At 49.2% G+C, this 71,928-nt stretch overlaps 1 protein-coding gene across 1 annotated transcript; it reads left to right on the top strand.

The window, feature by feature from the left end:
• The first annotated feature begins 29,225 nt into the window (after positions 1-29,225).
• On the top strand, positions 29,226-66,584 carry unc93b1 (unc-93 homolog B1, TLR signaling regulator). Its single transcript, XM_087984342.1, has 7 exons — positions 29,226-29,914; positions 51,712-51,813; positions 53,732-53,873; positions 56,189-56,342; positions 56,581-56,742; positions 61,762-61,891; positions 66,429-66,584. Exons 2-7 carry the CDS (start codon positions 51,730-51,732, stop codon positions 66,582-66,584), a joined length of 828 nt encoding a protein of 275 aa, XP_087840468.1. The 5' UTR covers positions 29,226-29,914; positions 51,712-51,729.
• The last annotated feature ends 5,344 nt before the right edge of the window (positions 66,585-71,928 follow it).

The following is a 71,928-nucleotide window of genomic DNA, read 5'->3' as shown; positions in this document are numbered from 1 at the left end:
GTCATTAGGAATTAGAGAAAAAATATGCAGGGAGATTTGCTCCACAAGACTCCCCAATCAGGTCATCAGAGTTGGGATTTTAATTTTCCTAACATAGCCTGAGACTGTCAAATGGAGTGGAATTTGTTAAGTGCATTCAGGAAAGTTTCCTCAAGCAGTATATCAAGGGTCCAACTCGGGAAGGGCAAAATTCAACACACCATTAGAAAATAGGGTGGGACCAGCAATCATAGTTCTATTGATTTTAAAATAGTTATGGAGAGGGACAAAACTGGTCCACAGTTTTAAGCCCTAAACTGGGACAAGGCGAATTCTGATAGAATTAGAACAGGAGATTGTAAGGGTCGACTGGAGAATATTGTTTGCAGGCAAAGGGATCTCTAGCAAGTGAGAGGTCTTTAGAAGTGAGATCGCTAGAGTTAGAGATCTATGTTCCGGAGAGGCTAAGGGGTAAGGTTGGCAGGAATAGGAAACCTGGATGACAAGAGATATTGAAGCTTTGACCAGTCAAAAAAAAAGGAGTTATGGCTCAGGTATCGGCAACTGGGATGAAGGGAATCCCCAGAGGTCTCCGGGGAATACATGCGTTTATGGAAGAAGGAAACAGGAGGGCAAAAAGGAGGCACGAGACGTTCTGGGCTGAGAAGATTAGGGTGAATCCGAAAAGGTACTTTAAAGTCTATTAAAAGGAAAAAGAAGAACTAGCTAAAGAATAGCACCTCTCCAGCAGCAAAATAGACATGTAGGTCTGGAACCACAGGACAAGGCTCTGAATTAATATTTCTCCTCTGTGTTTACCATGGAAAAAGACAGGAAGACTTGGGATGTTCACTGTGATATTTTGGAGGACAGTATTAAATGTATTAGAATGTATTAAAATGTGGATAAATCTCCTGGTCCTGACCAGATATATCCAAGAACACTGCAAGAGGCTAGAGAAGAAATTGCAGGGGCTCTGGCGGATAAGTTGAATCGTTGGCCATGGATGAGGTCCCAGAAGACTGTAGGGTAGTGAATGTTGTTCCGTCATTAAAGAAGGGCTGCAAATAAAAAGCCTGGGAATTATAGCCTAACATCTGTGGTGGGTAGGTTACTTGAGAAGATTCTGAGGAATTAGGTATACACACATTTGGAATGACAGGGCTTGATTAGGAATAGTCAGGAAGGTTGACGAAGGTAGGGCAGTAGATGTAGTCTATATGGATTTCATTAAGGCCTTTGATATGGTAGGCTGCTCTGGAAGGTAGATCGCATTGATTAGATTATATTAGATTACTTACAGTGTGGAAACAGGCCTTTCCGCCCAACAAGCCCACACCAACCATCCAAAGCGCAACCCACCCAGACCCACTCCCCTACATTTACCCCTACACCTAACACTACGGCCAATTAGCACAGCCAATCCACCCTAACCTGCACATTTTTGGACTGTGGGAGGAAACCCACGCAGACACGGGGAGAATGTGCAAACTCCACATAGCCAGTTGCCTAAGGCAGGAATTGAATCAGGGTCTCTAGCGCTGAGAGGCAGCAGTGCTAATCACTGGGCCACCGTGTCACCCAGGATGACCTGGCAAATTGGATACAACATTGGCTTGATGGTCGGAAGCAGAGGGCAATAGTGGAAGAATGCATTTCAAATTGGAAGCCTTTGACTAGTGCCGTGCCCCAGAGGTCGGTGCTGGGTCTGTTACCGTTTGGTATCTATATCAATGATTTGGCTGACAATGTACAAGGCATGTTTGCTGATGACACAAATAGGCAGCATTGTGGACAGCGAGGAAGGTTATCAGAAGTTGCAGCAGGGAAATTATTAGATTAGATTACTTACAGAATGGAAACAGGCCCTTCGGCCCAACATGTCCACATTGACCCTCCGAAGAGCAACCCAACCAGACCCATTCCCCGAAATTTACCCCTTCACCCAACACTACAGGCAATTTAGCATGGCCAATTCACCTAACCTGCACATCTTTGGACTTTGGGAGGAAACTGGTGCACCCGGAGGAAACCCACGCAGATACGGGGAGAATGTGCAAACTCCACACAGACAGTTGCCTCAGGCGGGAATTGAACCTGGGTCCCTGGCGCTGTGAGGCAGCAGTGCTAACCACTGTGCCGCCCATAAATAGACTGTGAAATGGTAAGTGGAATTTTACAGGGATAAGTGACAGTTCAGGGATAGAGTATTATCACAGAGTGGAGTCACGGGTAGTCTTTTGGCCCTCTGGCCTTCATCAGTCAGGGCAGTGAGTTATGTTGTGGTTATGCAGGATATTGGCGAGGCCTCACTTGGAGCAGTGTGTTCAGTTTTGGTCACCTTGTTATAGGACGGATGTTATTAAAGTGGAAAGAGCGGAGAGGAAATGTACAAGGATGTTGCCTGGACTCAATTGCCTGATTTATACAGAGAGATTAGAAAAGCTAGGACCGTTTTCTTTAGAATGAAGGAGATTGAGGGCCCTGATATAGGTTTATAAGATCACAAGAGGTATGGATAGGGTCAATGCACTTAGTCTTTTTTCCAATTTGGGAAATCGAAGACTAGAGGGTATCAGTTTAAGGTTAGAGGGGAAAGAATATTTGGTACCCTGAGGGGCAACTTTTTTTTTATGCACAGGAAGGTGAATGTATGGAATGAGCTGCTAGCGGATATTGTTGAGGCAGGTACATTAACATTTAAAAGGTATTTGGACAAATACATGGACAGAAAAGAAATAGAAGGATATGGGTCAAGTGTAGCTAAAAGGGGTTAGTGTGGACAGACATTTTGGTCTGCATGGACCAGTTTGGACCAACGATCCTGTCTCTGTGCTGTCGGACTTAGGTTAGGCCACATTCGGAATACTGCGTGTAACTCTGGTCTCCATCCTATCGGAAGCATGTTGTGAAATTTGAAATGTTTCAGAAAATACTAACAAGGATGTTGCCAGGGTAGGAGGATTTGTGCTGTAGGGAGAGGCTGGACAGCCTGGGGCTATTTTCCCTGGAGCTTCGGAGGCTGAGAGGTGACCTTATAGAGGTTATAAAATCAAGAGGGGCATCGATAGGGTCAATAGACAAGGTCTTTTACCTGGTGTGGGAAGTCCAAAACTAGAGGATATCAGTTTTTGGTGATTTAAGATTCAAAAGGGATCTACGAGGCAACTTTTTCATGCAGAGCATGGTACATGTAGGGATTGAGCTGTCAGAGGAAGTGGTGGAGGCCGGTATGATTACAACATTTAAAAGGCAAGTGGGTGGGTATTTGAATAGGAAGGGTGGAGAGGGATATGTGCCAAATACTGGAAAATGGGACTGGATTTATTTAGGATATTTAGTCAGCATGGGAGAGTTGCACTGAGCGGTCTGTTTCCGTGTTGTATATCTCTATGACTACGATGTGGCAAAGCAGCAAATATTAGATGCCTTTTTTTCAGCCAACTCCCCAGAAATAGTCTGAGGACAATGAATCCACTTCTGGACTAAATATTTTCTTGCCATAACTCTGCACCTGAAAGTAGTGGTGATGCTGACAATGACCCTCAGGCCCTGTGTTAATAAAGTACTGTAACTCAGCAAACTTCAGAAAGTGTTCAAAGTTTTGTATTATATCATAAAAATATATGATTTTAACATTTACTTAGACCGTGCTATGGTTTGTGTTGGGCTAAATCATTCGATTTTTACCGATGGTTTTGTTTTCTCCCTCCTCGTAGGCTCCATTATTTCTAATTCGTGAATTTGTATAACACAAGAACATGACAGCACAGTACAAGCCCTTCGGCCCTCTATGGTTTCACAGGTTGGTGCAATAATCTGAAGCCTACATTTTCATCCATATGTGTATCCAATGACCCATTTAAATGCCCTTAAAGTTGGTGAGCCTATGACTGTTGCTGGCAGGGAATTCCACACCCTTAGTACTGTCCAAGTAAATAAACTACCTCTGACATCTGTCCTATATCTGTTACCCCTCAATTTAAAGCTATGCCCTCATTACTACCAGAAGAGGAAAAAAAGCTCTCACCGTTCACTCTACCTAATCCTCTGATCATCTTGTATGTCTCATTTAAGTCACCTCACAACCTTCTACTCTCCAATGAAAGCAGCCTCAGGTCCCTCAACCTTTTCCCAAAGGACCTTCCCTCCATACCAGGCAATATCCTAGTAAATCGCCTCTAAACCTTTTCCAAAGCTTCCACATCCTTCCTATAATGCAGTGACCAGAATTGTGTGGCCACACCAGTGTTTTGTACAACTGCAACATGACCTCATGGCTCCGAACTCGATCCCTCTACCAATAAAAGCTAACACAGTGTGCCTTCTTAACAACATTATCAACCTGGGGGGTAACTTTCAGGGACCTGCGTACGTAGATACCGAGATCTTTCCGCTCGCCCACACTACAACTAGCCTTGATTTGGAGATGCCGGTATTGGACTGGGGTGTACAAAGTTAAAAATCACACAACACCAGGTTATAGTCCAACAGGTTTAATTGGAAGCATACTAGCTTTCGGAGCGACACTCCTTCACAATCACCTGATGAAGGAGCGTCGCTCCGAAAGCTAGTGTGCTTCCAATTAAACCTGTTGGACTATAACCTGGTGTTGTGCGACTTTTTACCATTAGCCTAGTACTCTTGGCTCCTGTTACTCCTTCCAAAGTGAATTATCACATACTTTTCCACATTAAATTCCATGTGCCACCTCTGAGACCTGCTTTGCAACTTATCTATGCCCTTTTGTAACCTGCAACATCCTTCGGCACTGTCCACAACTCCACCGACCTTAGTGTCACCTGTAAAATTTACTAACCCATCCGTCAACACCCTCATCCAGACTGACGAGGGAAGTTAAGAAACATAAAGTTAAAAGAGAAAATGTATAACATAGCAAAGATAAGTGGGAAAACGGAGGACTGGGAAGCTTTTAAAGAACAACAGAGGATTACTAAGAAGGAAATATGCAGAAAAAACATGAGGTACAAAGGTAAACTGGCCAATAACATAAAGGAGGATAGTAAAAGTATTTTTAGGTATGTGAAAAGCAAAAAAATGGTTAAGAATAAAATTGGGTCCTTGAAGACAGAAACAGGGGAATATATTACGGGGAACAAAGAAATGGCATAAGAATTGAATTGGTACTTCAGATCTGTGTTCACTGGGGAAGACACAAGCAATCTCCCTGAGGTAACAGTGGCTGAAGGACCTGAACTTAAGGGAATTTATATTTGCCAGGAATTGGTGTTGGAGAGAGTGTTAGGGCTGAAGGTTGATAAGTCCCCAGGGCCTGGTGGTCTACATCCCAGGGTACTGAAGGAGGTGGCTCGAGAAATCGTGGATGCGTTGGTGATTATTTTCCAGAGTTCGATTGATTCAGAATCAGTTCCTGCTGATTGGAGGGCGGCTAATGTTGTACCACTTTTTAAGAAACGTGGGAGAGAGAAAGCAGAAAATTATAGACCAGTTAGTCTGACTTCAGTGGTGGGAAGATGTTGGAGTCTATTATAAAGGATGAAATTACTACACATCTGGATAGTAGTAACAGGATAGGTCAGAGACAGCATGGATTTATGAAGGGGAAATCATGCCTGACTAATCTTCTGGAATTTTTTGAGAATGTAACTCTGAAGATGGACGAGAGAGATCCAGTGGATGTAGTGTACCTGGACTTTCAGAAAGCTTTTGATAAAGTCCCACATAGGAGGTTAGTGAGCAAAATTAGGGCGCACGGTATTGGGGGAAAAGTACTAACTTGGATTGAAAGTTGGTTGGCTGATAGGAAACAAAGAGTAGCGATAAATGGCTCCATTTTGGAATGGCAGGCAGTGACCGGTGGGGTACCGCAGTGATCAGTACTGGGACCGCAGCTTTTTACAATATATGTTAATGACATAGAAGATGGTATCAGTAATAACATTAGCAAATTTGCTGATGATACTAAGCTGGGTGGCAGGGTGAAATGTGATGAGAATGTTAGGAGATTACAAGGTGACCTGGACAAGTTAGGTGAGTGGTCAGATGCATGGAAGATGCAGTTTAATGTGGATAAATGTATGGTTATCCACTTTGGTGGCAAGAACAGGAAGGCAGATTACTACCTAAATGGAATCAATTTAGGTAAGGGGCAGTACAGAGAGATCTGGGTGTTCTTGTACACCAGTCAATGAAGGTAAGTATGCAGGTACAGCAGATAGTGAAGAAGGCTAATAGCATGCTGGCCTTCATAACAAGAGGGATTGAATATAGAAGCAAAGAGGTTCTTCTGCAACTGTACAGGGCCCTGGTGAGACCACACCTGGAGTACTGTGTGCAGCTCTGGCCTCCAAATTTGAGGAAAGACATTCTGGCTATTGAGGGAGTGCAGCGTAGGTTCACGAGGTCAATTCCTGGAATAGCGGGATTACCTGACACTGAAAGACTGGAGGGACTGGGCTTGTATATCCTTGAGTTTAGAAGACTGAGAGGGGATCTGATTGAGACAATAAGATTGTGAAAGGATTGGACACTCTGGCAGCAAGAAACATGTTTCCGCTGATGGGTGAGTGCCGAACCAGAGGACACAACTTAAAAATATGGGGTAGACCATTTAGGACAGAGATGAGGAGAAACTTCTTCACCCAGAGAGTGGTGGCTGTGTGGAATGCTCTGCCCCAGAGGGCAGTGGAGGCCCAGTTTCTGGATTAATTTAAGAAAGAGTTGGATTGAGCTCTCAAGGTTTGTGGAATCAAGAGTTATGGAGATAAGGCAGGAACAGGATACTGATAAGGATGATCAGCCATGATAATACTGAATGGTGGTGCAGGCTCGAAGGGCAGAATGGCCTACTCTTGCACCTATTGACTATAGTCTATTTATAAAAATGATCAACAGCAGTGGCCCCAAAACAAATCCTTGCGGTATACCACTAGTGTCTGAACTCCAGGATGAACATCTCCCATCAACCACCACCTTCTATCTTTTTTCAGCTCACCAATTTCTGATCTAAACCACCAGATCACCCTCAATCCCATGCTTCCACATTTTTTGCAATAGTCTACCATGGGGACCCTCATCAGCTGCCTTACTGAAATCCATATACACCATATCAACCGTTTTACCTTTATTCACCTGTTTCGTCACCTACTTAAAGAACTTAATCAAGTTTGTGAGGCACAACCCACCCTTCACAAAACAGTGTTGACTATCCCTGATCAGAATTATTCCTTTCTTTTTCCAACACTTTAACCACAACCAAAGTAAGGCTCACAGGTCTACAAATTACCAGTGTTGTGTCTACTCCCCTTCAAGGGGCCATTTGCTATCCTCCAGCCTTAGAACATAGAACAATACAGCGCAGAACAGGCCCTTCAGCCCTCGATATTGTGCCGACCTGTGAACTATTGTCATCTCGTCCCCCTACACTATCCCATCATCATCCATGTGCTTATCCAAGGATTGTTTAAATCTCCCTAATGCAGCTGAGTTGACTACATTAGCAGGTAGAGCATTCCACGCCCTTACCACTCTCTGCGTAAAGAACCTGCCTCTGACATCTGTCTTGAATATATCACCCCTCAATTTGTAGTTATGCCCCCTCATACAAGCTGAAGGAAAAAGGATATCTGCTCTATCTAATCCTCTGATCATCTTGTCTCGATCAAATAGTCTCTTAGCCTTCTTCTTTCCAATGAGAACAGACGCAAGTCTCTCAGCCTTTCCTCATAAGACCAGGCAACATCCTGGTAAATCTCCTCTGCACCTTTTAAATGCTTCCACATGCTTCCCGAAATGTGGGAACAAGAACTGTACGCAATATTCCAAGTGAGGCCGCACCAGCGTTTTGTATAGTTGCAGCATAATATTGCGGCTCCGGAACTCAATCTCTCTACGAATGAAACCTAACACACTGTATGCCTCCTTCTGGCACTATTCCTGTAGATCACAGGAAAACAGATTTGTACCAGGAAGCTCAGCTGGCATGAGAGTGAAGTTGACCATTGGGACAGATCAATTATCATTCTGCAGGCTGGAGGGGCTGTCCAAGTAATGAAACTACCTCTGACATCTGTTACCCCTCAATTTAAAGCTATAACCCCTCATTACTACCAGAAGAAAAAAACTCTCACTGTTCACTGTACCTAATCCTCTGATCATCTTCTATGTCTTTTTTAAGTCACCTCAACCTTCTACTCTCCAACGAAAACAGCCTCAAGTCCCTCAGCCTTTCCCCATAAGACCTTCCCTCCTCACCACACAACATCCTAGTAAACCGCCTCTAAAACCTTTCCAAAGCTTCCACATCCTTCCAGTTGGAGGGGTTGCTGCGGCTGTGGAGGTTGCTGGAGCTGTGGGGGTTGCTGGAGCGGAGGGGGTCGCTGGGGCTGTGGGGGTCGCTGGGGCTGCTGGAGCTGTGGGAGTTACTGGAGCTGTGGGAGTTGCTGGGGCTGTGGGGGCTGCTGGAGCTGTGGGGGCTGCGGGAGTTGCTGGGGCTGTGGGAGTTGCTGGGGCTGTGGGGGCTGTGGGGGTTGCTGGGGCTGTGGGGGCTGCTGGGGCTGTGGGGGTTGCTGGAGCTGTGGGGGTTGCTGGAGCTGTGGGGGTTGCTGGAGCTGTGGGGGTTGCTGGAGCTGTGGGGGTTGCTGGAGCTGTGGGGGTTGCTGGAGCTGTGGGGGCTGCTGGGGGTTGCTGGAGCTGTGGGGGCTGCTGGGGCTGTGGGGGTTGCTGGAGCTGCGGGGGCTGTGGGAGTTGCTGGAGCTGTGGGAGTTGCTGGGGCTGTGGGAGCTCCGGGAGTTGCTGGGGCTGTGGGAGTTGCTGGAGCTGTGGGGGCTGCTGGGGCTGTGGGGGTTGCTGGGGCTGTGGGGGTTGCTGGGGCTGTGGGAGTTGCTGGGGCTGTGGGGGTTGCTGGGGCTGTGGGAGTTGCTGGGGCTGTGGGAGTTGCTGGGGCTGTGGGAGCTGCGGGAGTTGCTGGGGCTGTGGGAGTTGCGGGAGTTGCTGGGGCTGTGGGAGTTGCGGGAGTTGCTGGGGCTGTGGGAGTTGCTGGGGCTGTGGGAGTTGCTGGGGCTGTGGGAGTTGCTGGGGCTGTGGGGGCTGCTGGGGCTGTGGGGGTTGCTGGGGCTGTGGGGGTTGCTGGGGCTGTGGGGGTTGCTGGGGCTGTGGGAGTTGCTGGGGCTGTGGGAGCTGCGGGAGTTGCTGGGGCTGTGGGAGTTGCTGGGGCTGTGGGGGCTGCTGGAGCTGTGGGGGCTGCTGGAGCTGTGGGGGCTGCTGGAGCTGTGGGGGCTGCTGGGGGTTGCTGGAGCTGTGGGGGCTGCTGGGAGTTGCTGGGGCTGTGGGGGCTGTGGGGGCTGCTGGGGCTCCTCCGCTTCTCTCCCAGCGCCGCCGCGTTTGTGCTGAGGCGGAAGTACAGCTTACCTTCAGGAACGTTGAACAACTGAGGGCCAAAACAACGCTCCGCTTCCGGAAATAACCCGGGGAACGTGGCACGTGGCCCGACTGAACAATCAACATCGAAACCGCAGGGGGCGGGGCGACGGTTGAGTCACGTGACTGCTCGCTCCGCCCCCTCCTGTCGCCACGGTTGTCAATCATCTGTCAACAACCAATAGGACGTCGAGGTTAAAAATCACACAACCCCCGGTTGAGTTGGAAGCGCGGGAGCTTTCGGAGCGTGGCTCCTCCATCCGGTGCGAGACAGCTTCCACTCTCCCGCCAAGATCAGAGCGGTGCTGGGAAAGCACAGCAGCTCAGGCAGCATCCGAGGAGCAGGAACATCCACATTTTGGGCAAAAGCCCTTCATCAGGAATAGAGCCAGGAAGCCTCCAGGGCGGAGAGATAAATGGGGGGGAGGTAGCAAAGAGTACAATAGGTGAATGGGGATGGGGGTGAGAGGTCAGAGGGGAGGGGGGAGCGGGTAGAAGGCAAATCCATTGCCGATTGTTGGGAAAACCCACTTTATTCATTAATGCCTTTTTAGTGGCTCAGTGGTTAGCACTGCTGCATCTCAGTGGCAGGGACCCGGGTTCAATTCCTGCCTGGTGTTCGCGCATTCTCCCCGTGTCTGCGTGGGTTCCCTCCGGGTGCTCCGGTTTCCTCCCTCAGTGCAAAGATGTGCAGGTTCGGGTGGATTGGCCGTGCTAAATTACCCATAGTGCTCAGGGATGTGCAGGTTAGGGTGGATTGGCCATGCTAAATTACCCATAGTGCTCAGGGATGTGCAGGTTAGGGTAGATTGGCCATGCTAAATTACCCATAGTGCTCAGGGATGTGCAGGTTAGGGTAGATTGGCTATGCTAAATTACCCATAGTGTTCAGGGATGTGCAGGTTCGGGTGGATTGGCCGTGCTAAATTACCCATAGTGCTCAGGGATGTGCAGGTTAGGGTGGATTGGCCATGCTAAATTACCCATAGTGCTCAGGGATGTGCAGGTTAGGGTGGATTGGCCATGCTAAATTACCCATAGTGCTCAGGGATGTGCAGGTTAGGGTAGATTGGCCATGCTAAATTACCCATAGTGCTCAGGGATGTGCAGGTTCGGGTGGATTGGCCGTGCTAAATTACCCATAGTGCTCAGGGATGTGCAGGTTAGGGTGGATTGGCCATGCTAAAATACCCATAGTGCTCAGGGATGTGCAGGTTGGGGTGGATTGGCCATGCTAAATTACCCATAGTGCTCAGGGATGTGCAGGTTGGGGTGAATTGGCCATGCTAAATTACCCATAGTGCTCAGGGATGTGCAGGTTGGGGTGAATTGGCCGTGCTAAATTACCCATAGTGCTCAGGGATGTGCAGGTTCGGGTGGATTGGTAATGCTAAATTACCCATAGTGCTCAGGGATGTGCAGGTTTGGGTGGATTGGCCGTGCTAAATTACCCATAGTGCCCAGGGATGTGCGTTCGGGTGGATTGGCCATGCTAAATTACCCATAGTGCCCAGGGATGTGCAGGTTAGTGTGGAATGGCCATGCTAAATTACCCCTAGTGCACAGGGATGTGCAGGTTAGGGTGGATTGACCATGCTAAATTACCCCTAGTGCACAGGGATGTGCAGGTTATGGTGGATTGGCCATGGTAAATTACCCATAGTGCTCAAACATGTGCAGATTAGGGTGGATTGGCCATGCTAAATTACCCATAGTGCTCATGGATGTGCAGGTTTGGGTGGATTGGCTTTGGGAAATTACCCATAGTGCTCAGACATGTGCAGGTTAGGGTGGATTGGCCATGCTAAATTACCCATAGTGCTCAGGGATTTGCAGGTTAGGGTGAATTGGCCATGCTAAATTACCCATAGTGCTCAGGGATGTGCAGGTTAGGGTGGATTGGCCATAGGAAATTACCCATAGATTAGCGATTTTGGCTGAAGCCGGGTGCAACTATTACAGCTTGTCTGTTGTTCTGCTAATCAGGGCTCCCACATTGTGGATCAAGATGTTTCGTGGAACTTCTCTCCCCTCTTTCATTTCGATAAATGTGAGATGTTGCATTTTGGTAAGGAAGGACTTATGCAGTTGATAGACAATAGACAGTCGGTGCAGGAGTAGGCCATTCGGCCCTTCGAGCCAGCACTACCATTCAATATGATCATGGCTAATCATCCTCAATCAGTATCCTGTTCCTGCCCATAGTGCTCAGGGATGTGCAGGTTAGGGTGGATTGGCCGTGCTAAAATGCCCGTAGTGTTAGGTGCATTAGTCAGGGGTAAATGTAGGGTCTTGGGTGGGTTGCTCTTCGGCAGGTTGGTGTGGACTTGTTGGGTCGAAGGGCCTGTTTCCACACTGTAGGGAATCTAATCACAAATTCTCTCGTGCTGAATTGATCCCACTAGCCACTCCAGAATATCTTTCCTCAATGAAGAATGTACAAATAGAAACTGCAGATGATGGATATTTGAAACACAAACAGAAAGACCTGGAGAAAGGGAAACAGATTGAATTGATTGCTCCTTCACTGGACCAAAAGCGTTAACTCGGTTTCTATCAATTGTCCACAGTGTAAGTGCCAGCTTTGTACCTGTACTGAACACAGCATTAAAATTCACACAAAACCATGTTATAGTCCAAAAGGTTAATTTAGCTGTATGAGCTTTCTGAGTTCTGCTCCTTCGTCAGGTAGCTTGGCAAAGCATTTGGCTAGTTTTGCAGGAAAAGACTTCAGGCTCTTGCCATTGCCTTGCTGGCGTCCATATCCTTTGCAGAGTCCAATACCCTCAACTGTTTAAGAGTGGCATGGTGGCTTAGTGGTTAGCACTGCAGCCTCACGGTCCTAGGTTCGATTCCAGCCTCGGGTGACTCTCTGTGTGGAGTTTGCACTTTCCCCCCGTCTCTGCAGGTTAGGGTGGATTGGCCATACTAAATTACCCATAGTGTTCAGGGATGTGCAGGTTAGGGTGAATTGGCCATGCTAAATTACCCATTGTGCTCAGGGATGTGCAGGTTAGGGTGAATTGGCCATGCTAAATTACCCATAGTGCTCAGGATGTGCAGGTTAGGGTGAGTTTGGCCATGCTAAATTACCCATAGTGTTCAGGGATGTGCAGGTTAGGGTGAATTGGCCATGCTAAATTACCCATAGTGCTCAGGGATGTGCAGGCTAAGATGGATTGGCCATGCTAAATTACTCATAGTGTTAGATGCATTCGTCAGAGGGAAATGGGTCTGGGTGGATTATTCTTCGGAGGGTCGAAGGGCCTGTTTCCATGCTGTGGGGAATCTAATCTAGTCTAATGGTATCACATGGAGTGAGGCTGGTGATCTCAAGATGAAGTCGGCATGGATTAGCGATTTTGGCTGAAGCCGGGTGCAACTATTACAGCTTGTCTGTTGTTCTGCTAATCAGGGCTCCCACATTGTGGATCAAGATGTTTCGTGGAACTTCTCTCCCCTCTTTCATTTCGATAAATGTGAGATGTTGCATTTTGGTAAGGCAGGACTTATGCAGTTGATAGACAATAGACAGTCGGTGCAGGAGTAGGCCATTCGGCCCTTCGAGCCAGCACTACTATTCAATATGATCATGGCTAATCATCCTCAATCAGTATCCTGTTCCTGCCTTCTCTCCATAACCCTTGATTTCACTATCCTTAAGAGCTCTATCCAACTCTTTCTTGAAAGTATCCAGAGACTCAATGATGATTGGGCCCTGGTGAGTTTGCTGAATAAGGAGACTTAGGGGTGCAGGTGTTCCTTGGAAGTGGAGCTGCAGGTAGACAGGGTGGTGAAGAAGGCATTTGGCCTGCTTGCCATCATTGGTCAGAGTTAGGATGTCATTTTGTGGCTGTACAGGAAGTAAATGTTAGAACATTGCAAATAATTCTGGTCACCCTCCTATTGGAAAGATGCTGTTAAACTTGAGAGGGCGCAGCAAAGATGTATTAGGGTGTTGCATGGACTGGAGAGTTTGAATTTTAGGGAAAAGCTGCATAGGGTAGGACGTCTTTCCCTGGAGCGTTGGAGGCTGAGTAGTAACCTTATAGAAGTTTATAAAATCATGAGGGGCATAGTTTGGGTAAATAGCCAAGGTCTTTTCCTAAGGGTGGGGAGATCCAAACCTAGATTAGGTTAGATTTCCTACAATGTGGAAACAGGCCCTTCGGCCCAACAGGTCCACACCGACCCTCCGAAGAGTAACCCACCCAGATCCATTTCCCTCTGACTAGTGAGATTAGATTAGAACTAGAAGGTTTAAGGTGAGAGGGGAAAGATTTTTTTAATAAAAACCCGAGAGGCAACCTTTTCACACAGAAGGTGGTGTGTATCTGGAATGAGCTGCCAGAGAAAGTGGAATAGGCTGGTACAATTACAATATTTAAAAAGGCATCTGGATGGGTACATGAATATGAAGGTGTAGAGGACCATGAGCCAAATGGTGGCAAATCAGACGAAGTCAGATTGGGATGTCAGGTCGGTCCAGACAGGTCGCATCAAAGGGTCTCTTCCCGTGCCATGTGACTCTGCTTAATTGTCCACCACCACTCAAACTAGATGTGACAGCAGTGCAGAGCTCTGATCCTGTGGCTTTAGGATCACGTAACCATCTAGCAAGTGGTGTTTGCTGTTTGGCACACAAGTAAATGGCACGGTGGTTAGCATTGCTGCCTCACACTGCCTCGGGCAACTGTCTATGTGGAGTTTGCATATTCTCCCCGTGTCTGGTTTGCTCCGGTTTCCTCCCACAGTCCAAAGAGGTGCAGGTTAGGTGAATTGGCCATGCTAAATTGCCTGTAGTGTTAGGTGAAGGGGTAAGTGTAGGGGGGTGGGTTGCTCTTCAGAGTGTCGGTGTGGACTTGTTGGGCTGAAGGGCCTGTTTCCACACTGTCAGTAATCTAATCTGAATCTTGTTTGGTTGCTGCATGTACTTGACACCACATTTTTAGTTATATTCTATGCTGGTGCTGGTGTGTCCTTGTGCATTGAACTCCCAGCCTTTTAGTAATTTGTAGAGTAGGGGATTTTCCAGGCCATGAGATTCCAGATTGTAGCCGAATATAACTCTCTGCTCTTGATGGCCCACAACACTTCACGCGTGTCGGTTATTGAGTTGGTCGATCTGTTCAAAGTCGAGCCCGTTTACCACCGTGATAATGCCACACAGCACAATTGAGAACGTCTTCAACGCAAAAGAGCTTTGTATCCATGAGTATTTTTGTGGCGTTCACTCTGAGAGTCAAGAGTATGGTGCTGGGAAAGCACAACAGGTGAGGCAGCATCCGAGGAGCAGGAGAGTCAACGTTTTGGGCAAAAGCTGGCTGACGCATCTGTGACAGTCAGATGGGTGAGGTCAGGCAAACTCCATTGCGGCCCCATGTTGGTTCCCCCACCAGTTTCCATAGAGCTAGTCTGATTCTCCAGTTCTGACGATGAGTCCGAGTGGATTTGGAGCATTAACTCTGCTCGTAGATGTCCAACCCACTGAGTTTCTAGTGTTCTATTTGTTTCACAATTCAGGCTTTGATTTAGGATTTTTTGGCATTCACCAATGATTTATCAATACTGACAATATTTCAATTCCAATTGTATTTAAACGCTTTCAGTTGTCACAGTGAGACTTGAACCTGTATCTCCGGAATATTTTTAGCCTAAACCTCTGAAGTCCCAGTTGAGTAACAAAGCCCATGTAACTGTGTTACACAGGCAGAGAAAGTCAACATTCTGCGCAAGTGTTGCCTTGTTTTCCCAGATGTTTGCACTGCAAATCACTGATACACTCCAAAATGAGGCTGGACATTTGAACCAGTGTTTGAGCTCTGATTTAACTCAGTGATTTAGATGTACAGCATGGAAACAGATCCTTCAGTCCAACCCGTCCATGCCGACCAGATATCCCAACCCAATCTAGTCCCACCTGCCAGCACCCACCCTATATCCCTCCAAACCCTTCCTATTCATATATCAATCCAGATGTCTTTTAAATGTTGCAATTGTACAGCCTTGACCATTCCCTCTGGCAGCTCATTCCATACACTCTCTGTGTGAAAAAGTTGCCCCTTAGGTCTCTTTTATATCTTTCCCCTCTCACCCTAAATCCTATGCCCTCTAGTTCTGGACTCAGTGACCCCAGGGAAAAGACTTTGCCTATTTATTTAGATTCGATTAGATTACTTACAGTGTGGAAACAGGCCCTTCAGCCTAACAAGTCCACACCGACCCGCCTAAGCACACCCAGCCAGACCCATTCCCCTACACCTAACCTGCATATGTTTGGACTGTTGGAGGAAACCCACGCAGACACAGGGAGAATGTGCAAACTCCACACAGACAGTCGCCGAGGTGGGAATTGAACCCGGGTCTCTGTGCCACTGTGCCGCACATAATCCATGCCCCTCATAATCTTATAACCTCTATAAGATCACCCCTCAGCCTCCGACGCTCCAGGGAAAACAGCCCCAGCCTGTTCAGCCTCTTCCTATAGCACAAATCCTCCAACCCTGTCAACATCTTTCTAAATCTTTTCTGAACCCTTTCAAGTTTCACAACATCATTCCGATAGGAAGGAGACCAGAATTGCACGCAATATTCCATCAGTGGCCTAATCAATGTCCTGTACAGCTGCAACATGACCTCCCAACTCCTGTACTCAATACTCTGACCAATAAAGGAAAGCATACCAAACGCCGCCTTAACTATCCTATCTACCTGCGACTCCACTTTCAAGGAGCTATGAACCTGCACTCCAAAGTCTCTTTGTTCAGCAACACTATCTAGGACCTTACCATTAAGTGTATAAGTCCTGCTATGATTTACTTTCCCAAAATGCAGCACTTTGCATTTATCTGAATTAAACTCCATCTGCCACTTCTCTGCCCATTGACCCATCTGGTCAAGATCCTGTTGTAATCTGAGGTAACCCTGTTCGCTGTCCACTACACCTCCAATTTTGGTGTCATCTGCAAACTTACTAACTGTACCTCATGCTTGCATCCAAATCATTTATGTAAATGACAAAAAGTAGAGGGCCCAGCACCGATCCTTGTGGCACTCCACTGGATTGATTTAACAACATGTATACACTCATGGGATAGGAATAAATTGTCTTCCAGAATCTTGGACACATTGGAACATCTCTGGGCAGCTCAGAAGCCAGCAATTTTATATATTTTTATAGTTAAAATCAACAGTAAAAGAGAATCACTCTTAGGAAAGAAAAACACAAGTAAATATTTGAGTTTCACTTTCGAATGCTATCTGGACATCAGAGAGACCATTTGAATTATTTTTGCTGAACTACAGGTTGTCATGCTTGTCTTCCTGAACTGATCATCCGATCTTCCTTGTACTGGAATTCTGGGACATTCATCGAAATGGGACTCCAACTGACATAACAAAGGGAAGTGTTGTCCCATTAAGGGAGATATCGCAAGGCCTTCAGAAACTTTGCATTTACCAAAAGCTGCAACTGGTTATTCAAAGATTGATTAAATTTAGGAAAATCAACAGTATAATTGGAAGTGTGATTCTTGTTTTTCTCGTGCCTCAGTTAACACCATGTATCCTTATTTGATGATCTTTTGATTTGCAACAGTTTATATGTGTGTTTGCACGAGTAGAAGAGTGGTAAATATCCTCATAGGTATTCCATTCAAGCCTGCTCCATCGTTTAATACAATCATTGCTGATCGAGCACTTCATTGCCTTTACTCACACTATCCCCATAACCCTTTATGATTAGATTAGATTAGATTCCCTACAGTGTGGAAGCACGCCATTCAGCCCAACCAATTCACACCGACCCTCCGAAGAGTAACCCACCCAGACCCATTTCCCCTGTGACTAATGAACCTCTAACTACAGGCAATGTAACATGGCCAATCCACCCTAACCTGCACATTCTTTGGACTGTGGGAGGAAACCGGAGCACCCGGAGGAAACTCACACAGACACGGGGAGAATGTGCAAACTCCACACAGACAGTCGCCCGAGGCTGGAATCGAACCTAGGACTCTGCTGTGAGGCAGCACTGAGCCATCGTGCTGCCCAATTTATGCTAATGGCAATCAGAAATCTATTAATCTTCAAACATATTCAACGACTGAGATTTCATAACAGCATTCCAAAGATTTAAAACCCTCCATGTAAACAAAATTCTCCTCTTCTTATCCCTAAGTGGTATTTCTTTATTTTGAAATGACATACTCTGTTTCAAGACTCCCCAAGGCGAGGAAATTAGGTTAGACTAGATTACATACAGTGTGGAAACAGGCCCTTCGGCCCAACAAGTCCACACCGACCCTCCAAAGGGCAACCCACCCAGACCCATTCCCCTACATTTACCCCTGACTAGTCATAGAGTCATAGAAATGTACAGCACGGAAACAGACCCTTCGGTCCAACCCGTTCATGCCGACCAGATATCCCAACCCAATCTAGTCCCACCTGCCAGCATCTATCCTGTCTGTACCTAACATATGCTTCCTTCTTTTTCTTAACCAAACCCTCAATTTCTTTAGTCACCCAGCATTCCCTATACCTACCAGCCTTCACTATCACCCTGACAGGAATATACTTTCTCTGGATTCTTGTTATCTCATTTCTGAAGGCTTCCCATTACATCTGCCTCCAATCAGCTTTCGAAAGTTCTTGCCTAATACCATCAAAATTGGCCTTTCTCCAATTTAGAACTTCAACTTTTAGATATGTTCTATCCTTTTACATCATTATTTTAAAATGAATAGAATTATGGTCCCTGGCCCCAAAGTGCTCCCCCCGACACCTCATTCACCTGCCCTGCCTTATTTCCCAAGAGGGACTAGTGCACCTAATACTATGGACAATTCAGCATAGCCAATTCACCCTAACCTGCACATCCCTGAGCACTATGTGTAATTTAGCATGGCCAATTCACCCTAACCTGCACATCCCTGAGCACTATGGGTAATTTAGCACGGCCAATTCACCCGAACCTGCACATCCCTGAGCACTATGGGTAATTTAGCACGGCCAATTCACCCGAACCTGCACATCTTTGTACTGTGGGAGGAAACCCACGCAGACACGGGGAGAATGTGTAAACTCCACACAGTCACCCGAGGCTGGAATTGAATCTGGGACCCTGGTGCTGTGAGGCAGCAGTGCTAACCACTGAGCCACCGTGCCGCCCTAAAAGATAGAGCTTCAATTAAGCATAGTGCGCCTGATGTGCATCTACTCTTTAAGTATTTTCCAAGTTTCAAAGAGATCATCATATTCTTCAAGCGTGTGGAGAATACAGGCCGGGTTTGCCCAATATCTCTTCCTAGGACAATCCCACCATCCAAGAACATGTATGCATTGTGTTCCCTTTATATCCTTCCTCAGATAAGGAGACAAAACTGTATTTATTACTCCATGTGTGGTCAAGTCAAGCTTCATGTCAATTAAAGCACAACTTTGTTATTCCTATTCTTTTCATAAAAAATAGATCTCATTAGCCTTCCTAATAGCTTGTCCCTGCATGTTAGCCTTCAGTGACACATTGCAAGAGCACCCACCTCCCTTTGTATAAAATCACTTTTTCTCCATTTATGAAATAGCATGCACATCCGTTTTGCCTACCAAAGAGGATAACCTCACGTTTGATTTGACTCAGTTATTGTCACGTAGTTTGTTACAAAATACAGTGAAAAGTTTGTATCGTGTCACCCCTATCGATCCCATCTTAAAACACAGAAACAAATCAAAACATTGAGTATAAAGGCAGAAGAAATTTTTTAAAAATTTGCAACTTTACAGTCGTTGTTAAGTGCACCATCATGGGCCTAGTGCCCAAAACAAGTTACAGAATCACAGAGTCGTACTGCACAGAAAAAGGCCCTTTGACCCAAACTGGTCTATGTCAACCTAAATGTCCATCCAAACTTGCCACATTTTCCTGCACTTAGCCCAAATCCATCTAATCATTGTCCATCTGAGATATCCCCACTGTTCAGTGCCAACTCACCTCCATCGATGCCCTTGCCACTATTAAGTCCTTGCTGGACCTCGCCAATGTTGCCGGATACTGCACTGACCAACCATTCATCATGAGTCTGCTTCAGGCCTTCCTCAGTGTTAGAGAAATTAGCCCAATAAAGCAGAGATCACAAAACACAGCTCGAAGCAAAATGAACAAATACAGCGATTTCGTGGAAGAGAAATCGACTAAGCTAAAAGTTTTTTTTTATTTCTAAAATATACTTTATTCATAAAATAATTTGATGGTCTGTACAGTTGGTCATGCCATACAAACATAAACATTTGCATACAGAGATCAGAATTTATCATTTGTATATACAGGTCTGTACGTTTATCAATCATATGTCCATATATTTAGCTGAGGCGTCAGCAGGTCCCAAATGACTGCGTGGGCCCACTGTTCTTCTTAGGCAGGCAGGTGTTACACGGTGGTCTTTCCCCACCGCGCCTTGGCTTCAGCTGCCCCAAGCTTCAGCGCGTACCTCAAAACGTAGTCCTGGACCTTGGAATGTGCCAGTCTGCAGCACTCAGTCGGGGTCAACTCCTTCAGCTGGAAGATCAACAGGTTTTGGACTGCCCAGAGAGCGTCCTTCACCGAGTTGATGATCCTCCAGGCACAGTTGATGTTCGTCTCGGTGTGCGCCCCGGGGAACAGACCATAGAGCACGGAGTCCCGCATCACGTGCTGCTCAGGACGAACCTCGACAAACACCAGTGCATTCCTCTCCAGACTTCTGCATAGGCACATTCCAGAAGGAGGTGTGTGACAGTCTCATCCCCCCCCCAGCTGCTTCAAGGGCAGCGTGCGGTGCGGCTGAGAGTCCGGGTGTGCATAAAGGATCTCACAGGCAGAGCCCTTCTCACCACCAGCCAAGCCATGTCTTGGTGCTTGTTGGAAAGTTCTGGCAATGAGGCATTCTGCCAAATGGCTTTGACAGTCTGCTCAAGGAACCTCTCGATAGGATCAGCCCTCTCCTTTTCCCGAAGGGTCTCAAGGACCCTACGTGCTGACCACTTCCTGATGGACTTGTGGTCAAAGGTGTTTTTCTTCATAAACTTCTCCACGGAGGACAGGTGATACGGAACGGTCCAACGACTCATAGCGTTCCGCAGCAGCGAGGCCAGGCCCATCCTTCGCAACACCGGGGACAGGTAGAACCTCAGTATGTAGTGACACTTGGTGTTTGCGTACCGGGGATCCACGCACAGCTTGATGCAGCCACACACAAAGGTGGCCATCAGGGTGAGGGTGGCATTGGGTGTATTTTTTCCCCGTTGCCCACATCGAGTCCCTTCAGACCCGGTCCATCTTTGACCTCCATATAAACTGGAAAATGGCCCGGGTGACTGCAGCGGCACAGGGTCTGGGAATAGCCTAGACCTGTGCCATGCATAACAGTAATGACAGTGCCTCACACCTGATGACCAGGTTTTTCCCGTGATGGAGAGCGACCGTAGCTTCCATCTGCCCAGTTTCTGCCTCACTTTGCTGATACGCTCCTCCCAAGACTTGGCTCACGCCCCAGCTCCCCCGAACCAAATGCCCAGCACCTTCAGGTGGTCGGTCCTGACAGTGAAGGGGATCGAGAATTGGTCGGCCCAGTTCCCGAAGAGCATGGCCTCGCTCTTGCCTCGGTTTACCTTGGCCCCCAAGGCCCGTTCGAACTGGTCACATATGCACATGAGTCTGCGCACGGACAGCGGATTCGAGCAGAAAATGGCGACGTCATCCATGTACAGGGAGGCCTTATCCTGCAGGCCCACACTGCCAGGAATAGTCACCTCTGTCAGGCTCGCATCCTTCCTGATGGGCTTGGCAAATGGCTCTATGCAGCACACAAGCAAGGCAGGAGAGAGAGAGAAGGCAGCCCTGCCTGACTCCAGATCTGACTGGGAAGCTATCTGATTCCCACCCATTGACTGAGACTGCACTAACAATTTTGGTGTAGAGCAGTCTGATCCAATTGCAGATTCCCTCCCCAAAGCCCATTTTGGAGGGAACATCTCTCATATACGTGTGTGATATCCTGTCAAAGGCTTTCTCCTGGTCCAGGCTGATCAGGTAGGTGTCCAACCCTCTGTCCTGCACGTAGGCGATCGTATCCCTGAGGAGTGCGAGACTCTCAGTGATCTTCCTGCCCGGTACAGCATAGGTTCGACTGAGCTGAAACAGCACAGTTCAGGTAGCTGAAACTCTCTTCCCTGAGCAGAGAATCAAGCCAGGTTTTATATGGATATTGCGCAATGGTCTTAATCGAAAATCGGGAAAATACAATAATCAAGTAATCCAGTTACCATGGTGATAATCACAAAGTAGTTATCAGAAGAATGCCCTGAATGTGAACACAATGTAGCGCCTGGCAGCATCAGTCAGTCTTTAATGGGATCAGGAGATTCCAGCTCTCTTCCCCGGGTAGATGAGAATGTCCCTTTCCTTGGCAGTAAGATGTTTCTATTGTTTCTCTCCTGTGAGCGAGGTATTCTAGTGCCTCTCCGTCTGACCTCTGTCCTTTGTAAGGCGTTGGCATCACTGGGGTATGAGACTGCCCTTAGGGCTGTGCTTATCAGATACAGGAAGCTTATCGTTAGCTTGTCTTGGAAAGTGTATTCCCTGGTCTGCAAGTGCTATGGTCATGCCTGGGATCCCTTGTCAGCCTGTTTGGTCAATACTGAGGCATTCTGGGTGTTCTTGTATGGTTTGGACGGGTTTGATTTCCTGTGTTCTGTGTGGCCGTGTTAGGCATCGGACAGATAATCCTCCGTGTCTGAGTCAGACTGAGCAGAGGTTGTCTCAGGGGCAGAGCTGTTCCCCCAGTGTTTAGATTAGATTAGATTACTTACAGTGTGGAAACGGGCCCTTCGGCCCAACAAGTCCACACCAACCCTCCGAAGAGCAGCCCACCCAGACCCATTCCCCTACATGTACCCCTACACCTTACACAACGGGCAATTTAGCATGGCCAATTCACCCTAACCTGCACATCTTTGGATTGTGGGAGGAAATCTGAGCACCCAGAGGAAACCCACGCAGACACGGGGAGAATGTGCCAACTCCACACAGACAGGCGGGAATCGAACCCAGGACCCTGGTGCTGTGAGGCAGCAGTGCTAACCACTGAGCCACTGTGCTGCCCACCTTAAAGATTAGATTCCCTACAGTGTGGAAGCAGGCTCTTCGGCCCAACACGTCCACATAGACCCTCTGAAGAAGCTGAACGGTGAGGGGGGCAGAGGGCAGTAGTATTTCTCACAGGCGTGAACAGCACAGTCCGATGGCCGCGACCAGCACCACAATCCCGGCAATGATAGCAATGAAGGCTATCAGTCCCTGTAGCAGGGCCGTGCCCATGAGCCCAGCGGGGAGGCTGCCCAGTCCCATAGGTCCCAGTGGGAGTTCCCCTCATGCAGGACTGAAATGAGGGCACATGTGCCATCAGGTAGAGAGCTACATCAAGGACTATGGGTCATGGGCTTTGGGGAGGGGGAGGACTGGGTGTGAGAGATGAATGGTACCACCCAGGACAACAGCAGCCAGGGGTCAGCTTTGTGACCACAGATAAAATCGGTGCCATTGTAGGTCCGGAGATGGTGGGTCTGGATCCCAATCCAGACGGCGAGGGAGGTGGTATTCTGGGGGGTTGAGGACCTGTAGGTTTAATATACTGCATTCTCTAGCAGATCGGCGTGCTGTGGGAGTTAGGAGCAGGGAGTCAGTGCGCCGGCTCCAACCAGCTTCCCACCCAGATGGCTGTGTGCTTTTTAAACAGACAGATCCTGCAGGTGACCCGTGTGTGCTGGTGTCAGCAATGGTCAGGGCTGGAGGCTCATGGGAAAGGTTGTAGGCTGGGTAAAACCACCCTTTAAATTTGTCCAGGTGGTACCCTGCAGATCTCCAGTGGGCAGGGCTATTGTCCCCGTAGTTGCTCATAGCTGGTAGTATGTTGAGTGTGGGAACCTCAGGGGGACTGTTTGGTTCCAGTCACCACTCTGTCACGTCAGAGATGGGTGGCACGGTGGCACAGTGGTTAGCACTGCTGCCCCACAGCACCAGGGACCCGGGTTCAATTCCTGCCACGGGTACCTGTCTGTGTGGAGTTTGCACATTCTCCCCGTGTCTGCGTGGGTTTCCTCCGGGTGCTCCAGTTTCCTCCCACAGTCCAAAAGATGCGCAGGTTAGGGGGAATTGGCCATGCTAACTTGCCCGTAGTGTTAGGTGTAGGGAAATGGGTCTGGGTGGGTTGTTCTTCGGAGGGTCGGCGTGGGCTTGTTGGGCCGAAGGGTCTGTTCCCACACTGTGGGGAATCTAATCTTAAAGGGGATTGAAACTGAGGGAATGCCCCCGTGAGACTGGACTGGGACCTAGTGCAGACCCAGCAGTGGGTCTGATTAAATTGCTTGAGCATCCTCAGTAAAGTGTTGGCCTGCAAGTCACGGCGGATTATTAAATGTCTCGCCCCTTATCCCTGTTTCCCGGCAAGTCACAGTGTGACGGTCAGACAGGTCAGACTGAGGGTGATGATGGTGAAGGCTGCACTGGATCTGTCTCTGGTTTCCTGAGCGGTGCCTTCCCCTCTCTGGTCCTGGTCCACTGGAAGTGGAGCTCTGTTGCAGGAGGTGGCATGCGTCCATTTGGGCCGTCCTTCCACTTTTACAGCTGTCCGGGTCGTCAGAAGGATCTCTCTGTCGGAGAGAGAGAGTCCTTTTCGAGTGATTTTTAGCATGGCATAGACCCTGGGTTGGAACGGATGAATTGGCACTGGTTGGGGTTTGGGCAGCACAGCTCTGACCTGGTCGTGCTTGACATTAATGCTTCTGCGGAGGGCTTATACACAGTTCAGCAGAGCCTCTTGCGTCAGGAGAAGGGCTGTGTCCATGGAGAGCTTTGGGGGTCTGGTGGCGATGGGCATAGGTTCCCCCATGAGCAAATCAAAAGGGGTGAGTCCGGTCGTGCTGTTTGCCTGACCACGTACAGTGTAAGGAACTAGTGGCAAGGCATCTAGCTAGGTCAGTCCTGTGTCTTGGGTGATCTTGATCGATGTGGCTTTAAGGGGAATCGTTCATCCGTTTGACCATGCCTGATGACTGGGGTTGGTAGGGGATGTAGTGTTGTCATGGTATGGTCTAGTGCCTTGCTAATACCAGTTGTGAGCCTAGCAGTGATGTGAGCCCCCGTCCCCCCCTTGTCTGTCTCTATGTTACTGTGGACCCCGACTCTAGGGATGACATCCTGTAGGAGACATTTCACTAACATCAGTGCGTCATCCTTTCCTGTGCGGAGTGTCTCCACCCATTTAGAGAATATGTTGATGATGACAAGGGTGTATTTGCAACCCTGTTTCTGAGACATGTGAGCAAAGAAAAACTGCAAGTGACTGAAAGGCCCCTCAGGAACTGGTAAGTGGTCGTACCTGGCAACAGGCCTCCCTGCATTGTTTTGAGGCACTGTGACGGCAGGGCTTGGGCAGCGGCAACAAATCCTGGTGCAAACCAGGGCGGCACGGTGGGCTCAATGGTTAACACTGCTGCCTTACAGTGCCAGGGACTCGGGTTCGATCCCAGGCTCGGGCGACTGTCTGTGTGGAGTTTGCGCATTCTCCCGGTGTCTGCGTGGGTTTCCTCCGAGTGCTCCGGTTTCCTCCCACAGTCCAAAGATGTGCGGGTCAGGGTGGATTGGTCATGCTAAATTACCCATAGTGCTCAGACATGTGGCAGGTTAGGGTGGATTGGTCGTGCTAAATTACCCATAGTGCTCAGGGATGTGCAGGTTAGGGTGAATTGGCTATGCTAAATTACCCATAGTGCTCAGAGATATGCAGGTTAGGGTGAATTGGCTGTGCTAAATTACCCATAGTGCTCATGATGTGCAGGTTAGGTTGAATTGGCCGTGCTAAATTACCCATAGTGCTCAGGGATGTGCAGGTTAGGGTGAATTGACTATGCTAAATTACCCATAGTGCTCAGGGATATGTAGGTCAGGGTGAATTGGCCATGCTAAATTACCCATAGTGCTCAGGATGTGCAGGTTAGGGTGAATTGGCCGTGCTAAATTACCCATAGTGCTCAGGATGTGCAGGTTAGGTTGAATTGGCCGTGCTAAATTACCCATAGTGCTCAGGGATGTGCAGGTTAGGGTGAATTGGCTATGCTAAATTACCCATAGTGCTCAGGGATGTGCAGGTTAGAGTGAATTGGCTATGCTAAATTACCCATAGTGCTCAGGGATGTGCAGGTTAGGGTGAATTGGCTATGCTAAATTACCCATAGTGCTCAGAGATGTGCAGGTTAGGGTGAATTGGCTATGCTAAATTACCCAAAGTGCTCAGGGATGTGCAGGTTCGAGTGGATTGGCCATGCTAAATTACCCATAGTGCTCAGGGATATGCAGGTTCGAGTGGATTGGCCATGCTAAATTACCCATAGTGCTCAGGGATGTGCAGGTTAGGGTGAATTGGACATTCTAAATTGCCCGTAGTGACAGGTGCATTAGTCAGAGGCTAGTGGGTCTGGGTGGGTTACTCTTCAGAGGGTCGGTGTGGACTGGTTGGGCTGAAGGGCCCATTTCCACACCGAGGGAATCTAATCTAATCTTATACCAGGGTTGCGTGACAGTGTGTAACATGCCCCTCTTGCCTGTGTGGCCCACGCCATGGACTGCCAGAGCCAATGTGTGTAGGTGGGCTCTCAAGCAAATGATGTGGCCAACGGGGTGGACAACTGCGTGGCCCCAATGCGGGTCCAACTGTACTTTTGTTGCGGTGGAGCAACTCGCACCGCTTCCACAGGGTCAGTGACCTACTGCAGCCGTTGCTATTCTGGGGGCCTGCCTGCAGGATGTCGGTGATGGGATGCAGTGCGGCTACCCAGGCTGCTGAGACATTCCCGAGGGTGGCAGAGGTATGGGCAGCGCATTTTATAACCGCTAGGGCAGAGGGTAACAGGACTGCTTCCAGGAGGTTGGAGATTCGCGCATCGTTATTGCAGTGGCCTTCCCTGCTGAAGTGATGAACCCTCTCTATTCCCAGAGTCCGAAGGCCTGAAGGAGGACCCATCCGTAAAGAGTATGAGGTCAGTGTTGCCTAAAGGGGTTTCAGAGAGGTCAGGGGTGACCACCTGCTGAACAAGGTTGAAACAGTCATGGCTGTCCGCAATGGAGTTCTGAGGGAGTGTGAGCAGGGAGGCGGGGTTCAATGCAGGAGCACACTTTTAGGGACAGGTTAGCTTTGGACAGTAAAGCGACCTCATTGCCAGGTCTCCAGGTGACAGTGAAATGTTGGGTTGCTGCTGAAGTTAGCAGTAAGAAGACCGAATGGGGAATCAGTACAGTGCATGGGTCATGCAGCACGATGGGGATGGCATTTTCTACTGTTACCCCGGCTGCTTCCTCAGCTCTCAAACATGCCAGCATTCCCCTTACATTGGCAGTACATGCACAGAGTAAAACAACAACAGGGCACTGGAGATCCCCATGGAACTTTGTCAAGATGATTAGATTCCCTACAGTATGGAAACAGGCCCTTTGGCCCAACAAGTCCACACTGACCCTCTGAAGAGTAACCCACCCAGACCTATTCCCCTACATTCACCCCTGACTAATGCACCTAACACTCTGGGCAATTTAGCATGGCCAATTCTCCCTAACCTGCACATCTTTAGATCGTGGGAAGAAACTGGAGGAAACCCACGCAGACACGGGGAGAATGTGCAAACTCCACACGGACAGCTGCCCGAGGCGGGAACTGAACCCGGGTCCCTGGCGCTGTGAGGCAGCAGTGCTAACCACTGAGCCCACCGTGCCACCCCCTCCTGCCGGATACAAACCCCTTGGATTCATTGACATCGAGGTAGAAGGGCTGGGTGTCGTCTGGGACCCCCCGCCCCCCAGGGCAGGAACAGAGACTAGTCGCTGTTTTCAATCGGTGAATGCCTGTTCCAACTTTGGTGTCCTTAGCTGTCTGCTCAGGTGATGATACCTCCCATAGGGGCTCACCAGTGGCACGGTGGTCTGAGATCCAATGCCTGCAATGATTCACCATTCCCTGGAAAGCCTGCAGCTGAGTGGCTGGTGGGGGAAGTGTGAGAATTCGTATCCCAAGCAGTTTACTTTGACTTGGCAGAGTTGCATTTTCTCCGTTGAAACCCTGCCTTCAACGGGACAAATGAGACTTGTTCTGGGGTGGTCCTTCTCCCAAGGATTCGGGGTCCCGCAACCTCATGAACCTCTGGTTCGAGCTGGGAATACAGAACAGACTGCAGCACTGACAAACACAGCAACAGACAGGACGGACAGATGAGACAAATACAGGACAAACACAAGGCAGACAAACAAAAGAACAGGGCCCCTGTCAATTTCCTTCAAGCTGAGGATCTCAGGATTAAAGCTTAATCTGCGGTCTTTCCGTCTATCATGCCAGGCTTCCACTGCCCATCCATCTTTCCCCTGGCTGGATCAGGTTCATTCCCCAATCCTGGTTCAAGTTGGATCACGCGTCTTCCAAATTAGTTAAAATTTAGGTGACCAATTTAGGAGTTTACCTGACTAGCTCCTCACGCCAAGCCCGTGGTTGCTCAGTGCCGAATTGCCGCAGTAGTTGGATTAGAATTGTGCCTGCCCTCCTCAATTGTCCAGCCTTTCTCTAGGTCTGACTCGCCAGGTCCGAATTGGGCTAAATTTAAAATGGCAGGTTCGCTTACCCTGTTGAAAGAAAAGGGGCTGCTGACTAAATCCAAACTGTAGGAGAAATTAGTCCAATAAACACAGAGAGCGTGGAATGTCCTGCCCGCTAATGTAGTCAACATTAGGGAGATTTAAACAATCCTTGGATAAGCACATGGATGATGACGGGATAGTGTAGGGGGAAAAACAATGACTGCAGATGCTGGAAACCAGATTTTGGATTAGTGGTGCTGGAAGAGCACAGCAGTTCACGCAGCATCCAAGAAGCAGCAAAATCGACGTTTCGGGCAAAAGCCCTTCATCAGGAATAGGGGACGAGCTGAGAATAGTTCACAGGTTGGCGCAACATGTGCAGTGGCACAGTGGCACTGCTGCCTCACAGCACCAGGGACCCGGGTTCAATTCCCGCCTCGGGCAACTGTCTGTGTGGAGTTTGCACATACTCCCTGAGTCTGCATGGCTTTCCTCCGGGTGCTCCAGTTTCCTCCCACAGTCACAAAGATGTGCAGGTTAGGGTGAATTGGCCATACTAAATTGCCCACAGTGTTAGGTGAAGGGGTAAATGTAGGGGAATGGGTCTGGGTCGGTTGCTCCTAGGAGGGTCGGTGTGGACCTGTTGGGCTGAAGGGCCTGTTTCCACACTGTAAGTAATATAATCTAATCAAAAAAGCAGCGATCACAAAACACAGACTGAAGTGAAATGAACAAATAGTTTATTAACACAGCGATATCGCGGAAGAGAAATTGACTAAGCTGAAACAGCACAGTCTGTCCAGATAGCCGAAACTCTCTTCCCTGAGCAGAGAATCAAGCCAGGATTTTTTTTCTTTTTTTTAGTGCTGTGTGCTCTCCCGGTTATATTTTTTTCCCCTCTTTCCTCTGTTAATCTTTTTATTTAACCCCCACACTACCACCTAAGTGCGGTAGTGCTTATTTTATCCCCAGCACCCATGGTGTGTGTGTGCAGGTGTGAGACACAGTGAAAGACACAAAGTGCATGAATCTTTATTCAATTTCCACCACCAGGAAGTTAGGAAAACACCCGGGTGGCCAGTGACAAACACTACCCTTCACATCAAAGGACAGTGTGATCAAAACAGTGAAGGGTAGGGTAGGTGCTAAATCAAAGAGAGAAATGATCAAGCCAGGTTTTATACGGATATTGTGCAATGGTGCTAATCGAAAAGCGGGAAAGTACAATGATCAAGTAATCCAGTTACCATGGTGATAATCACATAGCAATTATCAGAAGAATGCCCTGAATGTGGATACAATAAAGCATTCTGGCAGCATCAGTCAGTCTTTAATGGGACCAGGAGATTCCAGCTGTCTTCCCGGGTAGGTGAGAATGTCCCTTTCCTTGGCAGTAAGATGTTTCCATTGTTTCTCTTCTGTGAGCGAGGTATTCTAGTGCCTCTCCGTCTGACCTCTGTCCTTTCTTTGTTATCACTGGGGTATGAGACTGCCCTTAGGGCTTTGGGACAGCTGTGTTTATCGGATCCAGAAAGTGTACTCCCCGGTCTGCGAGTGCTACGGTCATGCCGGGTAGCCCTTGTCAGCCTGTTTGGTCATTGCTGAGGCATTCTGGGTGTTTCTTGTACGGTTTGGACAGGCTTGATCTCCTGTGTTCTGTGTGGCCATGCTGTGGGTAGGGGCAGGGCGGCAGATCTCTGCCCAAACTCACTTTCGCTTCTACGATTATACGCTGGATGCAGATGCCATCAGGAGCTGAAAGTCACTCCCACTGCGGCGGCCAAGAGTCGGTGTGAGGGCCGTCCCATCGATGCCTCACTGTCCCCCCAACCCCCACAAATCCGCACTGGGCTCTGCCGCTACGACTGAGCTGTTCCCCAACAGGTAAGTAAAATCCAAGAGATCGATAAAACGCAAAGGAAGAAAAAGAAAAGAAAAGTGGACAGAGTAGACAAGCCCCGGGCTCAAAAAGCCCTACTCCACCACCATCTTGCTGAAAGAAGTTTTTTTTCTCTCCGTGATTTATGTTCAGGCACAATCACAATCATGCACTTGTTTCCAGCCACTTCCTCACTATCTATTGGGTTGAAGTTGTGGAAAGAAACTTTACGCAGAGAGTGGGAAGGGCGTGGAATAGCCTACCTGCTAATGCAGTCAACTTTAGGGAGATTTCAACATTCCTTGGAGAAGCACATGGATGATTTTGGGATAGTGTAGGGGGAACGAGCTGAGAATAGTTCTCAGGTCAGCGCGACATTGAGGGCCGAAGGGCCTGTTCTGCGCTGTATTGTTCTCTGTTCTATGACAGGCAGAGCAGAGATTTGAACCAACGGGCACCGATTTGGATTGGGAGCAAAACTTGGAATTGGACTGGAAGTGCAAATCAATATCCAATTAGAACTTTCAATGGAGCTGGAGGCTTGAACGAGATTCGAAAAGAGCAGGAGGTGACAGTCAAAGATGGTATCTTTCATTTAAGAACAAACAGACTGAGAGCCACAGAGGAGATTGAAGAAGAAGAGAGGCTACAATTGAATGTGGAGGTGAAGAGCACAGAACTGAGTGCCAGAACTGAGCTTGTAACAGAGCGTGGGCAGAGGGCAGGAGCAGAGAGATGAAGCAGAGAATCAAAGAGCAGGTGCACCAAGACAAGAGTTCACAGGAGGTGACATTCAAAGGGGAGCTGAAAGCAAGAGCAGGAACAAGAAGGATCAGTGATTGAAAAAGAGTGTTACAGGGTTGAGGAGCTAAATAGCATTCTACAATTCCTGTGTTAACAAGATCAAAGGTGAAATGGTCACCCTCCTGATTTCTTTTTCGAATAGTGTCAGGGGAATTAAATGTTTTTCCATGTCTCCATGTCCCAAGAGAGTTCATTTTTTTAGATTAGATTAGATTCCCTGCAGTGTGTGAACAGGCCCTTCGACTCAACCAGTCCACACCGACCCTGCGAAGAGTAACCCACCCCGACCCATTTCCTTCTGACTAATGCACCTATCCCTAGGGGTAATTTAGCGTGGCCAATTCACCCTAACCTGCACATCCCTGAGTACTATGGGTAATTTAGCACGGCCAATTCACCCTAACCTGCACATCCCTGAGCACTATGGGTAATTTAGCATGGCCAATTCACCCTAACCTGCACATCCCTGAGCACTATGGGTAATTTGGCACGGCTAATCCACACATCCCTGAGCACTATGGGATTGAACCTGGGACCCTGGTGCTGTGAGGCAGCAGTGCTAACCACTGAGCCACCGTGCCACCCCCATCTTGTACCTGTTTATAAAGATTGAGGAGTTTAGATCTCCTGTGCAATTACAACAGACCAGAATAAAACAATGCCTGGGAAGGTGTTCCCAAATTGTTGTTTGAAAGGGAATTCCAGGATTTGGTCAAACGACAAGAAGAAAAATTGACAAGGTAACTCCAAGTTGAAATGGTATGCACTTGCAGAGAAATTTGCAGATGGTATTTTCTCATGTATCAATTGCCTGTGTTCTCGCTGGTAGAGATCATGAGTTTTGAAATGTGCTGCCTAAGAAGTTGATGAGTTGCAACCCTCCATTGGAATTGGAGGCAGTGATTACTGAAGCTGAAGGATAGCGTGCTGAATAAGTGGGTTGCTGTCCCCTGAATGGGTGGCACAGTGGCTCAGTGGTTAGCACTGTTACCTCATAGCACCAGAGTCCCAGGTTCGATACTGAGCCACCTGCACAGTCTCCTCCTGAGCAGGAGAGTCAACGTTTTGGGTATAAGCCCTTCATTCCTGATTGGAAGATTTTGGGTGGCACGGTGGGCTCAATGATTAGTACTGCTGCCTCATAGCACCAGGATTCCAGGTTCGATTCCAGCCTCGGGTGACTGTCTGTGTGGAGTTTGCACATTCTCCCCGTGTCTGTGTGGGTTTCCTCCGGGTGCTCCAGTTTCCTCCCACAGTCCAAAGATGTGCAGATTCGGGTGAATTGGCCATGCTAAATTACCCATAGTGCTCACGGATGTGCAGGTTAGGGTGAATTAGTCGTGCCAAATTACCCATAGTGCTCAGGGATGTGCAGGTTAGGGTGGATTGGCCGTGCTAAATTACCCATAGTGTTCAGAGATGTGCAGGTTAGGGTGATTTGGCCATGCTAAATTACCCATAGTGCTCACGGATGTGCAGGTTAGGGTGAATTAGTCGTGCCAAATTACCCATAGTGCTCAGGGATGTGCAGGTTAGGGTGGATTGGCCGTGCTAAATTACCATAGTGCTCAGGGATGTGCAGGTTCGGGTGATTTGGCCGTGCTAAATTACCCATAGTGCTCAGGGATGTGCAGGTTAGGGTGGATTGGCCGTGCTAAATTACCCATAGTGCTCAGCGATGTGCAGGTTAGGGTGATTTGGCCATGCTAAATTACCCATAGTGCTCACGGATGTGCAGGTTAGGGTGAATTAGTCGTGCCAAATTACCCATAGTGCTCAGGGATGTGCAGGTTCGGGTGATTTGGCCGTGCTAAATTACCCATAGTGCTCAGGGATGTGCAGGTTAGGGTGGATTGGCCGTGCTAAATTACCCATAGTGCTCAGCGATGTGCAGGTTCTGGTGATTTGGCCATGCTAAATTACCATAGTGCTCAGGGATGTGCAGGTTCGGGTGATTTGGCCGTGCTAAATTACCCATAGTGCTCAGGGATGTGCGGGTTAGGGTGATTTGGCCATGCTAAATTACCCATAGTGCTCAGGGATGTGCAGGTTCGGGTGATTGGGCCGTGCTAAATTACCCATAGTGCTCAGGGATGTGCAGGTTCGGGTGATTTGGCCATGCTAAATTACCCATAGTGCTCAGGGATGTGCAGGTTCGGGTGATTTGGCCATGCTAAATTACCCATAGTGCTCAGGGAAATGCAGCTTTGGTTGATTTGGCCATGCTAATAGTGTTAGGTGCGTTAGTCAGAGGGAAATGGGACTGGGTGGGTTACTCTTCGGAGGGTCGGTGTGGACTGGTTGGGCCGAAGGGCCTGTTTCCATACTGTAGGGAATCTAATCCAATCTAATCTTTAGAAGGGGTGCAAAGGAGATTGACCAGGCTGCTACCTGGACTGGAGGGCATGTCTTCTGAAGACAGACTGGAGGAGGTTGGGCTTTTCTCCTTGCAGCAAAGAAGGATGAGAGGGGACTTGATGAGGAGTGGGTAGATAGAGTGGATAATAGAGACTTTTCCTATTATCCACTATGCCAATTACAAGGGGGCATAACCTTAAGGTGATTGGAGGAGATGTTTAGGGGAGATGTCAGAGGTAAGTTCTTTACACAGAGAGTGGTAGGTGCATGGAATGCACTGCCAGCAGTGGGAGTTTGACCTCTTACCAGCAGTTTGTGCTCTCCAAGGGTCCACTGTCAAAAAGCAGAGATGACCATTAGCTCAGTGTATCGATCAACCAGCTGGGGAGTCTTCACCTCCTTTATTAGGATTGTGTTCACTCACAGTGTTTATGTCTGTACCCGGAGTGCCTCCTTGTGCTTCTGCTGAACAGCTTCAATTAGATCGGACGGAAGGTGGTTCTCAATCATAGTCATTCAAGAATAAATACAATTCTCTATTCTTCTTTGCAAAATAGTGAAGTATTGTAACATTTAATTCACAGCTTCAGTGGAGGTTCATATTTAACTTAAGTCTCAATTACTGGGGACCTTATTGGAAAGCTAAATAAAAGTCAAATGAGGCTGGAAAAACACAGCAAGCCAGGCAGCATCAGAAAGGGAAGTTGACATTTCAGATCGAGATCCTTCATCAGAATTGGGGAGGGGGAAGGGAGCTCAGAATTAAATGATGGGTTGGGGGGGCTTAGGGCTGGGGGGGACTATAGTGATAGTTGGATGCAGGTAGGGCTAATTGTGATAGGTCAGTGGAAAGAGTGGAGCGGATAGGTGTGAAGGAAGATGGAAAGCTAAGGTCAGGTCAAGGAGGTGAGGAGAAGGCCAAAAGTGGGTACTGCAGATGCTGGAAACCAGAGTAGAGATCAGAGCTTCAGTGGAGGTTCATATTTAACTTAAGTCTCAATTACTGGGGACCTTATTGGAAAGCTAAATAAAAGTCAAATGAGGCTGGAAAAACACAGCAGGTCAGGCAGCATCCGAGGAGCAGGAACATCGATGTTTTGGGCAAAAGCCCTTGATCAGGAATAGAGGCAGGAAGTCTCCAGGGTGGAGAGTGCTGGACATGGGATAAGGAGATTTCATAAAATTCCTACAGTATGGAAACAGGCCTTTCGGCCCAACAATTCTACACCAATCCTCCAAAGAGTAACCCACCGGGACCCATGCCCCTATTACTCTACATTTACCTCAGACTAATGCACTTAACCTCCACATCACTGAACGCTATGGGCAATTTCCCATGGCCAATTCACCTAACCTGCACATCCCTGAGCACTATGGGTAATTTAGCATGGCCAATCCACCCTAACCTGCACATCCCTGAGCACTATGGGTAATTTAGCACGGCCAATCCACCTAACCTGCACATCCCTGAGCACTATGGGTAATTTAGCACGGCCAATTCACCTAACCTGCACATCCCTGAGCACTATGGGTAATTTAGCATGGCCAATTCACCTAACCTGCACATCCCTGAGCACTATGGGTAATTTAGCATGGCCAATCCACCTAACCTGCACATCCCTGAGCACTATGGGTAATTTAGCATGGCCAATTCACCTAATCTGCACATCCCTGAGCACTATGGGTAATTTAGCATGGCCAATTCACCCTAACTTACACATCCCTGAGCACTATGGGTAATTTAGCATGGCCAATTCACCCTAACCTGCACATCTTTGGACTGTGGGAGGAATCCGGAGCACCCGGAGGAAACCCACGCAGACACGGGGAGAATGTGGAAACCCCACACAGACCCCGAGGCTGGAATTGAACCCGGATCCCTGGCGTTGTGAGATTAGGTTATATTACTTACAGTGTGGAAACAGGCCCTTCGGCCCAACAAGCCCACACCGACCCTCCAAAGAGCAACCCACCCCTACACCTAACACTACGGCCAATTTAACATGGCCAACTCGCCTAACTTGCACATCTTTATGACTGTGGGAGGAAGCCGGAGCACCCGCAGGAAACCCACGCAGACACGGGGAGAATATGCAAATTCCACACAGACAGTCACCTGAGGCTGGAATTGAACCTGGGTCCATGGTGCTGTAAGGCAGCAGTGCTAACCACTGAGCCACTGTGCCCCCCCCCCCCATTAATAATGACGCGAGTGCTGGAAAGGGACCGGGGGGGGGGGGGAATGGGTGGGAAAGTTATTTGACATTAGAGAACTCAACGTTGAGTTCTCTGTAGTCTGTCGAGGTGGAAGATGAGGTATTGTCCCTCCAACTTGTGGTCTGATGCACTATGGCAATGGAAAAAACCGAGGATAGACATGTTGGAGGGGAAGCAGGAGGGGGAATTGAAATGGGCCATGACTGGAAGGCCAGGCTGGCCATTTAGGGTCCGGCGAAGATGTCTGGTTGCACCGATGTAGGCAAGCCTACATCAGGAGCACTGGATGCAGTCGGCGAGGTTGGAGGGGGTGCAGGTGAACCTCTGCCTCACCTGGAAGGACTGTTTGGGGCCCTGGATGGAGGTGAGGGAAGTGGTGTACGCCAGGCATTGCATCTTTTTCGGTTGCTGGGGAAGATATGGGAGAGTTGTGGGGGTGGAGAGCATGGAGGCGGTTTGAGAGGTTGGTGAGGAGTGTGGCGCAAACCGAAGAATGGCGAAGGAAATGGTCCTTGAGGAAGGCAGAATGGGATAGAGAGGGAAAGATGTTCTGAGTGGAGTGGTGGAATTGGAGTTGGCGGAAGAGTTTAAGGATGATATATTGGATGCGAAGGCTGGGGGGGTGGGGAAAATGAGGACAATGAGATCCTATGTTTGGAGGGAGTGTTTAGAGCAATGGAGCATGGATTGGAGGAGGTGCAGAGGAGGGCTCTTCGGATGACGCCTGGGAAAGATCATTTTTGGAAATATGATATTTGCGAAGCTCAGGAGTGGAATGTCTCCTTGTTAGAGCAGATGAGATGGAGGAATTGAGAAAGCGGGATGGAGTTTTTGCAGGATAGGCGGTGGGAGGAGGTGTTGTCCAGGTAGCTATGGGAATATAGTATATGTCAGTCCGTAAACTGTTAGTAGAGATAGAAATGGAGAGCTCAAGAAAGAGAGGGTGGTGGCTGAGATGGATCAAGTGAATTTGAGGGCAGAACGGAGGTTGTTAGTGAAGTTGATAAACTGCTCCAGTTCAGCCTGGGTGCAGGATGCAGCACAGACACAGTCATCTATATAACGGGGAACAGCACCAGAATATGTACTGAAGAAAGACTGTCTGACATGACCGACAAAGAAGCAGATGTAGCTGGGGCCCATGCGAGTGCCCATGACCATCCCCTGGATATGGGGAAAGTGGGAAGAATTGAAGGAGAATTTATTGAGAGTGATGACTAATTCAGCGAGCTATTGGTGGGAGGGACTGGGTGGGAAAAGACTGAGGGCCTGCAGGCCATCATTGTGGGGTATGAGTGTGCATAGTGACTGCACGTCCATCGTGAAGAGGAAGGGAACTGGAAGTTTCCGAGAAGGTGGAGGGCATTGTTTGTGTGGTTTGACACAATCCCTCAATTCCTGATGAAGGGCTTTTGCCCGAAACATCGAGGTTCCTGCTCCTCGGATGCTGCCTGTCCTGCTGTGCTTTTCCAGCACCACTCTCATCTGGACTCTGGTTTCCAGCATCTACAGTCCTTGTTTTTACCACAATCTCCACCTTGCCCTGTAACCAAGAAAAAAATGCAATATCTGCCAGCACACCATCTCCCTCACCTCCATCCAGGGCCCCCAAACAGTCCTTCCCTGTGAGACAGAAATTCACCTGCATCTCCTCCAACCTCATCTACTGCATCCGGTGCTCCCAATGTGGACTTCTGTACATCAGTGCGACCAAACGCAGATGATGTGACCATTTCGCCCAAAATCTTTGTCGGGCCCGAAATGGCCAGCCTGCCCTCCCAGTCACCATCCATTTCAGTTTCCCTTCCTGCGACATGTCCATCCTTGCCCACCTCCATTGCCGCAGTGAATCAGACCGTGAATTGGAGGAACAACAACTTGTCTTTCACCTGGGCAGCCTACTGCCTGGAGGACACCACGTTGAGTTTTCCAATTTCAAATAACCTTCCCACCCATCCCCTGGCACCCTTTCCAGCAGTAGCCCTTGGATACCAACTTGAGGAACATTTCAGGGAACATCTCTGGGACACACGCATTAAACAACCCCACCTCTCTGTGGCTGAACACTTCAACTCCCCCTCCCACTTCACCAAAGACATGCAAGTCCTGGGCTGCCTCCACCACCAGATTCTAGCCACCCTGGAGAGAAAACGTCTTCTACCTTGGGAGCCTCCAACCACATGGGATCAGTACTGATTTCACCAGTTTCCTCATCTCCCCTCCCTCCACCTTATCTCAGATCCAGCCCTCCAGCTCACTTTCGCCCCCTTGAACTGTCCTACCTGTCTATCTTCTTTCCCACATATCCACTCCAACCTGTCACCATCAACCACCCACCATCATCTAGCTATCACATTCCTCGCTACCTTCCCCCCAGCTCCACACCATTGCCATTTCTCTCTTAGCTCCCTTGGGCACTCCCACATTCCTGACGAAGGCCTTATGCCCGAAACGTCGATTCTCCTGCTCCCCGGATGCTGCCTGACCAGCTGTGCTTTTACAGCACCACACTTTTTGACGTCTTCCTTAATACCTACCCGTGACCATAACCCCCTACCCATTTGGGCAGCATGGTGGCACAATGGTTAGCACTGTTACCTCACAGCACCAGAGACCAGGGTTCAATTCCCGCCTCAGGCGACTCTCTGTTTGGAGTGTGCACGTTCTCCCGTGTCTGTGTGGATGTGCTCCGGTTTCCTCCCACAATCCAAAAATGTGTAGGTTAGGGTGAATTGGCCATGCTAAATTGCCCGTAGCGTTAGGTGAAGGGGTAAATGTAGGGGAATGGGTCTGGATGGGTTGCGGTTCGGTGTGGACTTGTTGGGCCGAAGGGCCTGTTTCCACACTGTAAGTAATCTAATTACGTTCCCCCAGCTCCAACCCCATCCCTCTATTTATTTCTGAGCTCCCAACCCCCACCTAGTCCCGATGAAGGATCTCGACCTGAAATATTGACTGCTTGATGCTGCCTAATTTGCTGTGTTCCTCCAGCCTCCTATCTGGTTTGAAGGAGTTGTTGAGGTCTGGGTCAGATCAGCTATAATCTTACAGAACCTCAGGCCCTGGCTGAAAGGCTTATTGCTGGACCAATTTCTTATCTTCTTCACCGAGCTGTTCCAGACGTATCTGAGTCAGTAAGAGTAACCAGGGCAGAATCCTTGTGAAGGTAAGGTCCTGCCTCCATTGTGTTGTGTGGCACTGTCACTGTGCTAAATGGGACAAACTTCGGATGATCTAGCAACTCAAGACTGGGCATCCGTAAGACATTGTAGGCCATGAGCAGCAGGAGAATGGTGCACCAGCATAACCTGCCTTGGCCCATGGCCCAGCCTTGTTTTGGGCGAGACCAGACCCCTTCAAAATCTTTCAAGAAAGAGGCTTTGACCCTAACATTTTCTCATTATAACGGCAGATGGGAAACGTCTGTTCCGAACGCAATGCTACTTGACGTTAAGCAAACTACTTGACGTTAAGCAAAACACAATTTATTTGAACAATATAGTTAAAATACAACCAAAGGAAGAAGTCATTAAAACACTATTGGGAAAATTAACAGAATAATAGAAACAGTAATTATTACTGATTAACTGTTTCAATACAAGAACATCCCATAAACAGACCCGTTGGCAAAAGGGTGAATTCAGACACAGATTCTCACATGCTATTATAGAGTCATACAGCACAGAGAGAGGCCCTTTGGCACAAATTGGTCCATGCCAAACAAAGACATGCACAAGAATTCCTAGAAGCATGGCATTCCAACCGGAACTCTGTCAACAAACACATCGAGTTGGATCCCATCTACCACCCCCTTAGAAAAGGAACAGGAAGTGACTTCACCACAGGAAATAACATCACCACAGGAAGTGACATCACCAACCCAAACATATAAATAGAAAGCAGAAAGTTCCAGCATTGTTTTGCATGAGGTCCACTGAAGATGTTAAGGTAATGAAATGTCTGGAAATGTACCTTTCACCTCAGCGAGCAAACCTACATCCAAAACTGAAATGTCTGTCCACGCTAACCCTATTTCCCTGCACTTGGCCCATATCCTTCTAATCCTTTCCTATCCACCATTTGTCCAAATGCCTTTTAAATGTTGATAATGTACCTGCCTCAACCACTTCTGCTGACAGCTCACTCCATATGCATGTGTGTAAAAAAAAAAGTTGCCCATCAGCTTCCCTTTTATTCTTTCTCCTCTAACCTGAAACTGATGCCCTCTAGTCCTCGATTCCCTAACTCTGGGGGAAAAAAACGTGCATTCACTGTATCCATGCATCTCATGATCTTATACACCTTAATAAGGTTCGCCCTCAGTCCCCTACGCCCTAAACAAAAACATCCTTGCTTGTCTAATGTCTCCCTATAAGTCAGACCATTGAGTCCTGGCAATATCCTTGTAAATCCTTGTTCTCTAATCCAGGAGGAAAAAACATCAAGAGAAATTTCAGAGAGAGTAGCACGTAGGAGCTCGAAGCTCCTAATTCTTTTGAGACCCCAATAACTTCTGCTTAAAGTCAAGCTTACCAACTAAACAAACCCAGGGAAATAGCGAGGAAGGAGATCAATCTGAGACTGGTACAGTTGGGAAAAGAAATAAGTCAAACAGTCAGGAACAAAGCAGAGATCAAGGTAGAACTGCTAAATTAAACTGCATTTATTTCAATGCAAGAGGCCTAACAGGGAAGGCAGGTGAATTCAGGGCATGGTTAGGAACATAGGACTGGGATATCATTGTAATTACAGAGGCGTGGCTCAGAGATGGACAGGACTGGCAGCTTAATGTTCCAGGATACAAATGCTATGGGTTGGATTGAAAGGGGGGCAAGAGAGGAGGGGGAGTAGTGTTTTTGATAAGCGCTGTACTTAGGGAGGATATTCCTGGGAATTCACCCAGGGAAGTTATTTGGGTGGAACTGAGAAATAAGAAAGGGATGATCACCTTATTAGGATTGTATTATAGCCTCCCCAGTGGGAAATTGAGAAACAGATTTGTAAGGAGATCTCAGCTATCTGTAAGAATAATTGGGTGGTTATGGTAGGTGATTTTAACTTTCCAAACATAGACTGGGACTGCCATAGTGTTAAGGGTTTTGATGGAGATGAATTTGTTAAGTTTGTACAAGACAATTTTCTGATTCAGTCTGTAGATGTACCTCCTAGAGAAGGTGCAAAACTTGACCTACTCTTGGGAAATAAGGCAGGGCAGGTGACTGAGGTGTCAGTGGGAGAGGTCTTTTGGGCCAGTGACCATAATTCTATTAGTTTTAAAATAGTGATGGAAAAGGATAGGCCGGATTTAAAAGTTGAAGTCTTAAATTGTAGGAAGGCTAATTTTGATAGTATTAGGCAAGAACATTCAAAACTTGATTAGGGGCAGATGTTCGCAGTTAAAGGGATGGCTGGAAAATAGGAAGCCTTCAGAAATGGGATAACGAGAGACTCAAGACAGTATATTCATGTTCGGGTGAAAGGTAAGGCTTGTATGTGTAGGGAACACTGGATGACAAGAGAAGTTGAAGTTTTGGTTAAGAAAATGAAGGAAGCATATGTCAGGTATAGACATCAGAGATTGAGTGAATCCTTCGAAGAGTGTAAATGCAGTAGGAGTATACTTAAGAGGGAAATCGGGTGGGCTAAAAGGGGACATGAGATAGGGTTAAGGAAAATCCAAAGAGATTTTATAAATATATTAAGGAGAAAAGGGGATAGAATAGGGCCCCTCAAAGATCAGACTAGGTGTGGAACCACAGGAGATGGGGGACATACTAAACGAGTATTTTGGATCAATGTTTACTGTGGAGAATTACATGGAAGATATAGAACATGGAAAAATAAATGGTGACATCTTGAAAAATGTCCATATTACAGAGGAGGAGGTATTGAATGTCTTAAAGTACATAAAACTGGATAAATCCCCACGACCTGATTAGATGTACCCTCGATCTCTGTGGGAAGCTAGGGAAAGTGATTGTTGGGCCCCTTGCTGAGACATTTGTATCATCGATAACCACAGATGAGGTGCCGGATTACTGGAAGTTGGCTAATGTTGTGCCACTATTTAAGAAAAATAGTAAGGAAAAGCCATAGACCAGGGAACTATAGACCAGTGAGCCTGACATTTGTGATGGCCAAGTTGTTGGAGGGAATCCAGAGGGACAGGATTTACTTGCATTTGGAAAGGCGAGGACCAATTAGGGATAGTCAGCATGGCTTTGTGCGTGGGAAATCATGTCTCACGAATTTAATTCAGTTTTTTGAAGAAGTAACAAAGAGGATTGATAAGGGCAGAGTGGTGGACGTGACCTATACAGATTTCAGTAAGGCATTCAGCAAGGTTCCTCATGGTAGAATGGTTAGCAAAGTTATCTCATGGAATAAAGGGAGAACTAGCCATTTGGATACAGAACTGCTCGAAGGTAGAAGACAGAGGATGGTGGTGGAGGGTTGCTTTTCAGACTGGAAGCCTGTGACCAGTGGAGTGCCACAAGGATCGGTGCTGGGTCCACTACTTTTCCTCATTCATACCAATGATTTGGATGTGAACATAGGAGGTATAGTTAGTAAGTTTGCAGATGACACCAAAATTGGAAGTACAGTGAACAGTGAAGAGGGTTACCTCAGAGTACAACGGGATCTTAATCAGATGGGCCAATGGGCTGAGGAGTGGCAGATGGAGTTTAATTTAGGTAAACGCGAGGTGCTGCATTTTGAAAAGGCAGATCAGAGCAGGACTTATACAAGTAATGGTCAGGTCCTGGGGAGTGTTGCTGAAGAAAGAGACCTTGGAGTGCAGGTTCATAGCTCCTTGAAAGCTGAGTCACAGGTAAATAGGATAATGAAGAAGACGTTTGGTATGCTTTCCTTTATTGGTCAGAGTATTGAGTCCAGGAGTTGGGAGGTCATGTTGCTGCTGTACAGGACATTGGTTAGGACACTTTTGGAATATTGTTTGCAACTCTGGTCTCCTTCCTATCGGAAATACGTTGTGTAACTTGAAAAGGGTTGGAAAGGATTTACAAGGATTTTGCAAGGTTTGGAGGATTTAAGCTACAGGGAGAGGCTGAACAGGCTGGGTTCCTTTTCCTGGAACGTCGGAGATTGATTTATGAAATCATGAGGGGCGTGGATAGCGTCAATAGACAAGGTCCTTTCCCTTGGGTTGGGGAGTTCAGAACGAGATGGCACAGGTATAGGCTGAGAGGGGAAAATTTTATAAGTGACCTAACATACAACGTTTTCACGCAGAGGATGTGTGTGTGGAATGAGCTGCCAGAGGAAGTGGTAGAGGCTGGTACAATTGCAACATTTAAAAGGCATCTAGATGGGTATATGAATAGGAAGGGTTTCGAGGGTATGGGCTACATGCTGGCAAATGGGACGAGATTGGGTTCGGATATCTGGTTGGTATGGACGGGTTGAATCGAAGAGTCTGTTTCTGTGCTCTATGAATCTATGACTCTGTGACCCCCATAACTAGAATGCCTGGTCTATGACAGCTGACACACCCAGGCTGCTTCTATTGTTCCAGCTTTTTAAAAAAAAACCCAAGGTCTCACAAGCTCTTTACTGGATTCAGTAGCTCCAAACCTCTGCCTTGCAACCTCTCTTCCAAAAAAAAACTACATAACCTCTTGAAAGCCACAACATCATCACAGGCACTACCATCAAGCCAGGCGATGGTTCAGTTGAGAGTACAGAAGCAGCACCAGGTTTACCTGAAAATGATGTGTCAACCGAGTGAAGCTGCCCAAGAAGCCAACTTGCATATCAAACTGCAGCAGCAGCAAGTAATAGACAGAGCTAAGTGATCCCACAGCCAAAGGATCTCATTGAAGCTCTGCAGTCTTGCCACATTGAGTTGTGAATGGTGGTGGATAATGAAACAACTCACCGGAGGAGGTTTCATAAATATCCCTATCCTCAATTATGGGAGAGGCCAACACATCAGTGGAAAACCCTTTCAAGTTACACAATGTCCTTCCGATTGGAGGGAGACTAGAGTTGCACACAATAGTTCAAAAGTGCCCTATGACCATAGAACATAGAAAAGTACAGTCCAGAACAGGCCCTTTGGCCCACGATGTTGTGCCGAGATATAATCCAAATGTCAAATATAGTAACTTAACCTACGCACCCCTCAACTCACTGCTATCCATGTGCATGACCAGCAGTCGCTTAAATGTCCCCAGTGACTCTGCTTCCACCACCACCAACTGGCAACGCATTCCATGCACACTCAACTCTCTGCGTAAAGAACCTACCTCTGACATCTCCTTTATACCTTCCTCCTAATATCTTCAAACTATGACTCCTCCTACCAGTCAGTCCTGCCCCTGGGGAAAGGTCTCAAGCATTCGCAGCAATCTTCCGTCAGGTCACCCCTCAGCCTCCGATGCTCCAGGGAAAACAGCCCCAGCCTGTTCAGCCTCTCTCTGTAGCTCAGATCCTCCAACCCTGGCAACATCCTTCTAAATCTTTTTAGATTAGATTACTTACAGTGTGGAAACAGGCCCTTCAGCCCAACAAGTCCACACCAACCCACCAAAGTGCAACCCACCCAGACCTACACCTAACACTACAAGGAATTTAGCATGGCCAATTCCCCCTAACCTGCACATTTTTGAATTGTGGGAGGAAACCGGAGCGCCCGGAGGAAACCCACACAGACACGGGGAGAATGTGCAAACTCCACACAGAGTCGCCTGAGGTGGGAATTGAACCCGGGTCTCTGGCGCTGTGAGGCAGCAGTGCTAACCACTATGCCACCGTGCCACCCACGGTTTTCTGAACCCTTTCAAGTTTCACCACATCTTTCCAATAGGAAGGAGACCAGAATTGTACGCAATATTCTGATAGTGGCTTAATCAATGTCCTGCACAGCCGCAACATGACCTCCCAACTCCTGTACTCAATACTCTGACCAATAAAGGAAAGCATGCCAAACGCCTCCTTCACTATCCTATCTACCTGCGACTCCATTTTCAAGGAGCTATGAACCTGCACTCCAAGGTATCTTTGTTCAGCAACACTATCTAGGACCTTACCATTAAATGTATAAGTCCTGCTAAGATTTGCTTTCCCAAAACGCAGCACCTCGCATTTATCTGAATTAAACTCCATCTGCCACTTCTCAGCCCATTGACCCATCTGGTCAATATCCTGTTGTAATCTGAGGTAACCCTCTTCGCTGTCCACTACACCTCCAAATTTTGGTGTCATCTGCAAACTTACTAACTGTACCTCTTATGCTCGCATCCAAATCATTTATGTAAATGACAAAAAGTAGAGGGCCCAGCACCGCTCCTTGTGGCACTCCACTGGTCACAGGCCTCCAGTCTGAAAAACAACCCTCCACCACCACCCTCTGTCTTCTACCTTTGAGCCAGTTCTGTTTCCAAATAACTAGTTCTCCCTGTATTCCATGAGATCTAACCTTGCTAATCAGTCTCCCATGGGGAACCTTGTCAAACGCCTTACTGAAGTCCATATAGCATGGATAGGATAAATAGACAAAGTCTTTTCCCTGGGGTTGGGGAGTCCAGAACTAGAGGGGCAACTTTTTCACGCAGAGGATGGTACGTGTATGGAATGAGCTGCCAGAGGGTGTGGTGGAGGCTGGTACAATTGCAACATTTCAGAGGAATTTGGATGGGTATATGAATAGGAAGGGTTTGGAGGGATATTGGCTGGGTGCTGGCAGGTGGGACTAGATTGGGTTGGGATATCTGGTTGGCATGGACGGGTTGGATCGAAGGGTCCAAGTTGGTAGGATTAGGGAAAACCCTAAGGCTTTCTATAGGTATGTCAGGAATAAAAGAATGACTAGGGTAGGAATAGGTCCAGTCAAGGATAGTAGTGGGAAGTTGCGTGTGGAGGCTGAAGAGATTGGGGAGACACTGAATGAATACTTTTCGTCAGTATTCACTCAGTATCAGGACATTGTTGCCGATGTGAATACTGAGTCACAATTAAGTAGAATGAATGGCTTTGAGGTATGTAGGGAAGAGGTGTTGGAAATTCTGGAAAGGGTGAAAATAGATAAGTCCCCTGGGCCTGATGGCATTTATCCTAGGATTCTCTGCGAAGCAAGGGAGGAGATTGCAGAACCATTGGTCTTGATTTTTATGTCCTTGTTGTCTACAGGAGTAGTGCCAGAAGATTGGAGGCTAGCAAATGTGGTTCCCTTGTTCAAGAAGGGGAGTAGGGATAACCCTAGTAACTATAGGTCGGTGAGTCTCACTTCTGTTGTGGGCAAAATCTTAGAGAGAATTGTAAGGGCTAGGATTTATGAAAATCTGGATAGGAATAATGTGATTAAGGATAGTCAGCATGGTTTTGTGAAGGGCAGGTCGTGCCTCACAAACCTTATTGAATTATTTGAGAAGGTAACTAAGGAGGTGGACGAGGGTAAAGTGGTAGATGTGGTGTATATGGATTTTAGTAAGGCGTTTGATAAGGTTTCCCATGGTAGGCTACTTCAAAATATACGGAGGTATGGCATTGAGGGTGAGTTGGAGGTTTGGATTAGGAATTGGCTGGCTGGAAGAAGACAGAGTGTAGTAGTTGATGGTAAAGGTTCATCTTGGAGTGCCGTTACTAGTGGTGTTCCGCAAGGATCTGTTTTGGGTCCATTGCTGTTTGTCATTTTTATAAATGACCTGGAGGAGGGGCTAGAAGGTTGGATGAGCAAGTTTGCGGATGATACGAAAGTCGGAGGAGTTGTTGACAGTGAGGAAGGATGTGGCAGGTTACAGCGGGATATAGATAAGCTGCAGAACTGGGCAGAAAGATGGCAAATGGAATTCAATGTAGCTAAGTGTGAGGTGATTCACTTTGGTAAAAGTAACAAAAAGATGGGGTACTGGGCTAATGGTTGGATACTTGGTAGTGTGGATGAGCAGAGGGATCTTGGTGTCCATGTACACAGATCTTTGAAAGTTGCCACCCAGGTAAATAGTGCAGTGAAGAAGGCATATGGCGTACTGGCTTTTGTTGGTAGAGGAATTGAGTTCCGGAGTCCTGAGGTCATGATGCAGTTGTATAAGACTCTGGTGCGGCCGCATCTGGAGTATTGTGTGCAGTTTTGATCGCCATACTATAGGAAGGATGTGGAGGCACTGGAACGGGTGCAGAGGAGGTTTACCAGGATGTTGCCTGGTATGGTAGAAAGATCGTATGAGGAAAGGCTTAGGCACTTGGGACTGTTTTCATTGGAGAAAAGAAGGTTTAGGGGTGACTTGATAGAGGTGTACAAGATGATAAGGGGTTTAGATAGGGTCGACAGTGAGAATCTTTTTCCACGTATGGAGTCAGCTATTACAAGGGGGCATAGCTTTAAATTAAGGCATGGTAGGTATAGGACAGATGTTAGGGATAGGTTCTTTACTCAGCGAGTCGTGAGTTCATGGAATGCCCTGCCAGTAGCAGTGGTGGACTCTCCCTCTTTATGGTCATTTATGCGGGCATTGGATAGGCATATGGAGGATAGTGGGCTAGTGTAGGTTAGGTGGGCTTGGATCGGCGCAACATCGAGGGCCGAAGGGCCTGTACTGCGCTGTATTCTTCTATGTTCTATGTCTGTTTCCATGCTATACATTTCTATGAATCTATGACTCTAAGTGAAAACAACAAATGTGAGGATCTCAGCGGGTCAGAGAGCATCCATGGAGAGAGAGCAAGTTAACGGTTCAAGTCGAGACGACGCTTCATCAGAAGTGTTGAATAAGCGATCTATCACAGCCTCTTTCAGTGGTTCCCAGCATTACAGATGATAGTCTTCAGCTAAATGGCATTGACGCTCTGCAAGTGGGCTATGGGCCCCTGACAATATCCTACAAGACCACGCAAGATATGTGCTCCAGGACGTGCTGTGCCTGGGTCTGAAAGAAAAGAGATACAGACAGACAGGAGAGCAAGAGACAGGGGAGAGAGAGAAAGCCAGGGGACAAAGAAAACGAGAGATAGGGAGAGAGAGATAAAATAAAAGACAGAGAAGAACACTGAGAGAGACGAAAGAGAGACGGGTGGAAGAGAAGGACAGAGCAACACAGGTGACAGGGACAGTAAGAGAGAGAGAGACTTACAGAGTAAAAATTGAGAAAAGACAAGTGAGAGCAAGACCAACAGGATAGACAGACACAGAGATGAAGAAAGAGACAGGCAGAGATGGAGAGAGTAAAAAAGAGAGATGAGAGAGAATCAGAGAAAGAAACATAGGAGCGAGACAGAGGCAGTGAAGGGAGAGTGAGAACAAAGAGGAGAGAAAGGCAGACAGTGTGAGACAGAGACAGAGAGACACACATAGAGAGAAACTGGTAGTCAGAGATGGACAGAGAACATACAGCAGCACAGTACAGGCCCTTCGGCCCTCGATGTTGTACCGGCCTTTTATCCTACTTGAAGATCAGACAAACCTACATTGTGAAAGCAAGAGAGGGAGCGAGAGGAGAGAGACAGATGAAGAAAGAGGGGAAGAAAAGGTAAACAGAGACTATGAGGGACAGAGGGAAACCGAGGATGTGAGACTAGACCAGCAGCTGCCAGAAAAGAGAACCAAAAGTCAAAGATACGTTGGTGTAATGAAAGGCTGAGAGCAGATCGGGGCAACACAATCCAATCCCTCTTGGAGGATGAGGGTTTGGCTGAGCTACTGAATGAATTGGAAAAGTCATGGTGTCCAGAATCCAGTAACCTGCTCCCATCAAGACCTAAGCAGTGACTTAGTGGTTTAGTATCACTTCCTTGTTTTAAACTGCATTATTCTATTTATACATGAAAAAAAATTTGGTACATTATTTTTAGCAGCCTTCTCAGCAGCTCAAATGTTTCTTTTGAAATGTCGCTTTGAGATTTTCTGTCCCTTTCGAGCGAAAATTGTTCTTCCAAACGAGAACCTCAAAAATTACAGCAGAAAGACGAGCACTGCTGCCTTGCAGCACCAGGGTCCCAGGTTCGATTCCAGCCTTGGGCGACTGTCTGTGTGGAGTTTGCACATTCTTCCCGTGTTTGCGTGGGTTTCCTCCGGGTGCTCCGGTTTCCTCCCACAGTCTAAAGATGTGCAGGTTAGGTTGGATTGGTCATGCTAAATTACCTGTAGTGTTAGGTGCATTAGTCAGGGGTGAATGTGGGGAAATGGGTTACTCTTCGCAGGGTCAGTGTGGGATTGTTGGCCCGAAGGGCCTGTTTCCACACCGTAGGGAATCTAATCTAATCTGAAAAGATAAAACCAGGCCCATTCACTAGCATGGTAGGGCTGCCATAGTTGCTATTGGAGGAAGAAGGGAACAAGAGCTTGCTGTGTAGAAAATGAGTGTTCGCTCTCTTTACCTGACAATCTGTTCAAATTAATTGCCAGCCTTACAAAAGGAACAGGTAAAAACAAGGACAGCAGATGCTGGAAACCAGAGTCTGGATCAGGGTGGTAGTCTGCAGGTCAGGCAGCATCCGAGGAGCAGGAAAAATCGACATTTTGGGCAAAAGCCCTTCATCAGGAACAGTCTTACAAAAGGAACAGCCATGCTTTGAGAAGGACCTGTAACTTTAGATTAGATTAGATTACTTACAGTATGGAAACAGGCCCTTCGGCCCAACGAGTCCACTCCGACCGTCCGAAGGGCGACCTTTACATTTACCCTTTCACTTAACACTATGGGACAACTTAGCGTGGCCAATTCACCCTAACCTGCATATCCCTGAGCACTATGGGTAATTTAGCACGGCCAATTCACCCTAACCTGCATATCCCTGAGCACTATGGGTAATTTAGCATGGCCAATCTATCCTAACCTGCACATCCCTGAGCACTATGGGTAATTTAGCATGGCCAATTCACCCTAACCTGCATATCCCTGAGCACTATGGGTAATTTAGCATGGCCAATTCACCCTAACCTGCATATCCCTGAGCACTATGGGTAATTTAGCATGGCCAATCCACCCTAAGCTGCATATCCCTGAGCACTATGGGTAATTTAGCATGGCCAATCCACCCTAACCTGCACATCCCTGAGCACTATGGGTAATTTAGCATGGCCAATCCACCCGAACGTGCACATCCCTGAGCACTATGGGTAATTTAGCATGACCAATCCACCCTAACCTGCACATCCCTGAGCACTATGGGTAATTTAGCATGGCCAATCCACCCTAACCTGCACATCCCTGAACACTATGGGTAATTTAGCATGGCCAATCCACCCTAACCTGCACATCTTTGGACTGTGGGAGGAAACCGGAGACATTTGACATTGTCACTTTAAAAAGAACTGTACCCTGTAACTATATATTACCGTTTTGGGGGGTGGGGAACAGACATTGCTGTTTGAAGAAGGCCAGACACTATTGACTTTCACAACAGGCACCATACAGACATTGCCCTTTTAAGTGGGACGGACCTGGCAGCATTAGCGGGCGTGGTTACTATAAGAGGAAGTGAGCCCTCCTCAACGCTTCAGTTGCACACAAACAGAAAAGTTACTTTCAGGGTGAAACAGAAAAGTTACTTTCAGGGTGAGACAGAAACTGGAAGGGGGAGGGAAGAGCATGAAATGAGGAAGTAGGGAGCGAAGTTGCTCCTGAAATCTTGGAGCCGGAGGACTTTTTGGAGGTAACAACCAAGCGGGTTTGAAATGTTTGTCCAGGCTCTGGGGTGAACCACTCTTGTGTCTGCCCTCACGCTGAACAGATGCTGGGCTGCTCCTTCAAAAACACTGCAGCCAGGTTTTTAGGCTCAACTGCAACTCGAAAACTGTCTCCGGCTTCACTGAGAAACCAGGAGGCAAGCCATTGGAGCACAAGCTCTCAACTCTTCCCAGAGACAGAGTCTATGCAGTGAATTGCTGCTGAACCCTTCCTGACCGCTACCAATGGCCTCCTGGATCACTGTTGCCCTCCGGAGCAAGATTTCCGTCCTCTTCTACTCACCATTGCCTTCCCCGAGCAGCCCAGGCACTTAACAGTATCTCTGCTGGCTTTCTGCTTGCAGCAGTGGGTTACCCACAGGGGAGGAGCAGACAACACCTCGGTGTAGCTCTCTCCTGCAAATCTATGCCTCCCAACAGTGGGCCGCCCTCTCGGACAGTGGGGTGCCCCCCACCCCCAGCGATGCCTGTTGAATAGTGGTGCCCCCTCGGCAATGTCGGTTGGATGATGGGGTGGTGCCTATTGGACGGTGGGCTGCCTGTTGGGCGATGCCTGTTGGGTGGTGGGCTGCCCCTTTGGCGATACGTGTTGGACGGTGGGCTGCCCCTTGGGCGGTGCCTATTGGATGGTGGGCTGCCCCTTGGGCGATGCCTATTGGATGGTGGGCTGCCCCTTGGGCGGTGCCTGTTGGACGGTGGGCTGCCCCTTGGGCGATGCCTATTGGACGATGGGCTGCCCCTTGGGCGATGCCTATTGGATGGTGGGCTGCCCTTTGGGCGATGCCTATTGGACGGTGGGCTGCCCCTTGGGCGATACGTGTTGGACGGTGGGCTGCTCCTTGGGCGGTGCCTGTTGGACGGTGGGCTGCCCCTTGGACGATGCCTATTGGACGATGGGCTGCCCCTTGGGTGGTGCCTGTTGGACGGTGGGCTGCCCCTTGGGCGATGCCTATTGGACGGTGGGCTGCCCCTTGGGCGATGCCTATTGGATGGTGGGCTGCCCCTTGGGCGATGCCTATTGCATGGTGGGCTGCCCCTTGGGCGATGCCTATTGGACGGTGGGCTGCCCCTTGGGCGATGCCTATTGGACGATGGGCTGCCCCTTGGGCGATGCCTATTGGACGATGGGCTGCCCCTTGGGTGGTGCCTGTTGGACGGTGGGCTGCCCCTTGGGCGATGCCTATTGGACGATGGGCTGCCCCTTGGGCGATGCCTATTGGACGATGGGCTGCCCCTTGGGCGATGCCTATTGGACGATGGGCTGCCCCTTGGGCGATGCCTATTGGATGGTGGGCTGCCCCTTGGGCGATGCCTATTGGATGGTGGGCTGCCCCTTGGGCGATGCCTATTGGATGGTGGGCTGCCCCTTGGGCGATGCCTATTGGATGGTGGGCTGCCCCTTGGGCGATGCCTATTGGACGGTGGGCTGCCCCTTTGGTGCCTGTTGGATGGTGGGTTGCCCCTTGGGCGATGCCTGTTGGATGGTGGGTTGCCCCTTGGGTGATGCCTGTTGGACGGTGGGCTGCCCCCTCGGTGATGCCCTCTGGACAGTGGGCTGATGCCCCTCGGATAGGACAGTGCCCCCTTATGGATGCCTGCCACTTGCTGGGCTGATGCCCTTCGGATAGTATGGCGCCCCCCCCGCCCCCCCCACCTTGGCGATGCCTTTCGAAGAGTGGGCCGATGCTCCTCGGACAGAGTGGTGTCCCACTGTTGCTGACCTAATTTTTCTCTCTCTCTCACTCTCTCTCTTTCTTTTCCCCCAATCCCCAACAGCCGTGCGTTGCCTGAGTAATGGAGCCAGATACGATCGATCACCATGATGCCCAGCAGAATGGGATGGCGGCGGGCGAGCAGGATGACCACTTTGACGCTCAGGTAGCCTTGGGGACCTCGTCTCATGGCGCAATGCCCCTGTGCCATGTCTGTGCCCCCTCTCCCATCTTGCTGGGTCAAGGGGCAGGCAGGATCTATTCACCCCCTGAAACGCTGCCTTCCAGCTGAGTGGGCTGGGATGGCTTAGATTCGGGGGACAGGGTTCAGTCACTGCCTTTACCTGTCTCATATGTCTTTCAATGAGAGGTTAGTGGAGCGGGAGTAGGCCATCTGGCCCATCAGGAAAGCTCTAGTGTGTCCATCCGATAACCCCACAACTGAGTTTCCTGCCCCCTCTTTTTTTTTCCCCTTCTGACCCTCGATTCCCACACTGGTTCGAAATCTGTATTTTCTTTTTCTTAACCTTGCCAAAATACCGTGCGACCCAGCCTCAACAGCTCTCTCTGGTGGGGGGGGGTTCCACAGACTCACTCCCCACTGAAAGAGGAGGAGGTGAATTACTTTGGAGACCCAGCTTCGAATGTCGCCCTGGCAGATGGTAGCATTTGGAGTAAATAATATCTGTAGTTAAGAGTCTATTCACGTCGTTGAGTGTCACGAAAAGCCCACTGGCTCACAAATCCCCATTCGGGAGGTAAACTGCCAAGCTCAACTGGTCTGGCCTACATGTGACTCCAGACCCCAGGCAATGTGATTGACTCTTAACTGCTATCTGGACAATTGGGCATGGGTAATAAACGCTGGCCTAGCCAGAGAGGCCCTCATCGAATGAATAAAGAAAAAAGAAATTCCTCCACATCTTTAGTCTGAGATTATACCCTCTGATCCGAGACACTCCCACAAGGAGGAACAAGCTGCCTTGTTATGTCCCCTAAGAATCTTACCACCCCTCCATACCTAGTATTTAACACAGTGATCACTCTACCAGACTCTCTCTCCCAATGTGCCTGTTTGTTAGATTAGTTTCCCTACAGTGTGGAAACAGGCCCTTTGGCCTAACCAGTCCACACCGACCCTCTTAAGAGTAATCCACCCAGACCAACATCCCTCTGACTAATGCACCTAACACTAAGGTTAATTTAGCACGGCCAATCCACCCTAACCTGCACATCCCTGAACACTATGGGTAATTTAGCATGGCCAATCCACCCTAACCTGCACATCCCTGAACACTATGGGTAATTTAGCATGAGCAATCCACCCTAACCTGCACATCCCTGAACACTATGGGTAATTTAGCACGGCCAATCCACCCTAACCTGCACATCCCTGAACACTATGGGTAATTTAGCATGGCCAATCCACCCTAACCTGCACATCCCTGAACACTATGGGTAATTTAGCATGGCCAATCCACCCTAACCTGCACATCCCTGAACACTATGGGTAATTTAGCATGGCCAATCCATCCTAACCTGCACATCCCTGAGCACTATGAGTAATTTAGCATGGCCAATCCATCCTAACCTGCACATCCCTGAGCACTATGGGTAATTTAGCATGACCAATCCATCCTAACCTGCACATCCCTGAGCACTATGGGTAATTTAGCTTGGCCAATCCACCTTAACCTGCACATCCCTGAACACTATGGGTAATTTAGCATGGCCGATTCACCCTATCTGGGAATTTTTGGACTGTGGGGACCGTGACCCGGAGGAAACCCACGCAGACATGGGGGGAATGTGCAAACTCCACACAGACAGTCGCCTGAGACTGGGATCGAATCTGGGACCCTGATGCTGCGAGGCAGCAGTGCTAACCACTGAGCCCAGCGTGACGCCCATTAGGGTCTGTCTTGCTATGTCTGCTTGTTACTTCTTGTTCTTTCTGCTCCCTTCCCCCTCTCTGCCTCATCCCCCATTCTGGTTTCAAAATTTTAACCCAAATTTCTGCCCGTTTTCCCATCGCTCTTCTCCCCCCGACACTGCTGATTTTGTTTTGTTTGCACTGGGGACAGATTGACGACTTCATGGCCCCCAACCAGGATTACAATGAGGAGGAGGAGGAGCGGAAATATTTCCGCCGAAAACGTCTGGCTGTGGTGAAGAACGTGGTGTCTGCCAGTCTTGGCAGTTCTCTCACCTACGGAGTCTATTTGGGTGAGTTGCAGTCCTTGGGGAGAGGCAGGGGCAGCATGGTGGCTTAGTGGTTAGCCAGGTTCGATCCCCGCTTCGGGCGACTATCTGTGTGGGGTTTGCACATTCTCCTTGTGTCTGCGTGGGTTCCCTCCGGGTGCTCCAGTTTTCTCCCACCATCTAAAGATGTGCAGGTTAGAGTGGATTGGCCAAGCTAAATTACCCATAGTACTCAGGATGTGCAGGTTTTGGTAAATTGGCCATGCTAAATTACCCATAGTACTCAGGGATGTGCAGGTTAGGGTGAATTGGCCATGCTAAATTACCCATAGTGCTCAGGGATGTGCAGGTTAGGGTGGATTGGCCATGCTAAATTACCGATAGTGCTCAGGGATGTGCAGGTTAGGGTGGATTGTGCATGCTAAATTACCCATAGTGCTCAGGGATGTGCAGGTTAGGGTGGATTGGCCGTGCTAAATTACCCATTGTGCTCAGAGATGTGCAGGTTAGGGTGGATTGGCCATGCTAAATTACCCATAGTGCTCAGGGATGTGCAGGTTAGGGTGGATTGGCCATGCTAAATTACCCATAGTGCTCAGGGATGTGCAGGTTAGGGTGGATTGGCCGTGCTAAATTACCCATAGTGCTCAGGGATGTGCAGGTTAGGGTGGATTGGCCATGCCTAATTACCCATAGTACTCAGGGATGTGCAGGTTCGGGTGGATTGGCCATGCTAAATTACCCATAGTGTTCAGGGATGTGCAGGTTAGGGTGGATTGGCCATGCTAAATTACCCATAGTGCTCAGGGATGTGCAGGTTAGGGTGGATTGGCCATGCTAAATTACCCATAGTGCTCAGGGATGTGCAGGTTAGGGTGGATTGGCCATGCTAAATTACCCATAGTGCTCAGGGATGTGCAGGTTAGGGTGGATTGGCCATGCTAAATTACCCATAGTGCTCAGGGATGTGCAGGTTAGGGTGGATTGGCCGTGCTAAATTACCCATAGTGCTCAGGGATGTGCAGGTTAGGGTGGATTGGCCATGCTAAATTACCCATAGTGCTCAGGGATGTGCAGGTTAGGGTGGATTGGCCATGCTAAATTACCCATAGTGCTCAGGGATGTGCAGGTTAGGGTGGATTGGCCGTGCTAAATTACCCATAGTGCTCAGGGATGTGCAGGTTAGGGTGGATTGGCCGTGCTAAATTACCCATAGTGCTCAGGGATGTGCAGGTTAGGGTGGATTGGCCATGCTAAATTACCCATAGTGCTCAGGGATGTGCAGGTTAGGGTGGATTGGCCATGCTAAATTACCCATAGTGCTCAGGGATGTGCAGGTTAGGGTGGATTGGCCGTGCTAAATTACCCATAGTGCTCAGGGATGTGCAGGTTAGGGTGGATTGGACGTGCTAAATTACCCATAGTGCTCCGGGATGTGCAGGTTAGGGTGGATTGGCCGTGCTAAATTACCCATAGTGCTCAGGGATGTGCAGGTTAGGGTGGATTGGCCGTGCTAAATTACCCATAGTGTTAGGTGCATTAGTCAGAGGGAAATTGGTCTGGGTGGGTTATTCTTCGGAGGGTCGGTGTGGACTGGTTGGGCCGAAGGGCCTTTTTCCACACATGTCGGGAATCTAATCTAATCCCTGTGTACCCCTCAATCCTCGGATGGGGCAAAGATGCAACATATTGCTTCTCACCTCCCCCACCGGTGTGGAAACAGGTCCACACCTGACCCATTTCCCTATATTTTCCCCCTTCACCTAACACTACAGGCAATTTAGCATGTCCAATTCACCTAACCTGCATATCCCTGAGCACTATGGGTAATTTGGAATGGCCAATTCACCCTAACCTGCACATCTTTGGACTGTGGGAGGAAACCGGAGCACTCGGAGGAAACTCACACAGACACCGGGAGAATGTGCAAACTCCACACAGACAGTCACCCGAGACTGGAATTGAACCTGAGACCCTGGCGCTGTGAGGCAGCAGTGCTAACCACTGAGCCACCATGCTGTCCATGCGCGGAATGTGCACGTGCCGTTTCAAAGGGCATGTTCAAGCTACCTACAGTTAACGCCCAATTGTTGGGCCAATCTCCAGTCGGCTCCTTGAGGTCTCGAGAGAGAAACATGAGAGGAGCAGGGATTGGGGTCGTGGGGGATGCAAATTCTCGTGGGGAACTGAGGCTGTGACCTCTTCCTTCAGAGGGATAGTGCTCTCCCCTCAGATCCCCGTCCTCCCCTTGTACTTGCATTCACACATGCTTGCTTGCTTTTTTTTCCCTTCTTTCTCTCTTTCTTTGTCCATCCATCACCTGGACACCCCACTCTCAGGCCTTCTGCAGATGCAGCTCATCCTTCATTACGATGAGACCTACCGGGAGGTCAAGTACGGAAACCTGGGGCTTGAGGACATCGACAAGAAGATGCTGATGGGAATAAATGTCACTCCCATTGTCGCCCTCCTCTACACGCCCGTCTTGATCAGGTGAGCTTTGAAGTTTGGAGAGGGGAGAAAAGGTTGCACTCTGACCTTGGAGCGTGGGATCTTTAATGTGCTGCGTGTGATTTTGCGAGGGAGAGGGGCGTATTCCTGCTCTGCCGTGAAGGCAATTCAGTGGTTGTGGGTTGGGGGAGGGGTGATTTGTTGTCAGTGGGAGGGGATGCAAATGGAAGTGCCTCGGTGGAGAGGGAGATCTGACTAATCTCATTCCGCACCTTCCCAGGTTCCTCGGGACCAAGTGGATGATGTTCCTCGCCATTGGGATTTACGCCCTCTTTGTGTCGACCAACTACTGGGAGCGGTATTACACCCTGGTCCCATCAGCCGTCGCCATTGGAGTAGCCATCGTCCCACTGTGGGCAGCGTTGGGGAACTACATCACAAGGTCTGTCTCCATGGTGACTCATTCTTGATCCCCCGACGCCACTTCAAGGCAATACCGAGGGAGCCCTGCTGTTTCTGAACTCTTCCTGTGGAGGCCCTGGGACTCTCTAATTTGTACAATAAAGACAGATAAAGCAAGCAGTCAAAAACTTGGCAGATGAAATGTAATGCAGGGAAATGTAGGAGGCAGAGAGTAATAGTGGACAGATACTTGTCAGACTGGAGACCTGTGACTAGTGGAGTACCTGGGGACTCTGCATTGAGCTCATTTATGTTTGTTTCCTGATGAAGGGCTTTTGCCCGAAACGTCGATTCTCCTGCTCCTCGGATGCTGCCTGACCTGCTGTGCTTTTCCAGCACCACTCTGATCTCTATTCTGGTTTCCAGCATCTGCAGTCCGTTTTTACCTCATTATGTTTGTTATCTATATCAATGATTTGGATGAGAACATATAAGGCACAATTAGTAAGTTTGCTGATGACACGAAAATGGGCAGTTTCGTGGTCAGAAAGGAAGGTTGTCAGAAATTGAAGGGGAGCAGAGAAATGGCAAATATGGTTTAATATAAGCAGGTGTGAGGTCTGGCGTTTTGGAAAGGCAAATCAAAGGGGGAATTTCATGCTGAATGGTAGGAACTTGAGTGTGGTGGAACAGAGTCCTCTTCAATGTCACGGTTCTCTGTAAGTAGAGTCGCAGGTAGACTGGGCAGTGAAGAAGGCTTTTGGCACCCTGCCCTTCATCAGTCAGTGCTTTGAGTACTGAAGTTGGGAAGATATGTTGCAGTTTTACACGACACTGGTGAGGCTGCACATGGAGTATTGCGTTCAGTTTTGGTTACCTTATTATTGGGAAGTGTGGTGCAGAAAAAGCACTGCAGGTCAGGCAGCATTCGAGGAGCAGGAGAGTTAATAGTTCGGGTGAATGATGAAGGGCTCATGCCCGAAATGTCAACTCTCCTGCTTCTCAGATGCTGCAGTGCTTTTCCAGCACCACACAATTTTGACTCTGATCTCCAGTATCTGCAGTGGTCAGCTTCTCCTTTTGGTTACAGGAAGGATGGTATTAAACTGGAAAGAGTGCAGAAGAAATTTGCAAGGATGTTGCCCGGACTCAATAGTCTGAGTTAGAGTCATAGAGATGTACGGCACAGAAACAGACCCTTTGGTCCAACCCGTCCGTGCCGACCAGATATCCCAACCCAATCTAGTCCCACCTGCCAGCACCCGGCCCATATCCCCCCAAACCCTTCCTATTCACATACCCATCCAGATGCCTCTTAAATGTTGCAATTGTACCAGCCTCCACCACATCCTCTGGCAGCTCATTCCATACACGTACTGCCCTCTGTGTGAAAACGTTGCCCCTTAGGTCTCTTTTATATCTTTCCCCTCTCACCCTAAACTTATGCCCTCTAGTTCTGGACTCCCCGACCACAGGGAAAAGACTTTGTCCATTTATCCTATCCATGCCCCTCATAATTTTGTTAACCTCTATAAGGTCACCCCTCAGCCTCTGACGCTCCAGGGAAAACAGCCCCAGCCTGTTCAGCCTCTCCCTGTAGGTCAAATCCTCCAACCCTGGCAACATCCTTGTAAATCTTTTCTGAACCCTTTCAAGTTTCACAACATCTTTCCGATAGGAAGGAGACCAGAATTACATGCAATATTCCAACAGTGGCTTAATCAATGTCCTGTACAGCTGCAACATGACCTCCCAACTCCTGTACTCAATACTCTGACCAATAAAGGAAAGCATACCAAACACCACCTTAACTATCCTATCTATCTGCGACTCCACTTTCAAGGAGCTATGAACCTGAACTCCAAGGTCTCTTTGTTCAGCAACACTCCCTTGGACCTTACCATGAAGTGTATACGGCCTGCTAAGATTTGCTTTCCCAAAATGCAGCACCTCACATTAATCAGATTTCAACTCCATCTGCCACTTCTCAGCCCATTGGCCCATCTGATCCAGATCCTGTTGTAATCTGAGGTAACCATCTTCGCTGTCCACTACATCTCCAATTTTGGTGTCATCTGCAAACTTACTAACTGTACGTCTTTGCTCGCATCCAAATCATTTATATAAATGACAAAAAGTAGAGGGCCCAGCACCGATCCTTGTGGCACTCCAGTGGTCACAGGCCTCCAGTCTGAAAAACAACCCTCCACCGCCACCCTCTATCTTCTACCTTTGAGCCAGTTCTGTATCCAAATGGCTAATTCTCCCTGTATTCCATGAGATCTAACCTTGCTAATCAGTCTCCCATTAGATTAGATTCCCTACAGTGTGGAAACAGGCCCTTCAGTCCAACCACACCGACCCTCCGAAGAGTAACCCACCCAGACCCATTTCCCTCTGACTAATGCACCTATCCCTACGGGCAATTTAGCATGGCCAATCCACCCTAACCTACAAATCTTTGGATTGTGGGAGGAAACCGGAGCACCTGGAGGAAACCCACGCAGACCCGGGGAGAATGTGCAAACTCCACACAGACAGTCGCCCGAGGCTGGGATTGAACCTGGGGAGAGACTGGGCAAGCTAGGCCTTTTGTTTTTAAAAAGACTGAGGAGGACCTAACAGAGTTGTATAAGATCATGAGAGGCATGGATAGGGTGAACGCAGTCTGTCTTTGTAGAGTTGAACTGCCCATGAGCATGATTAAATGGCGGAGTGGACTCGATAGGCCTTACTTCCACTCCTATGTCTTCTGGTCTTTTTTTCCCAGGGTTGGGGAATCGAGGCCTCGAGGGCATCAGTTTAATGTTGGAGGGGAAAGAATAAAAGGGAACTTATGGACAAGTTTTTTTACACAGAGGGAGGTAGGCAGATGGAATGAGCTGCTAGCACAAGTGGTTGAGGCAAGTACATTTCCAATATTTAAAATTTGGACAAACACATGGATAGGAAAGGAATAGAAAAGATTGAGTCAAGTGCAGCGAAATGGGGTTAACGCAGACGGACATTTTGTTCGGAATGGGCCAAAGGGGCCTGTTTCCATGCTGTAGGAATCTATGACTCTGTGTGAGGTCATGCGTTTCAGCAGGAAAAATACAGGAGCTGAATATGGTTTCGATGGAAAAAGACGACAGGCATTGGATTAGATTCCCTACAGTGTGGAAACAGGCGCTTTGGCCCAACCAGACCACACCGACACGGTGGCACAGTGATTAGCACTGCTGCCTCACAGCACCAGAGATCCGGGTTCAATTCCCGCCTCAGGCAAGTATCTGTGTGGAGTTTGCACGTTCTCCCTGTGTCTGCGTGGGTTTCCTCTGGATGCTCTGGTTTCCTCCCACAATCCAAAGATGTGTAGGTTAGGGTGAATTGGCCATGCTAAATTGTCCGTAGTGTTAGGTGAAGAATTGGTCTGGGTGGGTTGCTCTTCGAAGGGTCGGTGTGGACTGTTTCCACACTGTAAGTAATCTAATCAGAAAGCTGCAGAAAAGGGGGATTTGGGAGTCCTTGTCTACAAATCTCAAAAAAAAAGTCACAGCATCCAAGTTCAACCCATAATGGGGAAGGCAAATGGAGTATTGGCTTTTATTTCAAAGGGAGTGGAATATAAAAGGAAGACGCTTTTACTGAAACTGTACGAGGCACTAGTCGGACCAGAGCTGGAAGACTAAGATCTGGGTGCCTGATCTTAGGAAAGATAGACCAGCATTGGACGCAGTCCAGAGAAGGTTCACTCGGCTGGTCCCAGGTATAAGCAGACCCTCTCGTGAGAAGAGGTTGAGTAAGTTGGGCTTGTAGTCACCAGGGTTCAGAAAAGTGAGGCAAGCATATTGAAACACAAGGCTCTGAGGGACCTGACAGAGTTGATGCTGTGAGATTTGATTCCCCGAAAGGAGGAGGCTGGGACGAAGGGCATGACCTCAGAATAACAAAATGCATGTTTTGGGGGTGGCACGGTGGCACAGTGGTTAGCACTGCTGCCTCACGGCGCCAGAGACCTGGGTTCGATTCCTCCCTCGGGCACCTGTCTGTGTGGAATTTGCACATTTTCCCCGTGTCTGCGTGGGCTTCCTCCGGGTGCTCCGGTTTCCTCCCACAATCCAAAGATGTGCAGGTCAGGGTAAATTGGCCATGCTAAATTGCCCGTAGTGTTGGGTGAAGGGGTAAATGTAGGGGTGGGTTGCTCTTCGGAGGGCCGGTGTGGACTTGTTGGGCTGAAGGGCCTGTTTCCACAATGTAGGGAATCTAATCGAATCTCATCTTCAGTCAAAGATACGGAGGAATTTCTTCCAAGGGAAGAGAATCTGCGCAGCTCTGGATCTCTGTCGAGCATGGGTCGTTTAGCTAGGTCGTTTCAAGGCTGAGAGAGGTGGATTTTTAATGAGGAAGGGGAGAAGGTTGTGGTGGGGGTGGGGAGGTGAAAGGGCAGGTCAGGTCTAACCCCCATGCCGTTCCCATGCTGGCAATTGTTGAGGGCGTCAAATTCAAGGAACCATTACTTTCAGCCGATAAGAGAAGAGGGGTCCTTACTCTGTACCTATCCCCATGCTGTCCCTGTCCCTACAATATGTCTTCCCAATTTCTACACTCAATGCCCTGAAGGAAGGCTATATGCCAAAAGCTGCCTTAATGGCACCCCCGCCAGGCAAAAGTGAGGACTGCAGACGCTGGAGATCAGAGTCTACATTAGAGCGGTGCCGGAAAAACACAGCAGGTCAGGCAGCATCCGAGGAGCAGGAAAATCAACGTTTCAGGCAAAAGCCCTTCATCAGCCCTCCTGTCGAAATGTGACTCCACTTTCAGGACTGTGTCCCTGAACCCCAAGGTCCCTCTGTTCCACCTTAAGACCCTGCTATTCACCATGAAAATCCTACCTTGATCTGTCCTCGGCATGTTTGATGGGAACAATTTAGAGGGAACGTTATTCTGTATCCAAACCCTTACTGACCCTTGGTCTGGCAGTGTTTGCCAGAATGAGTCTAATGTGCAGAAGCTTCTGAAAACTGGTGTCAAACATTTTCTCTCTGATCAGTAATTACTCCATTTGTTTCCCTGATAGAATGGCGCAGAAATATTATGAATATGCTAATTATAAAGAGGACCACGTTCTGGAGCAGAAGAAACTGCCAAAAGGAGCATCTTACCAATATGTCATCATCTTCCAGTCTATCTTCTACTTTCTGTTTAACGTAAGTCTTTTTTTCTTTCTCATCCAAAGGGGAAAGTCAGCCAAGATACGTGCTCCTCATCACCGGATCAGGATACCAATCCAGATACAAAAACAGAAATTGTTGGAAAAGCTCTGGCAGCATCCGAGAGGAGAAATCCGAGTAAATGTTTTGCATTTGGTGACCTTTCCTCACCAGACTCGAAACGATAGGGCGGCACGGTGGCACAGTGGTTAGCACTGCTGCCTCTCAGCGCCAGAGATCCGGGATCAATTCCCATCTCAGGCGATTGTGTGGAGTTTGCACATTCTCCCCGTGTCTGCGTGGGTTTCCTCCAGGTGCTCCGGTTTCCTCCCACTGTCCAAAGATGTGCAGGTTAGGGGGAATTGGCCATGCTAAATTGCCCGTAGTGTTCGGTGCATTAGTCAGGGGTAAATGTAGGGAAATGGGTCTTGGGTGGGTTACTCTTCGGAGGGTCGATGTGGACTTGTTGGGCTGAAGGGCCTGTTTCCACACTGTAGGGAATCTAATCTAATCATAACTCTGATTTCTCTTCAGAAAGTCAGAGGGAAATTGAGAAACAAATTTGTAAGGAGATCTCCACTATCTGTAAGAATAATAGGGTGGTTATGGTAGGGGATTTTAACTTTCCAAACATCGACTGGGACTGCCATAGTTTTAAGGGTTTTAATGGAGAGGAATTTGTTAAATGCGTACAAGACAATTTTCTGATTCAGTATGTGGATGTACCTATTGGAGAAGGTGCAAAACCTGACCTACTCTTGGGAAATAAGGCAGGGCAGGTGACTGAGGTGTCAGTGGGGGAGCACTTTGGGGCCAGTGACCATAATTCTATTAGATTTAAACTAGTGATGGAAAAGGATAGGCCAGATCTAAAAGTTGAAGTTCTAAATTGGAAAATAGCTGGGATTGCTACTCCTCATCACTGTTCTGGTGCCTGCATGGAAAGAGCGAGCAAATCAACCAGGGCTCCTGATCACTGTCCTGGTGATCCCTAGGTTGGAGTGAGGTGAAGTCAGCTCGGGCTCATGCTGACAAACCTGAGAGATTCATTTTGAGAGAGGAGGGAAATCAGCCCGAGATCCTGCTCCTGGTCACTTTGTTGTGATCACCGGGCAAGAGAGGGAAGAGGAAACAAAATCCGTATTACTCCTAATCACTGTCCTATGATCCCTGTCATAGAGTCATAGAGATGTACAGCATGGAAACAGACCCTTTGGTCCAACCCGTCCGTGCCGACCAGATATCCCAACCCAATCTAGTCCTACCTGCCAGCACCCGGCCCATATCCCTCCAAACCCTTCCTATTCATATACCCATCCAAATGCCTCTTAAATGTTGCAATTGTACCAGCCTCCACCACATCCTCTGGCAGCTCATTCCATACACGCACCACCCATTGTGTGAAAAAGTTGCCCCTTAGGTCTCGTTTATATCTTTCACCTCTCAGTCTAAACCTATGCCCCTCTAGTTCTGGACTCCCTGACCCCAGGGAAAAGACTTTGTCTATTTATCCTATCCATGCCCCCTCATAATTTTGTAAACCTCTATAAGGTCTCCCCTCAGCCTCCGACGCCAGGGAAAACAGTCCCAGCCTGTTCAACCTCTCCCTAAAGCTCAAATCCTCCAACCTTGGCAACATCCTTGTAAATCTTTTCTGAACCCTTTCAAGTTTCACAACATCGAGAGAGAGGGAGAGACAAAATCAGCCTGTGTTTCTGCTCTTCCTCCCAGTCTGAGGGGTGACCTTATAGAGGTTTACAAAATTATGAGGGGCATGGATAGGATAAATAGACAGTCTTTTCCCTGGGGTCGGGGAGTCCAGAACTAGAGGGCATAGGTTTAGGGTGAGAGGGGAAAGATATAAAAGAGACCTAAGGGGCAACATTTTCACACAGAGGGTGGTATGGGTATGGAATGAGCTGCCAGAGGAAGTGGTGGAGGCTTTTGGATGGGTATATGAATAGGAAGGGTTTGGAGGGATATGTGCTGGCAGGTGGGACTAGATTGGGTTGGGATATCTGGTCGGCATGGACGGGTTGGACCGAAGGGTCTGTTTCTGTGCTGTACACCTCTATGACTCTGTGACTTCTTGGTTTGAGAGAGAGAGAGAGAGAGACAGATACAGATAGGCAGGAGACAACAGCCAGAGTTCCTGCTCGTGATCAGTGTCCAGTGATCACTGGGTTTGGGGGAGAGGAAGAGAGAGATATCAGAGGGAAATCAGCAAAGGATCGCGGTCCAGTGATCTTGCATGAGCAAGAGAGGGGGGAGCTCAGTTTTTGTTCAAGCTTGTGGTTACTGTCCAGTCATCTCTGGGTTATGGGGGTGGGAGTTAGAAATCCCTCCTCATCATGTGCCAGTGATTCATCAGTTAGAGAGGAAATCAGCCAGAATGCCTGCTTTTGATGCATCAACCATGATCCTTAGATTAGAGAGGGAGGGTGGGAGGAAATCAGTTTATGGTCACTGACCAGTGATCCCTGAGTTAGAGAGAGACATGGGAAATCCAGCAGTGCTACTGCTCCTGATCACCTTCCTGTTATCCCTCAGTGAGAGATGGAGAGTGTTAATGTGAACCTGGGTTACTGCTCTTGGTCACGAGGCAGGTTAGAGAGAGGGGAAGCCAACCAGGGTTCCTGCTCATCGTCACTGTATTGTGATGCTGAGGCAAGAAAGTGAAAGAGAGAGAGAGAGAGCGAAAGAGAGGGGCGATGGGGGGGTGAAGGGAATGCTGAGTCGGGACTCCTCATTGTTATCAAGTGGGCCTGAGAATAGAGAGAGAGGAAATCGGGGGTGGGGGAGGTGTGAGAGAGAGACCAGAATGTGTGTGTGTGGGTGAGGGATAGAGGGAAAGGGTGTGTGTGTGAGTGAGGGAGAGAGGGAAAGGGTGTGTGTGTGAGTGAGGGAGAGAGGGAAAGGGTGTGTGTGTGTGAGTGAGGGAGAGAGGGAAAGGGTGTGTGTGTGTGAGTGAGGGAGAGAGAGGGAAAGGGTGTGTGTGTGTGAGTGAGGGAGAGAGGGAAAGGGGGTGTGCGTGTGAGTGAGGGAGAGAGGGAAAGGGTGTGTGTGTGAGTGAGGGAGAGAGAGGGAAAGGGTGTGTGTGTGTGAGTGAGGGAGAGAGGGAAAGGGTGTGTGTGTGTGAGTGAGGGAGAGAGGGAAAGGGGGTGTGCGTGTGAGTGAGGGAGAGAGGGAAAGGGTGTGTGTGTGTGAGTGAGGGAGAGAGGGAAAGGGTGTGTGTGTGTGAGTGAGGGAGAGAGAGGGAAAGGGTGTGTGCGTGAGGTGAGTGAGAGAGAGGGAAAGGGGGTGTGTGTGTGGATGAGTGAGGGAGAGAGAGGGAAAGGGTGTGTGTGTGAGTGAGGGAGAGAGAGGGAAAGGGTGTGTGTGTGTGAGTGAGGGAGAGAGAGGGAAAGGGTGTGTGCGTGAATGAGGGAGAGAGAGGGAAAGGGTGTGTGTGTGTGGATGAGTGAGGGAGAGAGAGGGAAAGGGTGTGTGTGTGAGTGAGGGAGAGAGAGGGAAAGGGTGTGTGTGTGTGAGTGAGGGAGAGAGGGAAAGGGTGTGTGTGTGAGTGAGGGAGAGAGAGGGAAAGGGTGTGTGTGTGTGAGTGAGGGAGAGAGGGAAAGGGTGTGTGTGTGAGTGAGGGAGAGAGAGGGAAAGGGTGTGTGTGTGTGAGTGAGGGAGAGAGGGAAAGGGGGTGTGCGTGTGAGTGAGGGAGAGAGGGAAAGGGTGTGTGTGTGTGAGTGAGGGAGAGAGGGAAAGGGTGTGTGTGTGTGAGTGAGGGAGAGAGGGAAAGGGGGTGTGCGTGTGAGTGAGGGAGAGAGGGAAAGGGTGTGTGTGTGTGAGTGAGGGAGAGAGGGAAAGGGTGTGTGTGTGTGAGTGAGGGAGAGAGAGGGAAAGGGTGTGTGCGTGAGGTGAGTGAGAGAGAGGGAAAGGGGGTGTGTGTGTGCGTGAATGAGGGAGAGAGAGGGAAAGGGTGTGTGTGTGTGGATGAGTGAGGGAGAGAGAGGGAAAGGGTGTGTGCGTGAGTGAGGAAGAGAGGGAAAGGGGTGCGTGTGTGAGTGAGGGAGAGAGAGGGAAGGGGTGCGTGTGTGAGTGAGGGAGAGAGAGGGAAAGGGCACACTCCACACAGGCAAGTTGCCTGAATCGGGAATTGAACCCGGGTCTCTGGCGCTGCGAGGCAGCAGTGCTAACCACTGTGCTGCCCAAGAAGGCATGAGTGAACAAGGTGGGGAGAAGGCATAAAGAATGGTGCAGAGAAACACGTCAGCCATGATGGAGCAGAATAGATGGACCAAATGGCCTAATTGTGCTCCTATACCTGGTGTCCATTTTATCCACAGGGTGGTCCGGAGTTTGACTGGGTGGGAGAATTGTTGGGGGATTTTGAAAAGGGAATTGGTTCACTGTTTAATCTGAGAGACTGCACAGTGCTGTGGGTTTAAGGGGCTCGCTGTACAATGCCGTTGCAACAGGCCAGCATTAAAATGGGCCTGCATTCTGATCACGCTGTCTCTCTCTCTCTCTGCTCCTCCTCCTTCAGCTCAGTTTTGTGTTTGCCGAGATGCCCATGGCCTTTTTCCTGAATCGCTATCTCTACCAGTCCAACCACACCCTCTACGCTGTCAAGCACTGCGGTAAGAGAGCTCGGCTGAAAGAGAAAATCATAAGAGTAAATGTCAACTGCACAAGGCCATAGTCAGAGAGAGATACCAATGTTTAGGGTGTAGGTTTGCTCACTGAGCTGTAGGTTTGATATCCAGACGTTTCATTACCTGGCGAGGTAACATCATCAGTGGCGACCTCCAAGTGAAGCGAAGCTGTTACCTCCTGCTTTCTATTTATATCTTTCTCCTGGATGGGGTTCCTGGGGTTTGTGGTGATGTCATTTCCTGTTTGTTTTCTGAGGGGTTGATAGATGGCATCTAGGTCTATGTGTTTGTTTATGGCGTTGTGGATAGAGTGCCAGGCCTCTAGGAATTCTCTAGCATGTCTTTGCTTAGCCTGTCCCAGGATAGATGTGTAGGACAAACAGGAAGAAAGTTAGCCACCAAGATACATGAACACCAGCTCGCCACAAAAAAGACACGACATCTTTCCCTTATAGCCCTACACACGGATGAAAAACAACACCAATTCGACTGGGACAACACATGTATCCTGGGACAGGCTAAGCAAAGACATGCCAGAGAATAGTGAGAGGTCTGGCACTCCAATCACAACGCCATTAACAAACACATAGATCTAGATAGCATCTATCAAACCCTCAGAAAACAAACAGGAAATGACACAGAGAGAGTGAGAGACAGACAGGGAGACAGAGGGACACTGAGGGAGACAGAGGGACACTGAGGGAGACGAGACTGAGGGAGACGGAGAGACACACACACTGAGAGACACACACACACTGAGGGAGAGACACACTGAGGGAGAGACACACTGAGGGAGAGGGAGGGAGAGACACACTGAGGGAGAGGGAGGGAGAGACACTGAGGGAGAGGGAGAGAGAGACACTGAGGGAGAGGGAGAGAGAGACACTGAGGGAGAGGGAGAGAGAGACACTGAGGGAGAGAGAGAGAGAGACACTGAGGGAGAGGGAGAGAGAGACACTGAGGGAGAGGGAGAGAGAGAGACACTGAGGGAGAGGGAGAGAGAGACACTGAGGGAGAGGGAGAGAGAGAGACACTGAGGGAGAGGGAGAGAGAGAGACACTGAGGGAGAGGGAGAGGGAGACACTGAGGGAGAGGGAGAGGGAGACACTGAGGGAGAGAGAGAGAGACACACTGAGGGAGAGAGAGAGACACACACTGAGGGAGAGAGAGAGAGACACACTGAGGGAGAGAGAGAGACACTGAGGGAGGGAGAGAGAGAGACACTGAGGGAGAGAGAGAGAGACACACTGAGGGAGAGAGAGAGAGAGACACACTGAGGGAGAGAGAGAGAGACACACTGAGGGAGAGAGAGAGAGAGACACACTGAGGGAGAGAGAGAGAGACACACTGAGGGAGAGAGAGAGAGACACACTGAGGGAGAGAGAGAGAGACACACTGAGGGAGAGAGAGAGAGACACACTGAGGGAGAGAGAGAGAGACACGCACTGAGGGAGAGAGAGAGAGACACGCACTGAGGGAGAGAGAGAGACACGCACTGAGGGAGAGAGAGAGACACGCACTGAGGGAGAGAGAGAGACACGCAGTGAGGGAGAGAGAGAGACACGCACTGAGGGAGAGAGAGAGACACGCACTGAGGGAGAGAGAGAGACACGCAGTGAGGGAGAGAGAGAGACACGCAGTGAGGGAGAGAGAGAGACACGCACTGAGGGAGAGAGAGAGACACGCACTGAGGGAGAGAGAGAGACACGCACTGAGGGGGAGAGAGAGACACGCACTGAGGGGGAGAGAGAGACACGCACTGAGGGAGAGAGAGAGACACGCACTGAGGGAGAGAGAGAGACACGCACTGAGGGAGAGAGAGAGACACGCACTGAGGGAGAGAGAGAGACACTCACTGAGGGAGAGAGAGAGACACGCACTGAGGGAGAGAGAGAGACACGCACTGAGGGAGAGAGAGAGACACGCACTGAGGGAGAGAGAGAGACACGCACTGAGGGAGAGAGAGAGACACGCACTGAGGGAGAGAGAGAGACACGCACTGAGGGAGAGAGAGAGACACGCACTGAGGGAGAGAGAGAGACACGCACTGAGGGAGAGAGAGAGACACGCACTGAGGGAGAGAGAGAGACACGCACTGAGGGAGAGAGAGAGACACGCACTGAGGGAGAGAGAGAGACACGCACTGAGGGAGAGAGAGAGACACGCACTGAGGGAGAGAGAGAGACACGCACTGAGGGAGAGAGAGAGACACGCACTGAGGGAGAGAGAGAGACACGCACTGAGGGAGAGAGAGAGACACGCACTGAGGGAGAGAGAGAGACACGCACTGAGGGAGAGAGAGAGACACGCACTGAGGGAGAGAGAGAGACACGCACTGAGGGAGAGAGAGAGACACGCACTGAGGGAGAGAGAGAGACACGCACTGAGGGAGAGAGAGAGACACGCACTGAGGGAGAGAGAGAGACACGCACTGAGGGAGAGAGAGAGACACGCACTGAGGGAGAGAGAGAGACACGCACTGAGGGAGAGAGAGAGACACGCACTGAGGGAGAGAGAGAGACACGCACTGAGGGAGAGAGAGAGAGACGCACTGAGGGAGAGAGAGAGAGACGCACTGAGGGAGAGAGAGAGAGACGCACTGAGGGAGAGAGAGAGAGACGCACTGAGGGAGAGAGAGAGAGACGCACTGAGGGAGAGAGAGAGAGACGCACTGAGGGAGAGAGAGAGAGACGCACTGAGGGAGAGAGAGAGAGAGACGCACTGAGGGAGAGAGAGAGAGACGCACTGAGGGAGAGAGAGAGAGACGCACTGAGGGAGAGAGAGAGAGACGCACTGAGGGAGAGAGAGAGAGACGCACTGAGGGAGAGAGAGAGAGACGCACTGAGGGAGAGAGAGAGAGACGCACTGAGGGAGAGAGAGAGAGACGCACTGAGGGAGAGAGAGAGAGACGCACTGAGGGAGAGAGTGAGAGACGCACTGAGGGAGAGAGAGAGAGACGCACTGAGGGAGAGAGAGAGAGACGCACTGAGGGAGAGAGAGAGAGACGCACTGAGGGAGAGAGTGAGAGACGCACTGAGGGAGAGAGAGAGAGACGCACTGAGGGAGAGAGAGAGAGACGCACTGAGGGAGAGAGAGAGAGACGCACTGAGGGAGAGAGAGACACGCACTGAGGGAGAGAGAGACAGAGACACACTGTGGGAGAGACACAGAGACGGGGAGAGAGAGAGAGACACACTGAGGGAGATGGAGAGAGAGAGAGACACACTGAGGGAGATGGAGAGAGAGAGAGACACTGAGGAAGAGGGAGAGAGGGAGACACACACTGTGGGAGAGACACACTGTGGGAGAGACACACGGTGGGAGAGACACACGGTGGGAGAGACACACGGTGGGAGAGACACACGGTGGGAGAGACACACGGTGGGAGAGACACACGGTGGGAGAGACACACTGTGGGAGAGACACACGGTGGGAGCGGGAGAGGGAGAGGCACACACGCACTGAGGGAGAGGGAGAGACACACGCACTGAGGGAGAGGGAGAGACACACGCACTGAGGGAGAGAGAGGGAGACACACGCACTGAGGGAGAGAGAGGGAGACACACGCACTGAGGGAGAGAGAGGGAGACACGCACTGAGGGAGAGAGAGAGAGACACGCACTGAGGGAGAGAGAGAGAGACACGCACTGAGGGAGAGAGAGAGAGACACGCACTGAGGGAGAGAGAGAGAGAGATGCACTGAGGGAGAGAGAGAGACACGCACTGAGGGAGAGAGAGAGAGAGACACGCACTGAGGGAGAGAGAGAGAGACACGCACTGAGGGAGAGAGAGAGAGACACGCACTGAGGGAGAGAGAGAGAGAGACACGCACTGAGGGAGAGAGAGAGAGACACGCACTGAGGGAGAGAGAGAGAGACACGCACTGAGGGAGAGAGAGAGAGACACGCACTGAGGGAGAGAGAGAGAGACACGCACTGAGGGAGAGAGAGAGAGACACGCACTGAGGGAGAGAGAGAGAGACACGCACTGAGGGAGAGAGAGACACGCACTGAGGGAGAGAGAGACACGCACTGAGGGAGAGAGAGACACGCACTGAGGGAGAGAGAGAGACACGCACTGAGGGAGAGAGAGAGACACGCACTGAGGGAGAGAGAGACACGCACTGAGGGAGAGAGAGACACACACTGAGGGGGAGAGAGAGAGACGCACTGAGGGAGAGAGAGACGCACTGAGGGAGAGAGACACACACTGAGGGAGAGAGAGAGACACGCACTGAGGGAGAGAGACACACACTGAGGGAGAGAGACACGCACTGAGGGAGAGAGAGAGACACGCACTGAGGGAGAGAGACACACACTGAGGGAGAGAGACGCGCACTGAGGGAGGGAGAGAGACACGCACTGAGGGAGAGAGAGAGACACGCACTGAGGGAGAGAGAGAGACACGCACTGAGGGAGAGAGAGAGACACGCACTGAGGGAGAGAGAGAGACACGCACTGAGGGAGAGAGAGAGACACGCACTGAGGGAGAGAGAGAGACACGCACTGAGGGAGAGAGAGAGACACGCACTGAGGGAGAGAGAGAGACACGCACTGAGGGAGAGAGAGAGAGACACGCACTGAGGGAGAGAGAGAGAGAGACACGCACTGAGGGAGAGAGAGAGAGACACGCACTGAGGGAGAGAGAGAGAGACATGCACTGAGGGAGAGAGAGAGAGACACGCACTGAGGGAGAGAGAGAGAGACACGCACTGAGGGAGAGAGAGAGAGACACGCACTGAGGGAGAGAGAGAGAGACACGCACTGAGGGAGAGAGAGAGAGACACGCACTGAGGGAGAGAGAGAGAGACACGCACTGAGGGAGAGAGAGAGAGACACGCACTGAGGGAGAGAGAGAGAGACACGCACTGAGGGAGAGAGAGAGAGACACGCACTGAGGGAGAGAGAGAGAGACACGCACTGAGGGAGAGAGAGAGAGACACGCACTGAGGGAGAGAGAGAGAGACACGCACTGAGGGAGAGAGAGAGAGACACGCACTGAGGGAGAGAGAGAGAGACACGCACTGAGGGAGAGAGAGAGAGACACGCACTGAGGGAGAGAGAGAGAGACACGCACTGAGGGAGAGAGAGAGAGACACGCACTGAGGGAGAGAGAGAGAGACACGCACTGAGGGAGAGAGAGAGAGACACGCACTGAGGGAGAGAGAGAGAGACACGCACTGAGGGAGAGAGAGAGAGACACGCACTGAGGGAGAGAGAGAGAGACACGCACTGAGGGAGAGAGAGAGAGACACGCACTGAGGGAGAGAGAGAGAGACACGCACTGAGGGAGAGAGAGAGAGACACGCACTGAGGGAGAGAGAGAGAGACACGCACTGAGGGAGAGAGAGAGAGACACGCACTGAGGGAGAGAGAGAGAGACACGCACTGA

Source organism: Chiloscyllium plagiosum, unplaced genomic scaffold (genome assembly GCF_037043375.1).
Source record: "Chiloscyllium plagiosum isolate Xiang-an unplaced genomic scaffold, Cpla_swu_hap1 HiC_scaffold_48, whole genome shotgun sequence".
NCBI classification, from domain to species: domain Eukaryota; kingdom Metazoa; phylum Chordata; class Chondrichthyes; order Orectolobiformes; family Hemiscylliidae; genus Chiloscyllium; species Chiloscyllium plagiosum.
Note: the sequence above shows the minus strand (reverse complement) of the source record. Positions and strands in the feature narration are given on the sequence as shown.

Coding starts and splice junctions, on each gene's coding strand:
- unc93b1 (XM_087984342.1), top strand. CDS start 51,730: ATGGAGCCAGATACGATCGATCACCATGATGCCCAGCAGAATGGGATG. Junction 56,343..56,580: donor TACACGCCCGTCTTGATCAG/GTGAGCTTTGAA, acceptor GCACCTTCCCAG/GTTCCTCGGGACCAAGTGGA. Junction 56,743..61,761: donor TTGGGGAACTACATCACAAG/GTCTGTCTCCAT, acceptor TTTCCCTGATAG/AATGGCGCAGAAATATTATG.